Source organism: Schistocerca piceifrons, chromosome 7 (assembly GCF_021461385.2).
Source record: "Schistocerca piceifrons isolate TAMUIC-IGC-003096 chromosome 7, iqSchPice1.1, whole genome shotgun sequence".
NCBI classification, from domain to species: domain Eukaryota; kingdom Metazoa; phylum Arthropoda; class Insecta; order Orthoptera; family Acrididae; genus Schistocerca; species Schistocerca piceifrons.
In genome coordinates, this window is record NC_060144.1 from 369,956,776 (window position 1) to 370,028,864 (window position 72,089).

The following is a 72,089-nucleotide window of genomic DNA, read 5'->3' on the forward strand; positions in this document are numbered from 1 at the left end:
TCTTCCGTTTCCTTATTACTTATCGGTCTATAAGTGTCTCCAACAATAATATTGGGGCCTAATAGTTTGCTAATAATCTTTCTTTCTTTTCAATTTCTTCAATATCCCTCTTATACTTAAAAATAAAGTTTCGGCTCCAGTAAGGAGCAGTGTAAGGTATAAAATTATAAAAAATAATTTAATACTGCAACAGGTAACCCACTTTCAGTATCTCGACTGTGACGCAGGGCGCATTTCTGACAATGAAATTGACAAATTAAAAATACGTTACAAAAAAAGTAGAAAGGCAAGAAAGAGATCCAAGCGAAGTTTTACGAAATCATTACGGTACCTACGATACTCTTTCTATCTGAAACCTGAGTTACCACGCTAAATTATATGAGCAGGATCCATGCTGCGGAAATGAGATTTCTCCGTAGTGTCATTGGGTGTACGAGAGAAGATCGCTTCAGAAACGATGATGTTAGAAATGAATTAGAAGGAAACAGATCCAAATAGAAACTGATAACAGGAATGTGTAGACAGTATGTTGAATACAAACCTAGTGCGACAAGCCTGAGGACAAGACCCTGTTGACCGGACCAGATGAAATCACCTAATCGACGAAGGAAGAAAAAGAAGAAGAAGAAGGAGGAGGAGGAGGAGGAGGAGAAGATTGCTCACCAGATTTATACATCTACGTCTACACCTAAGTATCCATGGATACTCTGCATATCACATTTAAGTGCCTGGCAGAGGGTTCATCCTACTACCGTGACATTAATTCTCTATTACTTCACTCTCGAACAGCGCACAGAAAAAACGAACACATATATCTTTCCGTGCGAGCTCTTATTTCCCTTATTTTATTTTGACGATCGTTTCTCCCTATGTAGGTTGGCGTCAGCAAAATATTTTCGCATTCGGAAGAGAAAGTTAGCGATTGAAATTTCGTGAGCGGATCCCGGCCACAAAGAGAAACGCAGTTGTTTTAATGATGTCCACCCCAAAGCGTAGTTTTAGTAGCCCCTTTAGTAGATCTGGTGCATCTTTTAAGTGTTCTATCAATAAAACGCAGTCTTTGGTTCACCTTCCCCACAACATTTTCTCTGAGTTATTTCCAGTTTAAATTGTTGGTATTTATAATTCCTAGGTATTTAGTTGAATTTAAGGCCTTTAGATTTGATTGATTTATCGAGTAACAGAAGTTTATCGGATTCCTTTTAGCACTCATGTGTATGACCTCACACTTTTCGTTAGTTAGGGTCAATTGTCAATTTTCGCGCCATACGGATATCTTTTCTAAATTGTTTACAATTTGTTTTGATCTGCTGATGACTTTACTAAACGATAAACGACAGCATCATCTGCTAGTAACCTAAGATGGCTGCTCAGATTGTTTCCTAAATCGTTTATATAAACAAGAAACAGCAGAGAACTTGTTACACTATTTTGGGTAACGCCAGAAATCGCTTCTGTTTTACTCAATGAGTTTCCATCAGTTACTAAGAACTGTGATTTCGTTGACAGGAAATCAGAAATACAGTCGCCTAACTGAGACGACATTCCATAAGCAAGCAATTTGATTACAAGCCGCTTGTGAGGTACGGTGTCAAAAGCCTTCTGGAAATCTAAAATTACTTTAGAAATACTCTCATTCACAAATCGCATTTGAATGGTTGTTTGTGAGTAGATCGTATTGTATCTCGCATAAATTCTGACAGCGAAGGTAGATAAGTACAATAAGTATCGCGCAGTCAGCTTAACTCTTCATGCATCCAAACTGCCGAAAAGAATAAACAATGTAAAATGGCCCAAGGTGTTCAAAATTCTCAGAAACGTGACCGTAAACTGTAAGGGAAGACTGTAATACACAGTACGTACAGAAACCAAAAACGAACAATAAGAAGAAAGTGCCCGGATTAAAAAGGATGGAAGACAGACTTTTCTCACTATTGTTCAATTTGTATATACTCGTAGATAAACAATGGCGGTAATAATTAAAGTATGGATCCATAAGATGGTTTAAAATTCACGTTGAAAGAATATCAATGATAAGATTCCCTGATTACATTGCTGTCCTCAGTGAAAGCGAGCAGAATTACAAGACTTACTGATCGGAATGAAACGTCTACGAAGCACGAAGTAAGGATTGAGAGTGTCGCGAAGAAAGACGAAAGTAATGAAGAGCAGCAAAAACTAAATTGGTGATAAACGTAACAACGAAATTGGAGAAGTAGACGAAGTGAGGGAATTCTGATAGCTTGGAAGCAAAGTAATATATAGCTAACGAAGCTAGGAACACATAAAACGCAGACTAGCCAGGCGTGTATTATTCAAGCGTAGCATACTCTACTCAAAATATGAGTCGTTAAATCCCAGATATTTGTTATAAGCCCATTTGTAATAATTGAATCATATGATACCTATTCCAAAGTCCGTACTTTATTTTATTTGAACCGACAGCTAGTTTCTGTGCTGCACCAGAGATTGGTGCGTCTGCATGACCGCTCCCTTGCAACAGTTCTTGAAACCTATAAGCAAGGCTCTGTCTTAGTCTCGACTCCCATTTGGCAGTTTGTGAGGTCACGTGAAACATGTGTAGATACATGCAATAGGTGGACTGCATTTTGCTCATTTTCTCTTCTGCTATCCCGAATTCAACTTCCATTAGTGAGTTTAGTTACGAACGAACGCATCGTGTTTACGATATTTGAATAATACTTCAGCCAACAGTTCTGGAAATTGAGTAATTATAACAGTGATATTAGAGTAACATCAAGGCCATTCAATTAATGTTAGTATTTGTTGAAAGTAGTCAACCTATCCACAATCTCAGGAAATTAAAGATAGGGAACAAATCCAGAAATTTCAATCGATTATTTAACCCTGATAATTACAATAAAACAGTTTGGTCATGAGGTAGTGAACTATTCTGTACACTCTTCTGTTAGTCATGTTTGTGACTCGGAAGGACAAATCTGCTTGGAACAGTAAAGATCGTGATAATCTGAACACCGTAATTTCACGGCATGAAAAGTCAAAAGCTCATATCCATGCATCGTTAATAAAGATCGTGGTTATTCGGACATTAACAATATGCGTACTGCATGGATAACCCTGGGCACATCCGGTAAAAGTAGGATTCTTTTGCAGTTAGACGAATACAAACGTGCCAGCACTATACAGCACAATGAAGCAGTGAAACAGAGCCGGGAAATACTTAAGAGGTTGATAGCAGCCATCTGCTCTTAGGACAAGAGTTTTTATTTGGAGGACACGGGGAAAGCTGCGACTCCAACAACTGAGGCAGTTGTATGGAGTCAATTCAGTTGTTTGCTGAGTTTGACAAATTGGGAAGCCACATATCTACTGCCTCAGAGTTCACCGGATTATCTCCTCTCATTCCAAACAATTTAATTCAAAGCGTACATATTGTTGAGATCATCGAAATATAAACGCAGATGAAAGAAGAGACATTTGTCGCTATTATACTAGATGAAACATCAGATGTCACAAATCATGCGCAGTTCTCAGCTGTATTCAGATTTATGAAAGATTTGTAGGTGTTAGATCGGCAGAGGCCATAGCAAAGATTGCAACAGACCATCTCGAAGAATTTGTATGCAAAAATAGTTTAGCCGCGCAGAGGACATTCAAACGGCGTGGAAGCAGAAGTTAGAAAAGTAATTCAAAATGCCATATTTGTTCACTTGTACGTGTACAAGTTGAATTTGGTTTTGTCACACGCAGTCTCGAGTATTAGTGCATGTGTGAATAAAAATTAGCGGCGGTATGCGTGAAATGTTTTCCTCGTTCGCCCACAAGAAAACCGTGTGATTTCAACGCTGGGCGTAACAGTTGTGACCTCCAGGGCAGACGAATCAAAAAAGGGGATGAAATGTGGGTGTGAGGAACCGTGTTATGGCCTTGCCATCACGTGGCACAGGCACGTTAGTTTTGGACGGAATTGTGGTGAAATCTGACATTCTCAACACACCTTACACCTCTCATGAGCTCTTATCTTTGACTTGTACGTGTCGAGACCTTACCATTTAAAGCGTCGCAGAGACCGAAATCGGCGTACTGATGTCGCAGGGGACCACGCGTTTGTACCTTTGAGCCAAATTTCAAACTTCTGTGTCGTAATGAGAGATAATTACGGGGTTTCGAAAAAGTGACTCTTTAATTGTGCTGCACAGTGTAGATACTTTTGCACTTACGGCTTAATTTCCTGGAAAACATAAATGCGCAGCTTGCATTGTATACAGGGTGTTACAAAAAGGTACGGCCAAACTTCAGGAAATATTCCTCACACACAAATAAAGAAAAGTTATGTGGACATGTGTCCGGAAACGCCTAATTACTATGTTAGAGCCCATTTTAGTTTCGTCAGTATGTACTGTACTTCCTCGATTCACCGCCAGTTGGCCCAATTGGTTCAAATGGTTCAAATGGCTCTGAGCACTATGGGACGAAACATCTGTGGTCATCAGTCCCCTAGAACTTAGAACTAATTAAACCTAACTAACCTAAGGACATCACACATATCCATGCCCGAGGCAGGATTCGAACCTGCGACCGTAGCAGTCGCGCGGTTCCGGACTGACCGCTTAGAGCCGCTAGACCACCGCGGCCGGCTGGCCCAATTGAAGGAAGGTAATGTTGACTTCGGTGCTTGTGTTGACATGCGACTCATTGCTCTACAGTAATAGCATCAAGCACATCAGTACGTATCATCAACAGGTTAGTGTTCATCACGAACGTGGTTTTGCAGTCAGTACAATGCTTACAAATGCGGAGTTGGCAGATGCCCATTTGATGTATGGATTAGCAGGGGGCAATAGCCGTGACGCGGTACGTTTGTATCGAGACAGATTTCCAGAACGAATGTGTCCCGACAGGAAGACGTTCGAAGCGATTGGTCGGCGTCTTAGGGAGCACGGAACATTCCAGCCTATGACTCGCGACTGGGGAAGACCTAGAACGACGAGGACACCTGCAATGGACGAGGCAATTCTTCGTGCAGTTGACGATAACGCTAATGTCAGCGTCAGAAAAGTTGCTGCTGTACAAGGTAACGTTGACCACGTCACTGTATGGAGAGTGCTACGGGAGAACCAGTTGTTTCCGTGCCATGCACAGCGTGTGCAGGCACTATCAGCATCTGATTGGCCTCCACGGGTACACTTCTGCGAATGGTTCATCCAACAATGTGTCAATCCTCATTTCAGTGCAAATGTTCTCTTTACGGATGAGGCTTCAGTCCAACGTGATCAAATTGTAAATTTTCACAATCAACATGTGTGGGCTGACGAGAATCCGCACGCAACTGTGCAATCACGTCATCAACACAGATTTTCTGTGATTTGGGCAGGCATTGTTGGTGATGTCTGGATTGGGCCCCATATTCTTCCACCTACGGTCAATGGAGCACGTTATCATGATTTCATACGGGATACTCTACCTGTGCTGCTAGAACATGTGCCTTTACAAGCACGAAAAACATGTGGTTCATGCACGATGGAGCTCCTGCACATTTCAGTCGAAGTGTCCGTACGCTTCTCAACAACAGATTCGGTGACCGATGGATTGGTAGAGGCGGACCAATTCCATGGCCTCCACGCTCTCCTGATCTCAACCCTCTTGACTTTCATTTATGGGGGCATTTGAAAGATCTTGTCTACGTAACCCCGGTACCAAATGTAGAGACTCTTCGTGCTCGTATTGTGGACGGCTGTGATACAATACGCCCTTCTCCAGGGCTGCATCAGCGCATCAAAAAAATGGTTCAAGTGGTTCTGAGCACTATGCGACTTAACTTCTGAGGTCATCAGTCGCCTAGAACTTAGAGCTAATTAAACCTAACTAACCTAAGGACTTCACACACATCCATGCCCGAGGCAGGATTCGAACCTGCGACCGTAGAGGACGCTCGGTTCCAGACTGTAGCGCCCAGAACCGCACGGCCACTCCGGCCGGCATCAGCGCATCAGGGATTCCATGCGACGGAGGGTGGATGCATGTATTTTCGCTAACAGAGGACATTTTGAACATTTCCTGTAACAAAGTGTTTGAAGTCACGCTGGTACGTTGTGTTGCTGTGTGTTTCCATTCCATGATTAATGTGATTTGAAGAGAAGTAATAAAACGAGCTCTAACATGGAAAGTAAGCGTTTCCGGACACATGTCCACATAACATATTTTCTTTCTTTGTGTGTGAGGAATGATTCCTGAAAGTTTGGCCGAACGTTTTTGTAACACCCTGTGTACGTTTGGTGACCCAGTCGACGCAAAAGGTCCTTTCCTGTTCACAAAGCGCAAAGTTCCTGCCCCTGTGAAAACCCGGCTTAACGGTGTCGAAGTACGCCTTCTCGTGAGAACAAGAGTTGCGCGAGGAATTTTACACTGCGGACGGTTGGCGGTGTTACCGAGAGGACGGGTGAGAGGGGGGGTGGGGGGAGGAGGTTTAGGCAGGTATCGAATCACGACAGGTGCGTGGGAGGCGAGCGGACACACCCAGGTCTGCGGCGTCCCTCAGGGCCCACAAATCGCGCCAGCCGCGGAGGAACATGCGGAGTGCGGCGTGTTGGCGCCGTGCGCTTTCGCCCGCAGACAAAGAGGTCCCCCATTACGGGCTGGCCGGTGGCCGGCGCCGCACCGGCGCTGCCGACAGGTTTCCCACAAGGTCCTCCGGCTGAATACATTACGGCGCCGCGAAGCGACTAGCCTCGGCGCCCGCGAGACTTACGCCACGAACGGTGCCTTCTCGCCAGCAGCTGCCACCAGCGTCGCCAGAACTCGTGACTTCAAGGTTTTCCATTCTTTTACGTTTCTACTTTTCCTCTATAGTTTTAGCAACGACCAGCCCACGAAGCGTTTTCCGTTCTCTTACATTTCTACTTTTCCCCTGCAGCTTTAGCAACGACCAGCCCACGAAGTTAGGCACTCTGTTTCTAAAGGAACACTATCACTCCCTTGACATGATTTAACCACACTTGTTAATGGAAGGGTGCTACAATTGATGAGAATCACGGAGGTGACAAAAGTCGTAGGGGAGCGTTATGCACATATACAGGTGGCGGTAGTATCGTGTACACAGGGTATAAAAGCGCAGTGCATTGGCGGAGCTGTCATTTGCAGTCATGTGATTCATGTGAAAATGTTCTCTAAGTGTTTATGGACTCGCAACGGGGATTAGCAGACTGAACGCGAAATGGTAGTTCGAGCTAGGCGCATGGAACATTCCATTTCGGAAATCGTTAGGGAATTCAGTATTCTGAAATCCACAATGTCAAGAGTGTGCTGACAATACCAAATTTCAGGTATTCATTCTCACCATGGATAAAGCCTTCACTTACCAACCGAGAACAGCGACGTTTGCACAGAGTTGTCAGTGCTAATAGACAAGCAACAATACATGAAATACCCGCAGAAATCAATGTGGGATGTGCGACGAATATATCCGTTAGGAGAGCGCGGCGAAATTTGGCGTTATTGGCCTGTGACAACAGACAACCGACACGAGAGCCTTTGTTAACAGCACGATCTCGCCTGAAGCGCCTTTCTAGGGCCCCTGACCATGTCAACTGGAAAACTGTGCCCTCGCCTGATGAGTCTCGATTTCGTTGGTAAGAGCTGATGGCAGGGTTCGAGTCAACAACGCACTGTACAGGCTGGTGGTGGCTGATGAGTTGTGTTTACATGGAATGGACTAGGTCCTCTGGTCCAACTGATACGACCATTGACTAGGAATGATTATGTTCGGTTGTCTGGAGATCATTTGCAGCCATTCATTGACTTCATGTTCCTAAACACCGATCTCATGTCACGGGATTAAAATTGCTCGCTACTGGTTTGAAGAACGTTCTGGACTATTCGAGGAAATGATTTGGGGACCCAGATGGCCCGAAATGTATCCCGTCGATCATTTATGGGACAAGATCGAGAGGTCAGTTCGTGCACAGCATGCTGCACCGACAACACTTACGCATTTATGAGTAACTGAACTCTTTATTTTTTCAAAAGTAATCTCCTCGCCTACCAGTTAATACATTTATCCCTCTATGACACAAAATGGAGAGTACCTTCATGGATATTTTTTTTATGGGTCTTAACTCCTGAGGTCATCAGTCCCCTAGAACTTAGAACTACTTAAACCTAACTAACCTCAGGACGTCACAGACATCCATGTCCGAGGTAGGATTCGTACCTGCGACCGTAGCGGTCGCGTGGTTCCAGACTGTAGCGTCTAGAACCGCTCGGCCACTTCGGTCAGCCATGGATAAATGTCTGTGGTTGGCTAGAGAACCACGGTTGTACCCAGGCAAGGACCTCGTCATCCGAAACAAGTCCTCGGCCACAAATGTCTTTCTTTAGGGCTCCGAAAAATGGACATTGCATGGGGTGATTGTATGGAGGATATGCAAAGGCTTCGCAGCGAACTTCCGCAGCGTAGTCCAAGCCCTCAAGAATGTTGACATACAGCATCATTCTGTTGTAGGATAAAGCACTCTCACATGTTGCCAAGGTTGTTTTGAGTTCGCTGCAGAAGTTTCGCTGGGGAGCTGTTACACATTTTTTTTCAGTCGCAACCTTTGTCCATGCTACACTACTGGTCATTAAAATTGCTACACTAAGAAGATATGCAGATGATAAACGGGTACTGATTGAACAAATATATTATACTAGAACTGATAAGTGATTAAATTGTCACTCAATTTGGGTGCATAGATCCTGAGAAATCAGTACCCAGAACAACCACCTCTGGCCGTAAAAACACCCGTGATACGCCAGGGCATTGAGTCAAACAGAGCTTGGATGGCGTGTACAGGTACAGCCGACTATGCAGCTTCAACACGATACCACAGTTGATCAAGAGTAGTGAATGGCATATTGTGACGAGCCAGTTGCTCGACCACCATTGACCAGACGCTTTCAACTGGTGAGAGATCTGGAGAATGTGCTGGCCAGGTCAGCAGTCGAACATTTTCTGTGTCCAGAAAGGCCCATACAGGACCTGCAAAATGCGATCGTGCATTATCCTGCTGAAATGTAGGGTTTTGCAGGGATCGAATGAATGCTAGAGTCACGGGTCGTAACACATTTGAAATGTAACGTCCACTGTTCAAAGTGCCGTCAATGCGAACAAGAGGTGACCGAGACGCGTAACCAATGGCACCCCATACCATCAAGCCGGGTGATACGCCAGTATGACGATGACGAATACACGTTTCCAATGTGCGTTCACGCGATGTCGCCAAACACGGATGCGACCATCATGATGCTGTAAACAGAACCTGGATTCATCCGAAAAAATGACGTTTTGCCATTCGTGCACCCAGGTTCGTCGTTAAGTACACCATCGCAGGCACTTCTGTCTGTGATGCAGCGTCAAGGGTAACCGCAGCCACGGTCTCCGAGCTGATAGTCCATGCTGCTGCAAACGTCATCGAACTGTTCGTGCAGATGGTTGTTGTCTTGCAAACGCCCCCATCTGTAGACTCAGGGATCGAGACGTGGCTGCACAATCCGTTACAGCCATGCGGATAAGATGCCTGTGATCTCGACTGCTAGTGATCCGAGACCGTTAGGATCCAGCACGGCGTTCCGTATTACCCTCCTGAACTCACCGATTCCATATTCTGCTAACAGTCATTGGATTTCGACCAACGCGAGCAGCAATGTCGCGACAGGATAAACTGCAATCGCGATATGTCACAATCCGACCTTTATCAAAGTCGGAAACGTGATGGTACTATTTATCCTCGTTACACGAGGCATCACAACAACGTTTCACCACGCAACGCCGGTCAACTACTGTTTGTGTATGAGAAATCGGTTGGAAACTTTCCTCATGTCAGGACGCTGCCCTTTATACTTTATTTAAGTCGATGGCCGGTTTCGGCTTTCACATCCAGGCCAATTTCAAGTGGATCTGAAACTGTTATTGTTATATCATAAGATGAGAAGATCAACAACATATCGTTTGTAGTACACTGTACAGACTGTAATTTCTGGGCGGTCATTGAACACTTTACTTTCCAAAAATTGACGAAAATATCTGCCACTGTATTTGCCAAAGAATATTACATAGCTACGTTATGAACCATTTTAAAGGTATATCTTCTTTGAAAAATAATACATTTTTACTTTAGTACTGTTTCCAGTACCTCGATAATTTCAATGATTTCTCGAAGGGAAAGTGTCTCCCGTGTTATCATATCGTTTAAATTTTGTTCTCATTTGGTTTATCGGAATGTTAGTATATACTTTTCATATGTCGAGCGATGGGAACCTCGCATTATCAGATATACAGGTAAACTATGTGATCAAAAGTATCCGGACACCCAGCAGGCCGCTGTGGCCGAGCGGTTCTAGGCGCTTCAGTTTGAAACCGCGCGACCGCTACGGTCGCAGGTTCGAATCCTGCCTCGGGCATGGATGTGTGTGATATCCTTAGGTTAGTTAGGTTTAAGTAGTTCTAAGTTGTAAGGGACTGATGACCTCAGATGTTAAGTCCCATAGTTCTCAGAGCCATTTGAACCAAGCCATTATCCGGACACCCACAAAAACATACGTTTTCATAATAGGTGCATTGTGCTGCCACCTACTGCCAGGTACTCCATATTAGCGACCTCAGTAATCATTAGACAGCGTGAGAGAGCAGAATGGCGCACTCCGCGGAACTCACGGACTCCGAACGTGGCCAGGTGATTGAGTGTCAGTTGTGTCATACGTCTGTGAGCGAGATTTCCACACTCCTAAACATCCCTAGCTCCACTGTTTCCGATGTGATAGTGAAGTGGAAACGTGAAGGGACACGTACGGCACAAAAGCGTACAGGCCGACGTCGTCTGTTGACCGACAGAGAACGCCGACAGTTGAAGAGGGTCGTAATATGAAATAGGCAGACATCTATCCAGACCATCACACAGGAATTCCAGACTGCATCAGGATCCACTGCAACTACGATGACATTAGATGGCAGGTGAGAAAACTTGGATTTCATGGCCGAGCGGCTCTTCATAAGCCACACAACACGCCGGTAAATGGCAAGCGACGCCTCGCTTGGTATAAGGGGCATTGGACGATTGAATAGTGGAAAAAACGTTGTGTGGAGTGACGAATCACGGTACACAATGTGGCGATCCGATGGCAGGGTATGGGTATGGCGTATGCCCGGTGAACGTCATCTGCCAGCGTGTGTAGTGCCAACAGTAAAATGCGGAGACGGTGGTGTTATGGTATGGTCGTGTTTTTCATAGAGGGGGCTTCTACCCCTTATAGTTTAGCGTGGCACTATTACAGCAAAGGCCTACACTAATTTTTAAGCACCTTCTTGCTTCCCACTGTTGAAGAGCAATTCGGAGATTGCATCTTTCAACACGACGGAGCACCTGTTCATAATGCACGGCCTGTGGTGGAGTCCTTCCACGACAATAACATTCCTGTAATGGACTGGCCTGGACAGAGTCCTGACCTGAATCCTACAGGACACCTTTAGGATGTTTTGGAACGCCGACGTTGTGCTATCGGTCACCAACCGACATCGATACCTCTCCTCAGTGCAGCATTCCGTGAAGAATGGACTGCCATTCCCCAAGAAACCTTGCAGCACCTGATTGAACGTATTCCTGCGAGAGTGGAAGCTGTCATCAAGGCTAAAGGTGGAGCAACAGCATACTGAATTCCAGCATTACCGATGGAGGGCGCCACGAACCTGTAAGTCATTTTCAGCCAGGTGTCCGGCTAATTTTGATTACACTGTGTATGTCTAATAGCTTCCCCAAGTCAAAACAATTTTTAAAGATTGATTGTTCTCAGAGGCATATGTTAACATATTTTTCGCTGTTGCGAATACAGGCATCCTCCAACTACAGAACGCAATAATGACATTGAAAATTCGTGCTGGACCGTGACTCTACCCGGATTTCTCGGCTGTCTCGAGCGGTCGCCTGAACAGTTTCAGCTATCTGTGCACGTTCCACTTCAAGACCCGACTTCAATATGTCATCGTCCATGTGCCATTCCATAGTGGTACTATCAACAGAAATACAACACCGCCCAAATTCTCTCCGTGGGAATTCACACGACTAGACGACCTGTACGTAGCTAGGAGGCACCCTTGCTGTTATTCAAGAGGGGTTGCCTCCTCGTCCTTACTTTCATTCCTTTCTCACCATTACACTCGGCAAGCACTCATAGGCTCATAGGCTCTTCATTGACTGGGAGGAAGAAACTTAACGGCATACCACTTCCTCTACTGAGAGAATAGTATAGAAAAGAATGCGAAAGTGAATGTAATACATAATGAAAGAAAATCATTTTAGATTTAGAATGAGGAACGATACCAATAAGCATTATGATCTGCTCTTACTAATGAAAGGAACAATAAATTTACGATTCCTACCCACCACTTGTGGATTTTGAGGCCTTCGATAGTAAACATTACAAAAAGATATTACTGTGAATAACAGAGAACGAGTATAAAACATAATAGAAGACTAATCTAAAACATTTACAGAAACCAAGTATGAGCAATGGAGGTGGAAGCTAAAGGGAATTTGTGTTAAGAAGGCTGGAAAGCAGGGTAGTAGTTTTCTTTTGTGAATGAAGCAGTCTTGGTCCCTTAGTACAGTTGCTTATTTACAACGTCGTTTCGGCTACTGCCATCATCAGGACAAAACTTAGAACTTGTAAAACAACGTGCAGTGTCACTAAAATTAAAACTTATTAGTTAAGGGGCGTGTCAAAGTAGGTTGGTGTAGAAATGTGGCAGAAGTTATTAGAGGTGTGCGTCTTGGTTCAAAATGGCTCTGAGCACTATGGGACTTAACATCTGTGGTCATCAGTCCCCTAGAACTTAGAACTACTTAAACCTAACTAACCTATGGACATCACACACATCCATGCCCGAGGCAGGATTCGAACCTGCGACCTATAGCCTAGAACCGCAAGGCTGTGCGTCTTGAGCACACTAGTGACCGGAAGGGAAATGTATATCATATGACGTCTGCAGATGGATGCATTTGAACCTTTTTTGTCATCCGTTATAATTTTGTGCGAACTGAAAAACCACTAAAATTGGCAGCCGCGATTTCCGGACAGAAAAGTCACAGTTCGTAATAGGCTACTCTTAACTGACGGAAATTCACCGAGTGAAACAGAAATGATACCTGGCATCCTCCACGGAAGTTTAACAGGACATCTGCTATTCCCATTGTATATAAATCATTTACCAGTCAATCTGAGTAGTTATCTAAGATTTTTTGCTGATGATGCTGTCATTTACTATGTAGTAAGGTCATCAGGACATCAAAACTAATTGCAAAATGAAGTAGACAAGGTACCTCAAAAATGGCTCTAAGCACTTTGTGACTTAATATCTGAGGTCATCAGTCCACTAGACTTAGAACTACTTAAACCCAAGTAACCTAAGGACATCACACACATCCATGCCCGAGGCAGGATTCGAACCTGCGATCGTAGCAGCAGCTCTGTTCCGGACTGAAGCGCCTAGAACCGCTCGGCCACAGCGTATGGCAAAGGTACCTGTGTGGTACAAATAGGGGCAACTGACCCAAATAATGAAAACTGTGAGATTATCCACAGGAGTACTAAAAGAAATCCGTTATATTTGGTTTACATCATGAATTACACAAATCTAAAGGCTTCCAATTCAACTAAATATCTAAGGACAGCAATTACGAACAACTTAAACTGCAGCGATCTCATAGATAATAATTACTGCGGTGATGACGAACGAAAGACTGTGCTTTATTGGCATAACACATAGAAGGTGCAACGAATCCACTAACAAGACTCCCTACATTATGCTTTTTCGTTCTCGGTAAAAGTGTTGCTGTGGCGTGTGGGATCCTTACGAAGCAGGATTGATAGGAGACATCGGAAAAGTTCAGGGAATGGCAGCTCGTTTTGTATTATAACGAAGTAGGGGAGAGAGTGCCACCGATACGATATGCGAATATGAGTGACAATCATTAAAAGAAAGGCATTTTTCGTTGCGGCGAAATATTTTCAGGAAATTTCAGTCACCAGCTTTCTTCTCCGAATGCTAAAAATTTTGTTGACAAGCACCGATACAAGCAGAAATGATTATCGTAATAGAATAAGAGAAATCATAGCTCGCACGGAATATTTAATTGTTCGTTTTGTTCGCGTGCTCTTAGAGAGCGGAACGATAGAGAAATGGTGCGAAAGTGGTTCGATGAACCCTCTGGCAGGCAATTAAGAGTGAATTACAGAATAGTCATGTAGATGTAGATGAAAGAATGAAATCTGTGTGTAGCCCTTGCTAGAAAGAAGCACAGCCAAGTGGAACATCGGCTATAGCATCCTAATTTGGTGCTGTAGGGACCAATACACAAGAAAAATGATAGCTGAATTGAGAGACTAAAAATGGAAAAAAGATAACAGTGGTTAATGTAGTACTTGAGAAGAGAAGAAAAATTGAGCACTAGGCAGGAAAAGACAGTTAACAGTATCAAATAAGTCGATAGACCGATGACAAAATTATAATAATAAAAAAAGATATCGGCAGCACGGTGTTTCCTGCTGAGAAGAACAATCACACCTTTTTAAGTGTCTGTATGTGATGAAGTACGCTGCTTTTCACATGGCTGCAAGCATCATTAGCGAGGAGAAAGTCTGTATTTATCTGTGTGTATGCTTTCCTCCTCCTCTGCTCCTTCGGGGCAGTGACCTACTGCCCGACCCTGTCCTCCTCTCCCAGCTTGCTTTGAATACCTCTTCCCCCCCCCCTCTCTCTCTCTTCTCACTTCCTCCCCCTACCATCACGTCTACTGCATCACAACAGTGCTCTTCCTGACCTACCACGAACATTGCCATTACACACAATAATTTACGGTACAGGCGGCAAGCGTCTCTCGAATTTAACCACCTGGAGTAATGCTTTAAAAGACATTGATTTATTTCTTTTCAGCACACTGAAACTAACGCGCTTTTGATCGTAAAGGTCTCGGCAACACATCTGCCACCTTGAATAGCCAAGTAGTGTATGGGTCAGTTAACTTGAAACTCACTGCAAAGGATTCGAACCTCGAACCTTGCATTTCGCTGGTAAGTTCTTATCGACCGAGTAATCCACGCACAACTCGCAGCCTCTACCGGTAACTCTCAACCATTTTCACAACTTCAAAGTCCTGTTGTAGACCTTGCAGCAACAGCCTCCTGAAAGTAGATATGTTTCGCTGAAACAGCTTATTCACTATCTAGGTGATATTTTCAGCTGCAGAGCAAAAGATTCATTCTGGAAACAGTGCCCAAGGCTCTGGTTAAGTCATCTCTTCATGCAATCTTATCTCCCGGGAGTACTAGTTCAGCAAGATCGCAAGATATGCAGGCCAACTTTTGTTAAGTTTGGAAATTTGAAGAGAGTTTCTGTCAGAAATGAAGCTGTGTGGGCGGACAATCCAGGTGGATCTGTCGGTAAAAGCGTTACACGAAAGAAGCATCTTTCCAGGTTCGATTCGCGATATGACACACTCATTTAGCCAGCCAGCAACTTGCAATTCAGCGTATACTATCACTCTGGAAAGAATATACACTCCTGGAAATTGAAATAAGAACACCGTGAATTCATTGTCCCAGGAAGGGGAAACTTTATTGACACATTCCTGGGGTCAGATACATCACATGATCACACTGACAGAACCACAGGCACATAGACACAGGCAACAGAGCATGCACAATGTCGGCACTAGTACAGTGTATATCCACCTTTCGCAGCAATGCAGGCTGCTATTCTCCCATGGAGACGTTCGTAAAGATGCTGGATGTAGTCCTGTGGAACGGCTTGCCATGCCATTTCCACCTGGCGCCTCAGTTGGACCAGCGTTCGTGCTGGACGTGCAGACCGCGTGAGACGACGCTTCATCCAGTCCCAAACATGCTCAATGGGGGACAGATCCGGAGATCTTGCTGGCCAGGGTAGTTGACTTACACCTTCTAGGGCACGTTGGGTGGCACGGGATACATGCGGACGTGCATTGTCCTGTTGGAACAGCAAGTTCCCTTGCCGGTCTAGGAATGGTAGAACGATGGGTTCGATGACGGTTTGGATGTACCGTGCACTATTCAGTGTCCCCTCGACGATCACCAGTGGTGTACGGCCAGTGTAGGAGATCGCTCCCCACACCATGATGCCGAGTGTTGGCCCTGTGTGCCTCGGTCGTATGCAGTCCTGATTGTGGCGCTCACCTGCACGGCGCCAAACACGCATACGACCATCATTGGCACCAAGGCAGAAGCGACTCTCATCGCTGAAGACGACACGTCTCCATTCGTCCCTCCATTCACGCCTGTCGCGACACCACTGGAGGCGGGCTGCACGATGTTGGGGCGTGAGCGGAAGACGGCCTAACGGTGTGCGGGACCGTAGCCCAGCTTCATGGAGACGGTTGCGAATGGTCCTCGCCGATACCCCAGGAGCAACAGTGTCCCTAATTTGCTGGGAAGTGGCGGTGCGGTCCCCTACGGCACTGCGTAGGATCCTACGGTCTTGGCGTGCATCCGTGCGTCGCTGCGGTCGGGTGCCAGGTCGACGGGCACGTGCACCTTCTGCCGACCACTGGCGACAACATCGATGTACTGTGGACACCTCACGCCACACGTGTTGAGCAATTCGGCGGTACGTCCACCCGGCCTCCCGCATGCCCACTATACGCCCTCGCTCAAAGTCCGTCAACTGCACATACGGTTCACGTCCACGCTGTCGCGGCATGCTACCAGTGTTAAAGACTGCAATGGAGCTCCGTATGCCACGGCAAACTGGCTGACACTGACGGCGGCGGTGCACAAATGCTGCGCAGCTAGCGCCATTCGACGGCCAACACCGCGGTTCGTGGTGTGTCCGCTGTGCCGTGCGTGTGATCATTGCTTGTACAGCCCTCTCGCAGTGTCCGGAGCAAGTATGGTGGGTCTGACACACCGGTGTCAATGTGTTCTTTTTTTCATTTCCAGGAGTGTAAATGTCATGATTTATGCTTTCTGAGGATGGGAAACGTATGTCAAAAACTGCCAAAATCGGAAACGAATGATTGTTGCAGCTATTGTGTATAAAAACTTCTTTTATTCCAGTTTATATAAAGTATTTTGCGTTTAATATATTGTTATATCTCTATTATGTGCAGAAAATAATATATTGTGTTGTTATCACATGAAACAGTCATATAGGAAGGACAAATGTAACACTGAATTCTGTCACTTATTGCTTGTTTTACCTCTACCTACGCGCTGCTAACGTAAAAAAAAAAAATCAGAGCTGGACCGTGTTACCCATTCCACGCTAAAATGCAGGTGCCACTACAGGTAACTGGGTTAAGTCCCCTCGTAGGTCGGAGAAAGGCAAAGCCATACTACGGGCACTATGCCTAGTGAAGTACTGCAGTGTTCAAAACAACCCAAAGGATGAAGACGACTTTATCTTATAAACATAATAACACGGTCATGCACATCTGGACAGATTTTCTTGTACGATTGTTTCAGTATCTGGAACAGTTTCCTAATACTACAAGGCAGTCCTGCCATCATACTCAGAGGTCCTCAGGTCGATGCCTAGTTCCTTGACATATTTCCAAACTCTCTGTGGACAAAAGATAAGCCTACGGAGTATCGGACCAAATTTTTGATTGGCTACAGGTCTTTCTTTCAGAGCTCTTCATACCGTTCATAAAGGAACAAAATCGACAAATGAAAAAGTAATTTACAGATTAACCCAAGAGAGTGTCAGAGGATTGCTACCATTTAGCATTTATATATGATCTGAATAACGTTGGAGGCTTCTTCAGTCAATTTCCGGACGAGGCACTTCCCTAGAGGAAGACAGAAACGCCAGAACACTGTAACGATCAAAATAAATGAATACCTGCAGAGGATCTACGATGGCTGCATGAACTGGCAGATCACCCTGAACACAACAAATGTAATGCACTTAGCTAGCCGGAGCGATTCACCACTGATCGGTTATATTATTGGCGGCAGTCACTGGAAACAACAGCTACCGTTAAATCTCTAGGAATATTCTCCTAGGACGACCTTAAGTGAAATGACGATACAAAACAGACAGAAAAAGCAGATGCCAGATTCAGATTCAATAGGAGAATCGTCAGAAAACGCAATTCATCCATAACGGTAGTGGCTTATAAAACACTCATTCGGTCTGTTACTGAGTACTGTTTATCAGTCTGCGATCCTTACCAAGTGGGACTGATATAAGTGATACAGAAGGTCCAACGAAGAGCGACGCATTTCGTCACGGAACTATTTACTCGGCATGAGAGCGGCACGGAAATTCTCAGCTATCCCCTTGCGGTAGATGCTACAAGACAGGCGTTTTGCTTCTCGGAAAGGTTTAATGTTGAAATTTTGAAAGCGTTCATTCCAAGAAGAGTCTAGCAACGTGTTACTTCCTCCCAAATATTTCTCGCGAAATGGTAGCACCAAGGAAAATCGCAGAAACATGTTAAACAAAACTTCACCTGCAATTGTTCTACCCAAGCGTCATTTGTAAATCGAACAGAAAAGGGGGGAAAAGATAATACACTACTGGCCATTAAAATTGCTACACCACGTAGATGACGTGCTACAGACGCGAAATTTAACCGACAGGAAGAAGATGATGTGATATGCAAATGATTAGCTTTTCAGAGCATTCACACAAGGTTGGCGCCGGTGGCGACACCTACAACGTGCTGACATGAGGAAAGTTTCCCACCGATTTCTCATACACAAACAGCAGTTGACCGGCGTTGCTTGGTGAAACGTTGTTGTGATGCCTCGTGTAACGAGGATAAATAGTACCATTACGTTTCCGATTTTGATAAAGGTCGGATTGTAGCCTATGGCGATTGCGGATAACCGTATCGCGACATTGCTGCTGGCGTTGATCAAGATCCAAAGACTGTTAGCAGAATATGGAATCGGTGGGTTCAGGAGGATAGTACGGAACGCCGTGCTGAATCCCAACGGCCTCGTATCACTAGCAGTCGAGATGACAGGCACCTTATCCGCATAGCTGTAACGGATCGTGCAGCCACGTCTCAATTCTCGATCTGTAAGTCAACAGATGGGGACGTTTGCTAGGCAACAACTATCTGCACGAACAGTTCGACGACGTTTGCAGCAGCATGGACTATCAGCTCGGAGACCATGGCTGCGGTTACCCTAGACGCCGCATCACAGACAGGAGCGCCTGCGATGGTGTACTCAACGACGAACCTGGGTGCACGAATGGCAAAACGTCATTTTTTCGGATGAATCCAGGTTCTGTTTACAGCATCATAATGGTCGCATCCGTGTTTGGCGACATCGCGGTGAACCCACGTTGGAAGCAAGTATTCGTCATCGCCATACTGGCGTATCACCCGGCGTGGTGGTATGGGGTGCTGTTGGTTACACGTCTCGGTCACCTATTGTTCGCATTGACGGCACTGTGAACAGTGGAAGTTATGTTTCAGATGTCTTACGACCCGTGGCTCTATCCTTCATTCGATCTCTGCGAAACCCTACATTTCAGCAGGATAATGCATGACCGCATGTTGCAGGTCCTGTACGGGCCTTTGTGGATACAGAAAATGTTCGACTGCTGCCCTGGCCAGCACATTCTCCAGATCTCCATCAATTGAAGGGTCTGGTCAATAGTGGCCGAGGAACTGGCTCGTCACAATACGCCAGTAACTACTCTTGATGAACTGTGGTATCGTGTTGAAGCTGCATGGGCAGTTGTACCTGTACACCCCATTCAAGCTCTGTTTGACTCAATGCCCAGTTATATCAAGCCCGTACTGGGTACTGTTTTCTCAAGATCTATGCATCCAAATTGCGTGAAAATGCCAGCCCATGTCAGTTCTAGTATAATATATTTGTCCAAAGAATACCCATTTATCATCTGCATTTGTTTTTGGTGTAGCAGTTTTAATGGCCAGTAATGTAGTTCCACAAGTACCCTCCGCCATGTACGTGGCTTGCGGATTACAGATGTAGATGTGGATGAGATGTCGAATTTGTTCCACAGCATTTGCAATAACTTTCTTTGCTCCACGGTCCACTCACATTAGTATGACCACCTGCCAAAAGCCTGAATAACCACCTTTTGTAGCGCGGACCGCTGCAAGGCGTGCAAGAAGAGAGTCGTTGAGAATCGGGAAGGTGTGAAGAGGGATGTGGAGCCAGGCCGACTCCAGTGCCGTGGCTAGTTGCGCTAGGTTTCTCCGTTCAGGATCCATGGTGCGAATAGCCCGATCGAGATAGTCCCGTTCGGTTTAAATTCGGTGTTTCTTGTGGCCAGGGGAGTGCGGTAAACTGTAGCCACGGTACGTGCTAGTGCAGTGCCTTTCGCCGGCGGAGTGCACGGCTGGTGAGGAATGCGGCTGCAGAGTGTGGGCGCCGCCGTTGTGGTGACAGGTAGGCAGACAGAGAGCAGCTCCTCGGCCGGTTTGTGAAAGCCGCCGGTGAAAACTGAGCTGCGCCGGAGGCGCGACGCCGGCGCGCCGGGCTGGGCTAGGGTGTCCGCCGTCCCCGCGGCTGTCGCCGCCAGCCGCTACCTGGGAGTCGCGCCGCCTCTTGTCCGCTCCCGACGTGTCCGCCGCGCCGATACGTGGGCGGCCCCGGGTATTCGTGTCGTACAGAGCTGTATCAACAACTATCGCCAACACTGACCGCTTGCAGCTCAGGACCGGGAACTTGCCGCTGCACTGAACCAACAGTAATCTCGCTCTATGGATACAACAACTAATTCAGTATCCGAGGTCGCTATAACGGTGTGCACGTAAGAAGGCGAGGAGACAGTGGGGTTGTCTGGATCCAAAGAAACAGTGCATCACCTGACGCTCCAGCCAATAGCGTGATTCTCTCATGTCCGTCTCTAGCGTGGGTTCCTGGATGCTCCTAGAACATTTAGTGTAGATTTTGTTGATACGTTAGGAATGGCGACGGTCGTAGCTGCTATAGCGTTCATGATGCGTGGTAAAAAGCAAACACGATCAGTATTACGTTCAAAACCGACACCTTTTAGTATCGCCCTGTTGCATGGGTTCCCTGGGTCACTTTGATGTTATCGCTCCATTTCTGTCATAAGCCGCAATCGTCATCAGTTTCACTATGGAGTGTATCATAATTCTCTTGTATACGTTATCTGCAAATTTGTCGCCTAAGTTCACTACGGAAATAGTTTACAGACTAATGTAGACTAATTGCCATTAAGATTGCTACACCAAGAAGAAATGATGATAAACGGGTATTCATTGGACAAACATATTATACTAGAACTGGCATGTGATTACATTTCCACGCAACCACCTCTGGCCATAATAACGGCCTTGATACGCCTGGGCATTGAGTCAAACAGAGCTTGTATGGCGTGTACAGGTACAGCTGCCCATGCAGCTTCAACACGATACCACAGTTCATCAAGAGCAGTCTCTCGCGTATTGTAACGAGCCAGTTGCTCGGCCACCATTGACCAGACCTTTTCAATTGGTGAGAGATCTGGTGAATATGCTGGGCAGGGCAGCAATCAAACATTTTCTGTATCCACAAAGGCCCGTACAGGACCTGCAACATGCGGTCGTGCATTATCCTGCTGAAATGTAGGGTTTCGCAGGGATCGAATGAATGGTAGAGAGACGGGTCGTAACACATCTGAAATGTAACGTCTACTGTTCAAAGTGCCGTCAGTGGGAACAAGAGGTGACCGAGACTTGTAACCAATGGCACCCCATACCATCACGCGGGTGATACGCCAGTATGGCGATGACGATTACGCGCTTCCAATGTGCGTTCACCGCGATGTCGCCAAACACGGATGCGACCATCATGATGCTGTAAACAGAACCTGGGTTCATCCGAAAAAATGACGTTTTGCCATTCGTGCACCCAGGTTCGTCGTTGAGTACACCATCGCAGGCGCTCCTGTCTGCGATGCAGCGTCAAGGGTAACCACGGCCATGGTCTCCGAGCTGATAGTCCATGCTGCTGCAAACGTCGTCGAATTGTTCGTGCAGATGGTTGTTGTCTTGCAAACGTCCCCATCTGTTGACTCGGGGATCGAGACGTGGCTGCACGATCCTTTACAGCCATGCGGATAAGGTGCCTGTCATCACGACTGCTAGTGATACGAGGCCATTGGGATCCAGCATGGCTTTCCGTATTACCCTCCTGAACCCACCGATTCCATATTCTGCTAACAGTCATTGGATCTCGACCAACGCGAGCAGCAATGTCGCGATACGATAAACCGCAATCGCGATAGGCTACAATCCGACCGTTATCAAAGTCGGAAACGTGATGATACGCATTTCTCCTCCTTACACGAGGCATCACAAAAACGTTGCACCAGGTAACGCCGGTCAACTACTGTTTGTTTATGAGAAATCGGTTTGAAACTTTCTTCATGTCAGCACGTTGTAGGTGTCGACGTTTGCAGCAACATGGACTATCAGCTCGGAGACCATGGCCGTGGTTACCCTACAACCTTGTGTGAATGTTCTGAAAAGCTTATCATTTGCATATCACAGCATCTTCTTCCTGTCGGTTAAATCTCGCGTCTGTAGCACGTCATCTTCGTGGTGTAGCAATTTTAATGGCCAGTAGTGTAGGAATAAAGAAATGTGTCATTGCAAAATATCTTGTTATGTTTATGAGCTGTTGCATATGTATTGTTGTAGAAAAGCGCGAGGGGCGAAAAGGACGCCAGTAACTCGGTGGTGGAGAATGTACGCGCCACTCAGCATCGTAAGTGACATGGGAATTACTGAATGCTGCAGCTGCCCGCTTATTCAAGGTACGACAGTGTACGACAAGAATCTGAAATAGTTAAAAGTGTTAATAACGCTGTTAGTTTATTCGTTATTATTGGTTCCTCAGTGGTTTTGAAGGCTTCAATAGTGAGTTCGGTTTTGAATGGGGAACGGCTTGGTTCAGGCCAAACTATAGTATCTGACAGTGCATGATCTCGACGTTCACGCCGGTAAGTCAGTGAGGTTCCGTACGTAAAGCTGTGCTCAGCAGTTTCGATTTTAAGTCGCTGTTAAACCGTAGGAGAGATCTCACACAACTCATTGCTGATTGAAAGGGCGCAGATAAATAATCCAGTTCTTATAGATTTCTACGTGGATTGGCAGTACGCAACGAATCAGTTGTCTTTTTGAGGGTGTGGTTTGTTGGAATTATTTAATCGGGCTGGAGTCCGATTAGTGTTCCGATACTTTTGGAGTAGTGGTCTGGCCCAGGACACTCTCAAAGTGAAGACTGCTATCCAACTGTATTGTGGGGACTGGTTGTATAGAAGTTGCAGTGAGTATGCAGTGACGACTGATTTGCGTATTTTAGGGAAGACGTGCACTATTCTTTGCGACTGCGGAGCTGTCGATGTATAGTACAGCATAACGTTGTAATCATAGTGTGGTGGTGGTGGTGGTGGTGGTGGTTAGTGTTTAACGTCCCGTCGACAACGAGGTCATTAGAGACGGAGCGCAAGCTCGGGTTAGGGAAGGATTGGGAAGGAAATCGGCCGTGCCCTTTCAAAGGAACCATCTCGGCATTCGCCTGAAACGATTTAGGGAAATCACGGAAACCCTAAATCAGGGTGGCCGGAGACGGGATTGAACCGTCGTCCTCCCGAATGGGAGTCCAGTGTGCTAACCACTGCGCCACCTCGCCCGGTGTAATCATAGTGTAGGAACCATTACACTGAGATGACAAGAGTCTCGGGGTAAGGATGTAAGGATATGCGCATACACAGATGGCCGTAGCATCGCGCACACAAAGTATAGAGGGGCAATGCATCGGCGGAGCTATCATTTGTACTCAGATGATTCACTGAAAAGTTCCCGGCGTCAATGCGGTCGCACGACGAGAATTAATAGACAAGCAACACTGCGTGAAATAACCACAGAAGCCAATGTGGGACGTAGACGAACGTATACGTTAGGACGGTGAGGCGAAATTTGGCGTTAATGAGATATGGCAGCAGACAAGCGACGCGAGTTCCTTTGCTAATATCACATCACGACACCACCTGTAGCGCCTCTTCTGGGCTCGCGACCATATCAGTTGGAATCTAGACGACTAGAAAACCGTAGCCCTGTCAGATAAGTCCCAATTTCAGCTCGTAAGAGCTGATGGTAAGATCTGAGTGTTGCGCAGACTCCGCGAAACCGTGGACACAGCCTGTGTACTATGCAGTGTGTAAGCTAGCGGTGGCTCCACAATGGTGTGGGCTGCGTTTACACGGAAAAGATTGGGTCCTTTGGGCCAACTGAACCGAAAATTGGCTGGAAATGATTATTTTCGGCTACTTGCTGACTATTTGCAGCCATTCATGGGCTTCATGTTCCCAAACAACGACGGAATTTTTATGGACGACAATGCGCCTTGTCACCGGGCCAAAACTGTTCTCGATTGGTCTGAAGAACATTCTGGACAATTCGAGCGAATAATTTGGCCACCCAGATCGCCCGAGATGAATCCCTTTGAACGTTTACGGGACGTAATCGACAGGTCAGTTCGTGCACAAAACCCTGCGCCGGCAACACTTTCGTAATTATGGACGGTTATAACTGCTACAGAAGCAAAAAGAGCATTCCTGGGCAAGAGAAGTCTAGTAGCATCTGAGGTAAGTCTTAATATGAGGAAGAAGTTTCTGAGGATGTACGCCTGGAGCACAGCATTGTATGGTAGTAAAACAAGGAATGTGGGAAAACCGGAAGAAAAAAGAATTGAGAGATTTGAGGTATGTTGCTATAGAAGAATGTTGAAAATAGGTGGACCGATAAGATAAGGAGGTTCTCCGCAGAATCAGCGAGGAAAGGAATATATGAAAAAAACTGACAATAGGAAGGGACAGGCTGATAGGACACCTGTTAAGAGACCAGTTGCACTAGAGGGAGCTGTAGAGGGTAAAACACATCCAGCAAACAATTAAGGATATAGGTCGGAAGCGCTACTCTGAGATGAAAAGGTTGCCACAGCTCTGAGATGAAAAGGTTGCCACAGGAGAGGTATTCATGGCGGGCAGCGTCAAACCAGTCTCAGAACCCTGTGACGTACAAAAAAAAAAAAAAAAAAAAGACAGAGGCAACGTGCCTCAGTATTTCTGCAGGGGACTGTTTCCAGCGACTTGTTTAGGCCGTGCCCCGTCGAACTGCTGCACTACTCCGGGCCGGGCACTATGGGACTATATTAGGGGGTGTTCCATGGCTTCTGTCTCTTCAGTGTAAGACCACCCACAAACCGTGCTGTTAATCGATTAAAGGAATAGTCTGTGGTGAGTGTCCAAAGCTTTGAACAATTCACGAGATAAAGAGTTAGTCAGGATGAAACGCCTGAAGAGGCTGAGATATTTGCCTACTAGTGGTAAATGTAGAGTCAAAGTGACGGTGGCGGCTTTTCGTGGTTATATAGAGCTTGGGCAGTTCTTTTGGGACACGCGGACACACGCGCACGTGAGGGACTGATGGGACTGACACTTTAAGAAATAAAGAACATGTTATGTCTAAACATGAATTCCAGTATTCCCGACTTAGTCATGTTAGCCCGTAAAATATTGTATCTCACTATCAATTTTGAATATCTATGCTAGCAGTGGAAAGATACCATAAAACGATTGGTGATGAAAGGCATATGAGGTCTTAATTGCGCTCAATAAGAAATGAATATTACCAATTTTAACTGTGAGAATAAATTCAGAACAACAGGAAAGACAGTATTGCAAAAAAAGTTTTGAACTCTACTGCTGAGTAATTGGTTTTGCCTAAGAACAGTTCTAATTAATTTAGCGAAACGATAGTAGTAGGATGCTACAAGAACAATTATAATTACGATAAATAGATGAACTCAAGATGGCACAAGAACAATTATAATTACGATAAACAGATGTACTCCAGATACTAGGTACCTGTTAACTCAAAACTATCGACAGAAATATTATTTGCACAATTAACTTTAATAAGATAACGAAAGAAACGTAAACAGTAATTTGTCTGCTTGTTGAAATCGTTTAGGAACAAAAGAGAAAGTAAACCTATCCAGTTTTGAAGGAGCTGGAATGAACAAGTTAGTCGGCAACATTAGAGCTCCCTGCGAGTTATGGCAATTCGTTGATCTCCCAGAACTCGCAGAGAGGAGCTTTGGCGAGACTCCCTAGCTGAAGACAATCACATAACGGGCAAGGAGGAAATAGCCGAATGTTCACACCTGTCATACGTGACCTGGAAGACTTTGAACAGACTGCGAGTTGGGGTGTCAAGGTGCAAAGCCAACCTCAGGAAGTGAGGCTTCAGTAATGAGGAGAAAACTCGTCAGTGTGGTGACGTACAGGACGAACAATATCTGCTAGTCTGCAGGAACCTACCGGCTGCATACACTATCTGCGATCTTGCTGCAGCCAGCGAAATTGCTATGATAACCGCCGAATACTGTGCCCGTCAAAAGATATAATCGTCTTGCTGCTTGTTTATCTACTGCTTGTTCATATATATTATTGAATCTGTGTCATAAATACTACTGAACATATTTAATTTTCCAAATTTGTTATGTGAATCAATACTTATTAGTTTACGTAATTATTTTATATTCTGGACTCGAAAACTAAAGTAAAATAAACATTAGAACTGAGTTATCCCTCCTGTACTAAGTACGTTACGTTAAGGAGGATACTTTTTAAGGTTCTTAACGCAAAATTTCCATGTGCTCGAATTATATTCAGAGTCAGGAATGTAAATATTAGTTCTCAGTTCATAAAACAGAGGCACGACTTAGTATACATATTAAGATAATACATGTTCTACTGTAGTTACTTACCCGCTCAATACAAGGACTGAGGAGTGTTAGTAAACGGTGAGTAGTAAATTTTTTTAAGAAGAAGGTAGTTGTGTTGACAAGTCATCTCAAAGCACATAAAGCTGTACAGGGTGTTAGGCTTATAAGTGCAGATATTTTTACTGGTGACTCAGGTCAGTGTACTGGAAAACCTTACAACATAATTAACTTAGAATTAGATTTTCACTCTGGAGCTGAGTGTGCGCTGATATGAAACTTCCTGGCAGATTAAAACTGTGTACCGGACCGAGACTCAAACTTGGGATCTTTGCGCTGCAATTCTGCCAGTACCTCATCTCCTACCTTCACAGAAGCCTTTCTTCCAGGAATGCTAGTTCTGCAAGGTCGCAGAAGAGCTTCTGTGAAATTTGATTGGTAGGAGACGAGGTATTGGCAAAATTGAAGCTGTGATAACGGGTCGTGCTAGAGGAGCTCTGTTGGTAGAGCACTTGCCCGCGAAAGGCAAAGGTCCCGAGTTCGAGTCTCGGTCCGGCACACAGTTTTAATCTGCCAGGAAGTTTCAGAGTTAACTTAGTTTGCAGACTAATAATTATAGCTAAGAAATAGTTTGGTTCCTCGAAGTACATATGGCAACAGCAAGCCATTTATGTGTATTTTCCAATGGGCAGCAGGTCAGGTGAGGAAGTGTGGCCGGCCGCGGTGGCCGAGTGGTTCTAGGCGCTTCAATCTGGAACCGCTCGACCACTATGGTCGCAGGTTCGAATCCTGCCTCGGGCATGGATGTGTGTGATGTCTTTAGGTTAGTTAGGTTTAAGTAGTTCTAAGTTCTAGCTGACTGATGACCGCAGATGTTAAGTCCCATAGTGCTCAGAGCCATTTGATGAAGTGTGGATGCGTGGACGCAAAGCGGTTAGCCTACGCTGGCAGGCGTAGTGCACTTACAGTTAGTGGTGCTGTTACGACCGTGCAGAAGACATCGTGTGACGTGTTTGCGGGAAGACTGCTAGACGCGGAGAAAAAACGACTAATGCAATGAAGTTGGAACATATTAAGGTGCCACTGATCACAACATCCGCACTTATAGCCCGAACACCCTGTGTATATTCTGTTCAAATGGTTCAAATGCCTCTGAGCACTATGGGACTTAACATCTGAGGTCATCAGTCCCCTATACTTAAAACTACTTAATCCTAACTAACGTAAGGACATAACACACATCCATACCCATGGCAGGATTCGAACCTGGGACCGTAGCGGTCGAGCGGTTCCAAACTGAAGCGCCTAGGACCGCTCGGCCACAACAGCACGCTGTATATTCTGTGCCTAGAGAATCACATAGTCGAAGTTACAAAGATGCAATGTTCAGCAGTACAACTTAAAATGCGAGTAGATATTCACTGAGTGATCTAGTTGACAAACATTAATTTTCTGTCTTCTTAGAATGAAATATATACGTAGCTATCACACAGTTATGTGGGTTATGCTGACTGCGTAAAATGGTCCAGCAGAACTCGTTAGAACTATCATTACATCATGTGTTGCTCTGTCAACAATCTAGTCAGATATAACAGAATGATCACAATTATGTATCATCACAATATATTTGTCATGTAGTAACAGTCTTTGAAACCTTAGGACTAGACTCACTGAATAAAATACCGCTCGAGATGCGTTGCAGGTTGCTGCTTCCATATTAGGAAGAAGGGACACAGTTTGAATCGTGATAAAATATTAACTCACTCAGACGACGTTGTTACTGCATTATTGGCGACGATAAATTCCAAAGTAACAGGGCATACATTTCGTGTACCATTACAAGAGTAAGGATGTTTCCACTGGAGGACTGAGATTTCAGTCTAGCTCAAAATCTCGAATCCATGTTTCATCTACGAAAACAGCGCTTTTCAAAAACTAATTTTGCAACAATATTTAGCCAGTTCTCTTGTGATTGGCTTTTGCTCTCCACTCAGATGATGAAGAACCGATTTTGCAGCGACTTACCTTTTCTGCGGTTTCTCGATTATGAAACCCACCACCGAAGAGATAGGCATGTTTGCTTCATTTACAATTCCTTCGAATGATCTCCTTTGATCTTCTTGCAAAATGTACTCAATAATGACAGCAGAGGTGTAGCCTGATGCAGTTACCAATCGCTCACTCCTTCTGTCGTCCTCAGTACTTCTCTGGCCTTTGCGGTAACGCGCAGCCCACCGTGACTCTGTGCCTCGATCCACTATACTATCCCGAAAAAGTCAAACACAGCGTTGTGAATTTCCGTATCTGTTTTCATCCGCAAACTTTCAATTCGATGTAATACCGCTGGTCGGTACATCAGATTTGACATGAGTCATTTTGTCCCTTCATTTCAAATGAGAATATCTCACCCAAAAGATCTTACAATTTATGCTTCGCACTAGAATACTTTCTCTGTTACAGACGTGCATGAGCTCTCTGCAGGATAGACAACCTTGTAGCATAGACAACCTTGTAGTTTGGGCAACCACAACTATGAGTAGTCATCTGGGTATTAATAAACCTCTTTAGCTGTATTTAGTCCTTAATTATTGGATCACTACCGGTTCCGTGGCACTAAAAGCCACATCTTCTGGTGAACCTATAACAAAACCGTTAGAACGGTAAAGCTCGGAAATTATTTATCCAACATTGTTGCCCGTCAGAAAAAATGGTGAAGCGGGCCCATTCACCATATTCGAATCCGGCTGTTTTATCCTACACCGAACAGCCAAAGAAACTAGTACACCTGCACGCAGAAGTGTTTCAGTACGACGTGGCATGGACTCGACCAATGTCTCAACTAGTGCTGGAGGGACTTGATTCCAGGAATCCTGCATGACTGTCCATAAATCAATAAGAGTACGATGGGGTGCAGATCTCTTCTGAATAGCACGTTGAAAGGCATCCCAGATATGCTCAATAATGTTCATGCCTGGGAAATTTCAGGCAACGGCCTTGCCGCAGTGGATACACCGGTTCCCGTGAGATCACCGAAGTTAAGCGCTGTCGGGCGTGGTCGGCACTTGGATGGGTGACCAGCCAAGCGGCCATGTGCTGTTGCCATTTTTCGGGGTGCACTCAGCCTCGTGATGCCAATTGAGGAGCTACTCGACCGAATAGTAGCGGCTTCGGTCAAGAATACCATCATAACGTCCGGGAGAGCGGTGTGCTGACCCCACGCCCTTCCTATCCGCATCCTCCACTGAGCATGACATGGCGGTCGGATGGAGCCGGTAGGCCACTCGTGGCCTGAAGACGGAGTGCTGGGAAATTTGGTGGCCAGCGGAAGTGTTTAAACTCAGAGGAGTGTTCCTGGAGCCACTCTGTAGCAATTCTGGACGTGTAGGGTATCGCACTCTCCTGCTGGAATTGCTCAAGTCTGTCGGAATGCACTATGGACACGAATGGATGCAGGTGATCAGACAGGATGCTTACGTACTTGTCACCTGTGAGAGTCGTATCTAGACATATCGGGAGTTGCGTATCACTCCAACTGCACATGCCTCACACTATTACAGAGCCTCCACCAGCTTGAACAGTCCCATTATCACATGCAGAGTCCATCGGTTCCGTAGGGTTTCTCCATACCTGTACATGTCCATTCGCTCGATACAATTTGAAGTGAGACTCATCCGACCAGAGAACATGTTCCCAGACATCAACAGCTCAATGTCGGTGTTGACGGCCCCAGCCGAGGCGTAAAACTTTGTACCGTGCAGTCATCAAGCCCATATCGATGATGTTTCGTTGAATGGTTCACACGCTGATACTTGTTGATGGCCCAGCATTGAATTCTGCAGCAATTTGCGGAAGGGTTGCACATCTGTCACGTTGGACGATTCTCTTCAGTCGTCGTTGGTAACGTTCTTGCAGGATCTATTTCCACCCTCGGCGATGTCGGAGGTTTGATGTTTTACCGGATTCCTGATATTCACGATGCACTCGTAAAATCCCCACCTGTGTCCCATCACTCGTGCGCCGACTGTAACACCACTTTCAAACTCACTTAAATCTTGATAACCTATCATTGTAGGAGCAGTAATCGATCTAACAACACGTTCCGCCTCTTTCCATATATCTCTACTTGAATATATCTGTCTTTGGCGCTTCAGTGTATTTGGCCCTACCTGTCTATTATCTACTTCACTCTTTCTCTAAAACACAGAAAATTGAGCTCATGAATGAACAGTTGTTCCGCTCGTGCACCCTTCACGAATTGGAAAGGAAGGGAAGGTGTGGGAGTGGTGGGTGATAGTGAATGCTACTCGAAGTTTCATCCGATGCATATCGCATAGTAATTTCCCCGTGGTAAATGTAGAAATACAGGTAGATGCAACAAATAAGGAAGGAAGGTCATGGTTTAGCATCCCAATAAGGATTGAAAAGGGGTGGATAAAATAAATCTGTCACGCCCTTTCAAAGGAATCACCCCAGCATTCGTCTTAAACGATTTAGGGAAGCAACAGGAAATCTACATCTGGATCGGCGGACGGCGATTTGAACAGCCTCCTCCCAAATACTAGTCCAGTGTGTTACCACTGCACCAGTTCACTCCTAGATGTAGCAAAAAAAGTCCAGATAAGGTAGAAAAATAAACCTCTTTCCTTTAAAAAGGAGTGTGGTATCGATTCTAAGAAGGTTGTCCAGAGAGTAATGGACCGCACTTTTCGCTTGTGCGAAGTCTATGGAGCATCTGCTGTCGAGGGAAGTACGGGTAGTCGCTGGGTACGGAGGGTGAGGCCATCAGAAGGCGGTTCGGCGGGGCTCCATGATTTGCAGCGGTCGGAGAGACCATCCAGGGTTGTCACACCTGACATGTTGCAGCGAGCTGATGTCATTCGCGAGGACAGACGCATTACGACTCGGCAGTTGGCGCTGCATCCCCCAATCAGTAAAGGAAGTGTGGATGCAATTATCCGTACTTTTGGATATTGAAAAGTGTGTGCAAAGTGGATCCCGCGGTGTCTAACGGTGGACCACCAATCGGAGAGAAAAAACATTTGTCTTGATTTGTCTTGATTTGTTGCAACGTTTTGAAGCTGAGGGGGAGGTCTTCTTGTTCTGAATTGTGATAGGTGATGAAACCTGGGTTCACCGTTTGAAGCCCGAAACAAAACGACAGTCAATGGAATGGCACCATTCCCACTCCCCACAGAAGAAAACATTCAAAGGAATTGCTTCCACCGGTAAGGCCATGATCATCGTGTTCTGGGACTGTGAACGAATGATTCTCATTGATGCGCTAAGAGGGGGTACCATTAATTGAGAAGCATCTGTCAACACATTAACAATACTCATGACGCGCTTCCGGCGACTTCAGCGTCACAGCCACCCAGGAGATATTTTCCTGCAACACGATAACGCTCGGCCCCAGACAAGTCTGAGGACTGCTGAACACATTGTAACCCCATCCACCCTACAGCCCTGACCTACCCCCTCGGACTTCCACTTGTCTGGGCCATTAACGGACTCCATTCGTGGAAGACATTTTGAGGAAGATGAGGAGGTGATTCATACAATAAAGCACTGGCTCCGCTACCAGGACAACGATTGTTACCGACAGGGCATACGCGCCCTTGTTTTGCGCTGGACGAAGGCCATAGGGATGGATGCAGATTACATGGAAAAATAGGGTATGTAGATAAAACACCGTTATTTCGTGTGTGTATTTCTCATTATGTTCAATAAAGAATTATTGAAGAAAAAAATACGGTGCATTACTTTCTGGGAACCCACGTAGGTAGCGTTGACTTTTCTCGTTGCCACCGCTGCTGCCGTGCATGCGCCGCGCCGTGCTGTTGCCGGGAGCCGGACGTGAAACGGCCAAGCCATGTCGGCGATCTGTGCACTGTTAATGGGAACGAGTGCAGCCCGGGTCCCGTTAGGGCCGCGTCTGGATTCGGGTCGGCCCGCCACACGGGGCCGCGCCGTGCGCTGCGCTGCTCTGTGTGGCTAACCCACTTCAGAGCCGGCCGGCGCTCGCGGTCTGCCCGCGGCCCGCCGGGGGGTCGCTTACCTCGACCGCGCACCGTGGGCGATACCATCGGGGTCCTATCTGCCGCGCGCGAGATCATCTCCCCAGTGTGGGAGGCACTGCATAACAGAGCAGGAAGCGTTTAATTACGCAGGAGCACTGCCGCTGACCAATTATCTCGCGGCGCCCTCCGTTATCGTGACCGTGGATAGGAGTTCCTCGGAACAGAATGGTCTCATGCACGCCAAACGGCACTGATTCAGAAAGTATTACACTACTGGCCATTAAAATTGCTACACCACGAAGATGACGTGCTACAGACGCGAAATTTAACCGGTAGGAAGAAGATGCTGTGATATACAAATGATTAGCTTCTCAGAGCATTCACACAAGGTTGGCGCCGGTGGCGACACCTACAACGTGCTGACATGAGGAAAGTTTCCAACCGATTTCTCATACATAAACAGCAGTTGACCGGCGTTGCCTGGTGAAACGTTGTTGTGATGCCTCGTGTAAGGAGCAGAAATGCGTACCATCACGTTTCTGACTTTGATACAGGTCGGATTGTAGCCTATCGCGATTGCCGTTTATCGTATCGTGACATTGCTGCTCGCGTTGGTCGAGATCCAATGACTGTTAGCAGAATATGGAATCGGTGGGTTCAGGAGGGTAATACGGAACGCCTTGCTGGATCCCAATGGCCTCGTATCGCTAGCAGGCGAGATGACAGGCATCTTATCCGCATGGCTGTAACGGATTGTGCAGCCACGTCTCGATTCCTGAGTCAACAGATGGGGACGTTTGCAAGACAGGAGGGCCTGTGATGGTGTATTCAACGACGGACCTCGGTGCACGAATGGCAAAACTTCTTTTTTCCAGATGAATCCAGGTTCTGTTTACAGCATCATGATGGTCGCATCCGTGTTTGGCGACATCGCGGTGAACGCACATTGGAAGCGTGTATTCGTCATCGCCATACTGGTGTATCACCGAGCATAATGGTATGGGGTGCCACTGGTTACACGTCTCTGTCACCTCTTGTTCGCACTGACGGCACTTTGAACAGTGGACGTTACACTTCAGATGTGTTACGACCCGTGGCTCTACCCTTCATTCGATCCCTGCAAAACCCTACATTTCAGCAGGATAATGCATGACCGCATGTTGCAGGTCCTGTACGGGCCTTTCTGAATACAGAAAATGTGCGACTGCTGCCCTGGCCAGCACATTCTCCAGATCTCTCACCAATTTAAAACGTCAATGGTGGCCGAGCAACTGGCTCGTCACAATACGCCAGTCACTACTCTTGATGAACTGTGGTATCGTGTTGAAGCTGCATGGGCAGCTGTACCTGTACACGCCATCCAAGCTCTGTTTGACTCAATGCCCAGACGTATCAAGGCCGTTATTACGGCCAAAGGTGGTTGTTCTGGGTACTAATTTCTCAGGATCTATGCTCCCAAATTGCGTGAAATGTAATCACACGTCAGTTCTAGTATATTTGTCCAACGAATACCCGTTTATCATCTACATTTCTTCTTGGTGTAGCAATTTTAATGGCCAGTAGTGTATAATACTGGGAGACCGATTAGCACTCGCTTGTCGAAGCACGAACTCTACGTGCGAATGGGGCAATACAACAAGTCAGCTAACTATATCATGTTTATTAAAATATTCCGGGTCGAACGAATTTCTTGTTAAGATCCAACGCGCTGCATCTGTCGGTCGATTAACTTCCTTAGGGAGAACTTTTTATGGTGACAACTGAGCAGATTCGCAAGGAAACGTAGAGCTGCTTCTGCGTCGTGAATACCCTCGGTCGTTTTGTACACTAGGCTCAAGAGTCGAGCCCCTCTTTCCCATTTTCTCTACAAGAAGAAATGCTAGTTAGACGCGGCTGCGTCCCGTATTAAGAGTGCCAAACGACGCGAGGCACCGACCGAATGGAGTCATACGCGTTGCAACCAATAAATCAGATAATACCTGCGTTCCGATAACATTCCCTCTCTCCTCGACACTGTCTCGTTTGCTCTCCGTGAGAGCCCTGGCCCCTAAGTGAATCCAACATGTTTCGAATTCTAATTTATCCCCTTTCGTAATCAACCGTGTAGATGGTAAACATTATTGTGATTTTAATAAAGTTCCTGAGCTCATTGTTTGGTAGTTGCAACAGCATCGATTTGTCATATCCCCTCCCCCCCCTCCCTCTCTCTCTCCGTGTGTGTGTGTGTGTGTGTGTGTGTGTGTGTGCTTTAGATGTTTTTAAACATCTTAACTAAAGCCCTGTATAGCCTGAACGTGACTGGACTTCCGTAATTTTCTATCCACGGCAATAAATTTCTTCCATCTGGATCGCTCCTGTTTTGGAACTTTTCTCTACACATTCGTTCGGTTTCCCGAGCATTAAGACTTGCTTAATATACACTCCTGGAAATTGAAATAAGAACACCGTGAATTCATTGTCCCAGGAAGGGGAAACTTTATTGACACATTCCTGGGATCAGATACATCACATGATCACACTGACAGAACCACAGGCACATAGACACAGGCAACAGAGCACGCACAATGTCGGCACTAGTACAGTGTATATCCACCTTTCGCAGCAATGCAGGCTGCGATTCTCACATGGAGACGATCGTAGAGATGCTGGATGTAGTCCTGTGGAACGGCTTGCCATGCCATTTCCACCTGGCGCCTCAGTTGGACCAGCGTTCGTGCTGGACGTGCAGACCGCGCGAGACGACGCTTCATCCAGTCCCAAACATGCTCAATGGGGGACAGATCCGGAGATCTTGCTGGCCAGGGTAGTTGACTTACACCTTCTAGAGCACGTTGGGTGGCACGGGATACATGCGGACGTGCATTGTCCTGTTGGAACAGCAAGTTCCCTTGCCGGTCTAGGAATGGTAGAACGATGGGTTCGATGACGGTTTGGATGTACCGTGCACTATTCAGTGTCCCCTCGACAATCACCAGTGGTGTACGGCCAGTGTAGGAGATCGCTCCCCACACCATGATGCCGGGTGTTGACCCTGTGTGCCTCGGTCGTATGCAGTCCTTATTGTGGCGCTCACCTGCACGGCGCCAAACACGCATACGACCATCATTGGCACCAAGGCAGAAGCGACTCTCATCGCTGAAGACGACACGTCTCCATTCGTCCCTCCATTCACGCCTGTCGCGACACCACTGGAGGCGGGCTGCACGATGTTGGGGCGTGAGCGGAAGACGGCCTAACGGTGTGCGGGACCGTAGCCCAGCTTCATGGAGACGGTTGCGAATGGTCCTCGCCGATACCCCAGGAGCAACAGTGTCCCTAATTTGCTGGGAAGTGGCGGTGCGGTCCCCTACGGCACTGCGTAGGATCCTACGGTCTTGGCGTGCATCCGTGCGTCGCTGCGGTCCGGTCCCAGGTCGACGGGCACGTGCACCTTCCGCCGACCACTGGCGACAACATCGATGTACTGTGGAGACCTCACGCCCCACGTGTTGAGCAATTCGGCGGTACGTCCACCCGGCCTCCCGCATGCCCACTATACGCCCTCGCTCAAAGTCCGTCAACTGCACATACGGTTCACGTCCACGCTGTCGCGGCATGCTACCAGTGTTAAAGACTGCGATGGATCTCCGTATGCCACGGCAAACTGGCTGACACTGACGGCGGCGGTGCACAAATGCTGCGCAGCTAGCGCCATTCGACGGCCAACACCGCGGTTCCTGGTGTGTCCGCTGTGCCGTGCGTGTGATCATTGCTTGTACAGCCCTCTCGCAGTGTCCGGAGCAAGTATGGTGGGTCTGACAGACCGGTGTCAATGTGTTCTTTTTTCCATTTCCAGGAGTGTATATTCAAGATACGTCTGAAAGATTCTGTAACGGGTAATGGTCCATATTCGATGACCTGTCATCATTTGTAAACAGTCCACAACTCCAACGTGGATACGTCACACACGATTTTTTTAAACTTACCGTCATCAACTTCGGTGCGGAATACTGTTGTTTTACTATGAAACGTCTTCAGTTTGCAGAGGCACACCTCGCGAGCTCCGCTCGTTCAAGATCTCGTACTACCTGTGTTGTTCATTTCCAACTACTGGATCCTTATATCAAAACAGTTTAGAATCATCTACCATCTGTACAATTTCAGCCCTAAAGGGGTTCAATATTTATTAATAATACTAGTTCAGTAACCCTTCAAAATAACGTAGCGACCCTCACACCGCTAACAGTGTGTTCTGTATTGACAGATAACAACACGATTTCACATGGCTATGCTATAGAATTCCCACAAGAAATCGAGCGCCGCAATTACATTAGCTACAGCTGGTACAAAATAACAAAAAGCCACGAAAAATACGAATTGGACCCGATAATGTCAAAAAAGAGCAACCCGTCACATGTTAATTTATTGACTGAAATCAGAAACATGGATCCTAAAGATTTCATAAACTATTTCCGTATAAGTACTGCATCGTACGAGAAATTATTGATGTCTAAACAAAATACATTAATAAGAGAGGCGACAGGAAGACATTTCGAACGCTCGAATCAGCTTCGTTTTTCCAGTATGTTCTCAAATTAATAAGCAAAAGCAAGCCTAGTGAAGCTTCCCTTGAGCATTCTTAAGTGATAAATACAATGACTACCCACGTATAGACCTATTAATTGACAATATGCCTATATACGACCTCAGAAAATGTTATCAATATTATTAAAGGTATGAGTGCCCCTTAAGGCGTTGGTAATCTCTGTATGAAATACGACAGAGATTGTGCTTACTTTGTTAACAGCCGTCCGGAAGAAAGTACGACATACTTTACTTGCTTCAGCAACTTGTTGAGCAGCTTTTCGAAAGTTCATTCGGAAGTCTGGTAACCTTAGAGCAGTGCTCTTAGTAATACTCATCCAACCTTTTTTTCTCACATTATATTACCTTTGTCATTCTTGAATGGGGAACGAAATCAAAGAAGTACATTTAATTTAATTTAAACTCAATACGGTGAATAATAACAATAATCCTAATTATAAAATCACCTAGACCATTACATTTAAGAGTTTCGATGAATATTGTCTTCAGTAGAGTAGAAGGAGATGCTGAAGAGGAAGTTCTTTAATTGAGCCTTTAACGCTACCACATTGTCTACATGACTTTAAATATGCTCTGGCAGCTCGGTGAGTATCAAAATGGTTCAAATGGCTCTAAGCTTTATGGGACTTAACATTTGAGGTCATGAGTCCCCTAGACTTAGAACTACTTAAACCTAACAAACCTAACGACATCACACACACCCATACCCGAGGCAGGATTCGAACCTGCAACCGTAGCAGCCACGGGGTTCCGGACTGAAGCGCCTAGAAGAGCTCCACAGCGGCCGGCAGCTCGGTAAATACTTGTATATGTAGTTCTGTATTGTTAACAACTCGTAGTCTGTGTAAAAGAAGTTTATCATTCTAGTCTTATATAAATGCGTTTCACTATGTATTGAAAAAAGAGGAATATTAGTAATGACAATGGACATTAATAATTTACATTATAAAGCAGCTGCGAAAATACTAAGTTTTTTGAAGAAAGTATTTCAGAATGCCCCCCCCCCCCCCCCCCAAGAACCATGGACCTTGCCGTTGGTGGGAGGCTTGCGTGCCTCAGCGATACAGATAGCCGTACCGTAGGTGCTACCACAACGGAGGGGTATCTGTTGAGAGGCCAGACAAACGTGTGGTTCCTGAAGAGGGACAGCAGTCTTCTCATAGTTGCAAGGGCAACAGTCTGGATGATTGACTGATCTGGCCTTGTAACACTAACCAAAACGGCCTTGCTGTGCTGGTACTGCGAACGGCTGAAAGTAAGGGGAAACTACAGCCGTAATTTTTCCCGAGGGCATGCAGCTTTACTGTATGGTTAAATGATGATGGCGTCCTCTTGGGTAAAATATTCCGGAGGTAAAATAGTCCCCCATTCGGATCTACGGGCGGGGACTACTCAAGAGGACGTCGTTATTAGTAGAAAGAAAACTGGCGTTCTGCGGATCGGAGCGTGGAATGTCAGATCTCTTAATCGAGCAGGTAGGTTAGAAAATTTAAAAAGGGAAATGGATAGGTTAAAGTTAGATATAGTGGGAATTAGTGAAGTCCGCTGGCAGGAGGAACAATACTTTTTGTCAGGTGAACACAGGGTTATAAATACAAAATCAAATAGGGGTAATGCAGGAGTTGGTTTAATAATGAATAACAAAATAGGAGTGCGGGTAAGCTACCAGAAACAGCATAGTGAACGCATTATTGTGGCCAAGATAGACACGAAGCCCACGCCTACTACAGAAGTACAAGTTTATATGCCAACTAGCTCTGCAGATGATGAGGAAATTGAAGAAATGTATGATGAGATAAAAGAAATTATTCAGGTAGTAAAGGGAGAAGAAAATTTAATAGTCATGGGTCACTGGAATTCGGTAGTAGGAAAAGGGAGAAAAGGAAACGTAGTAGGTGAATATGGATTGGGGGGGAAGAAATGAAAGAGGAAGCCGCGTGGTAGAATTTTGCACAGAGCACAACTTAATCATAGCTGACACTTGGTTCAAGAATCATAAAAGAAGGTTGTATACATATAAGAATCCTGGAGATACTGACTGGTTTCAGACAGATTATATAATGGTAAGACAGAGATTTAGGAACCAGGTTTTAAATTGTAAGACATTTCCAGGGGCAGATGTGGACTCTGACCACAATCTATTGGTTATGAACTGTAGATTAAAACTGAAGAAACTGCAAAAAGGTGGGCATTTAAGGAGATGGGACCTGGATAAACTGAAAGAACCAGAGGTTGTACAGTGTTTCAGGGGGAGCATAAGGGAACAATTGACAGGAATGGGGGAAATAAATACAGTAGAAGAAGAATGGGTAGCTTTGAGAGATGAAGTAGTGACGGCAGCAGAGGATCAAGTAGGTAAAAAGACGAGGGCTAGTAGAAATCCTTGGGTAACAGAAGAAATATTGAATTTAATTGATGAAAGGAGAAAATATAAAAATGCAGTAAATGACGCAGGCAAAAAGGAATACAAACGTCTCAAAAATGAGATCGACAGGAAGTGCAAAATGGTTAAGCAGGGATGGCTAGAGGACAAATATAAGGATGTAGATGCTTATCTCACTAGGGGTAAGACAGATACTGTCTACAGGAAAATTAAAGAGACCTTTGGAGAAGAGAGAACCACTTGTGTGAATATCAAGTTCTAAGCAAAGAAGGGAAAGCAAAAGGGTGGAAAGAGTATATAGAGGGTCTATACAAGGGCGACGTATTTGAGGACAATATTATGGAAATGGAAGAGGATGTAGATGAAGATGAAATGGGAGATACGATACTGCGTGAAGAGTTTGACAGAGCACTGAAAGACCTGAGTCGAAACAAGGCCCCGGGAGTAGACAAAATTCCATTAGAACTGCTGACGGACTCGGGAGAGCCAGGCCTGACAAAACTCTACCATCTGGTGAGCAAGATGTATGAGACAGGCGAGATACCCTCAGACTTCAAGAAGAATACAATAATTCCAATCCCAAAGAAAGCAGGTGCTGACAGATGTGAAAATCACCGAACAATCAGTTTAATAAGTCACGGATGCAAAATATTAACACGAATTCTTTACAGACGAATGGAAAAACTAGTAGAAGCCGACCTCGGGGAAGATCAGTTTGGATTTCGTAGAAATATTGGAACACGTGCGGCAATACTGACCCTACGACTTATCTCACAAGCTACATTAAGGGAAGGTAAACCTACGTTTCTAGCTTTTGTAGACTTAGAGAAAGCTTTTGACAATGTTAACTGTAATACTCTCTTTCAAATTCTGAAGGTGGCAGGGGTAAAATACAGGGAGCGAATGGCTATTTACAATTTGTACAGAAACCAGATGGCAGTTATAAGAGTCGAGGGACATGAAAGGGAAGGAGTGGTTGGGAAGGGAGTGAGACAGGGTTGTAGCCTCTCCCCGATGTTATTCAATCAAACCAGATGGCAGTTATAAGAGTCGAGGGACACGAAAGGGAAGGAGTGGTTGGGAAGGGAGTGAGACAGGGTTGTAGCCTCTCCCCGATGTTATTCAATCTGTGTATTGTGCAAGCAGTGAAGGAAACAAAAGAAAAATTCGGATTAGGTATTAAAATCCATGGAGAAGAAATAAAAACGTTGAGGTTCGCCGATGACATTGTAATTCTGTCCGAGACAGCGAAGGATTTAGAAGAGCAGTTGAACCGAATGGATGGTGTCTTGAAAGGAGGATATAAGATGTACATCAACAAAAGCAAAACGAGGGCAATGGAATGTAGTCGAATTAAGTCGGGTGATGCTGAGGGAATTACATTAGGAAATGAGACACTTAAAGTAGTAAAGGAGTTTTGCTATTTGGGGAGCAAAATAACTGATGATGGTCGAAGTAGAGAGGATATAAAATGTTGACTGGTGATGGCAAGGAACGCGTTTATGAAGATGAGAAATTTGTTAACATCGAGTATTGATTTAAGTGTCAGGAATTCGTTTCTGAAAGTATTTGTATGGAGCGTAGCCATGTATGAAAGTGAAACATGGACGATAACTAGTTTGGACAAGAAGAGAATAGAAGCTTTCGAAATGTGGTGCTACAGAAGAATGCTGAAGATTAGATGGTAGATCATATAACTAATGACGAGGTATTGAATAGGATTGGGGAGAAGAAACGTTTTTGGCTCAACTTGACTAGAAGAAGTGATCGGTTGGTAGGACATGTTCTGAGGCATCAAGGGATCACCAATTTAGTATTGGAGGGAAGCGTAGAGGGTAAAAATCGTAGAGGGAGACCAAGAGATGAATCCACTAAACAGATTCCGAAGGATGTATGTTGCAGTAGGTACTGGGAGATGAAGAAGCTTGCACAGGATAGAGTAGCATGGAGAGCTGCACCAAACCAGTCTCAGGACTGAAGACCACAACCACAACAACAACAACAATTTCAGAATGTTCCAAAATTGACACTAAATATAATTCTTAAAATACTATCCCTATAGGTGGAGTTTCACCAAAATAAAGAATTTCATAAGTCATTAGTGAATGATAATTTGTGTCATAACGCTAGCCTGTCATCCTTGACGTGTAGATTTATTCGAATAATCCAGCATGTAATTCTTAGTACATATCATACACCAATGTTCTAATTATCGCAGATAATATTGCTCTTGCTTGTACAATGACCTCGTCTTCGACCTCTAAAACTGTTAAGAAGAGCACGGCTGTTTCTAGTGAACAGTGAGGTAACCACGGTTACATCTTTTCACCTGGAGACATCTCACGTAGCATTCGCTGGTAGTCACGTCTCGACACACAAAATTTGGACTAAAAAGATTGTAGTGTTTGCGTAGCCACACGTCGGCCGCCAGTCAACAGTGATATTGAGAATCAACAGACGGCTATCGCTTTGCCTGTGCGCCCTAATCTTTCTCTGGAAAGCCCTCGCCCAGGCTTGTGCACATCGTTTTCACGCGGCGGTCGACTTACGTGGAAGCAGAACTTTGCCACCAATCCAAACGATTTCTTTGGAAGCTAGTCGAGAGTTGTAGGGTTTCTGGAAGGCAAATTTGTATCGTATTTCATTTTTTCCTGTATTTATGCCATGTTGCTAAGATACAGCAACGGCTACTTGGGTGCAGCGTAGACAATTATTGTACTTCATATGAGCCATACTTTCGACTTTCATGAAAACTTCAACCCGGAATCATCATAAAAAGTTTGGGCAGTAGATTGCACTTTGTAATTATTTGCAGAAGGTGACAGAAATGAAAATCAAATGAAAGGCGCTTGAAAGTTTTATTGTATACTCTGCTACGAAACGGAGTTCATTAATTCTTAATATTCGCAGCCATTGATTCTCGACTGCCACTTCACTTACCATCTTGATAACAATAAACATCATCTATTTGCGTTGCAACCGCATATTTATTATTTTTTTACACAATTTGTTTCACGTAATCATATTAGGCACCTACAGCGGTATAGAAAGAAATGAAAGCGATAATTGTCAATGAACATTTTGTTGTTAGATATGTAGTGTGTTCTTGGAGTACATTATTAAGATGTGTGATTCAAAAGTTAGCGCAAAAACTGAAGGAGCTGATAGAGTAGTCGAAATACAACTACTCTGAAAATCACAAGGCGCTACAGTTTGGAACCGCGCTACCACTACGGTCGCAGGTTGGAATCCTGCCTCGGGCATGGAAGTGTGCGATGTTCTTAGGTTAGTTAGGTTTAAGTAGTTCTAAGTTCTAGGGGACTGATGAGCTTAGAAGTTCAGTCCCATAGTGCTCAGAGCCATTTTTTTGAAACTCACAAGCTGTGACATAGTTGCGAATTGAACAGTGACTCGAATACAGAATAAACTTCCTTTACTTTACATCTATGGTCAAAAATTTTTTGTCATCACACCACCTTCAGATTTGCCACTATACCTCCTGTAATTTAGAACATGTTTTTTATGAAACAGATCTGAAGATAGTCTTTATAGACCGAAACCGGTAGCCTGATGACAAAAAATTTGTGACCATAGATGTAAAGTAAAGGAAATTTACTTTAAAACTAATGGTCTTGGAGGTAATGCTGAACCAGTGAAAGACTTGGAAAATCACGGGCAGCAAGGGCAATTAATGAACACCTGCCTTAAGTTGAGCAAAAATAATCTACTATTTACTCAACAGTGCAGTACACCCTGAACGACTAGAAAGAGGACATTCATAGGACATGTACATTAGTATGTTCTGCAGAACATTTGAAACATGTCGGCCCCTCGGGTTCACGGTCAACATCGGTATCGTGGCGCAATACCACCCTCCGGTAAAATGTGACTGAGTCTCTCGTTGTTGCTGTAACCTGAAGGTAATGGATCAGTCTGACTTGAGCAGACGTTCAGGATGCCTCGCTGACGTACGCGCGACCCGTACCGTCAAATCAGTGAGTTTGAAAGACGGCGCATTATTGACATGAGGCAATGTGATGCATCCATGAAGGAAATAGGTGCTCTTGTGGGACGAAGTGTTTCGGCAAGGCAATGGGTGTGTGCAGAATGGGTCACAGAAGGTCGTAGTACCCGACGAGATGGGTCAGATCGCACCAATCGGACCACCCCTCGAGATGGTCGACGCCCCGTTCGAATGGCATTACAGGACGGATCTGCGTCCTCCTCGGCTTTGGCGCAGCAGTGGAACAGTGTAATACATTGCACACTATCAGAGGTGACAGTCCGTCGGCGTTTATTACAGCATGGGCTACGGGCGCGTTGTCACTTCTCCGCCTACCTGTGACGAATGTGCAGAAATATACTAAACTGCAATGGTTATGGAACGACGTCACTGGAGGCGGGAATTGCATCACATAGTGTTTTCGGACGAATCTAGGTTCTGTATGTTTGAAAATGATTGCTACATTTTGGTAGGCAGACAGGCGTAGTGCCGTCACAGTGACTGCATTCTCACAAGATATAAGTGCCAACTCGAAGACTTATGGTGTGGGGTGCCATTAGTTACAAACACAAATCACAGCTGGTGCGTGCCCAGAGAACTGTAACCAGTGTGACATACGTGAATGACAGCCTACGACCCGTGGAAATACCTTTTCTGCATAACCCAAGCGCCATATTTCAACAAGACAATGCGCTACCACGCGTGCCTTCTTGGTGTCACAGGATGTCAGCCTTTTGCCCTGGACCGCCGGATAACCAGAGTTGTCGCAAATCGAAAATGTGTCGGATATGGTGAAACGACGGATGCAGCGCTGTCACCAAATTCCAACCACCACAGATGATATTTGGAACCAGGTAAATGTGGCATGGATGGCTATACCACAGGACGCCGTTCGCGGCCTATACGCGTCGATGCCATCACGCGTGGAATAAGTTATCAGGGTCCATGGTGGACCCTGTGCCTACTAGGCAACAGAATACATGCTGAGCCGACGTGACAGAAATGCTAGTCATTTCTGCATAACGTGCTAACGTCCTGTGAATATGAACGTCCTATCTCTAGTCGTTCAAGGTGTTCTGCCTTTTCTAAAAATAAGTATACAGTAGGTGTTAAAACTGGCGAGCTCCACGTTGAATGCACATATTTTGTAGAAAAAGTTGGCGTACTCTGCCAAGCACACGCATCAGTGCCCTCACAAAAAGAAAAGAAAATCAGGCGGCAACAGATCGTGGGAGAGAAGCAGCCCTGCAATTGGACCTCTCCTTCCGACCCAAAGCCTGGGGTATGTATGATATTGCACAGAAAAGCATGTAGGTTCTCCGGCTATCTGCATCCACATCCGACGACGTATTTTAATTAGTATATCCTCTGACACTACTGGGAAGGACTTGATCGTCAGAAAACTTGTACCACGCATTCACTTACTCGTTTTCAGTGGCTCAGGGTTACTTCCAAGACCAAAATTTAATACTCAAGAGTTGTTGTATTTCGGCTCCTCTATCAGCTCTTTCCATCTGTACGTATCTTTTGAATCATCCTGTATGTACACAGGATGTAGAAAGCTACGTATGTAAAGTTTTAAAGTGTTTGGAGAAGATAGAAAGAAATACATTTTTATGTGATAAAAATGTCACAGTTGCACTGATTCCCCACAAGGGGACCATGAACTGTTTGACACTACTGATATTCAGAACCGGTTTTCAAACTGGCACGTGATGTTGCTCAAAATGTCCTAAACTAGCATTAATGCACAACTGATATATGCGGGATAGTGACAGTCTAACACGCTCAAAACAGCCTAGTGTTTCAAGCGACATTTCACCAAACTAGAAGGGCCTATCAACCAGGTATGCAGCATATTATCAACACCAGTAAAGTGATAGCGTGATTTTCAACAAGAAAATTGTAGGAATAGGCATCTATAAGCGGAGAGAGATATTTTAGAATCAATTCAGGAACTTCGATCTTGCACATCTTTCACGTAGAGCGCATGACTGGATGATACCATCACACGCTGAATACAGGCGTCGCAATGTGTCTATGCCCCACCGCTTCTAAAGGGCACAACCTGTCTTAAGTGACTTAGTGTCGGCAGGAAGTGCCAGCGAACATTTTGTCTCTAACGTAAGTTGTTCCCTATGACGTGATCTATCACCCTAGAGATTTGTCGCGAAGATTTGGAAACAACCTACGTTTCAAAGTCTTTGCGACAAACATGTGGGGCTGACAGATCAAATCATGACGCTTGCGCGCCTTAAGGTTGAGCAGTCTCGTGCACTATCATCTACGCTGTGAAAACAACTGACACCGACTGTATCTGGCGAGCAGCTCGAACTTGTGATCGTAGCGCGCTTACTGTCTAGATTCAACGCTAATTAACTCGAAAATGGCGCAACGTATAGAAGTTTTTCCTTAACAATTATTTCTCAGCACAATCAACCCTGCAACATCCTTACTAGCTTCTCAAGCTGTTTACGACCAGCCTGTATATATAAGGAGTCTTTCCTAAGACCCGTCGGGGGCAATTTCTCTCGTAGGTCGACAGATATTTGTAATTTAGTTTTTGCAACATGTGTGAGTCCAAACAAATGCGCCGGCCAGGGTGGCCGAGTGGTTCTAGGCGCTACAGTCTGCAACCACGCGACCGCTGCGGTCGCAGGTTCGAATCCTGCCTCGGGCATGGATGTGTGTGATGTCCTTAGGTTAGTTAGGTTTAAGTAGTTCTAAGTTCTAGGGGACTGATGACCTTATAAGGTAAGTCCCATAGTGCTCAGAGCCATTTTTGAACCAAACAAATGCTGCGCGTCACGTCCTTCATGCAATGCGCAGTGTCGAAGGAAAACATCGGTTTCTTTTTCATTATGAACAAAATGATTGTGCCCATTCGACAGAGTCGTCCCAAATTAGTCTAAGGCGATATTCTTTTTACCGGTATATATTAACAGGAGGAGTAGCGAGTTCTGCAGTAGCGACAACACCGCCCTGGCTCCACTGAATTCTACCGCTAGGCAGAAGCGTGCTGCTCAGTCGCTGCTGCAGTACTGGTTATTCTTCGTGTTTTACTGTCCCTGTTAATACACGTCGGTAAAACGAATATCAGACTAGGCTAATCCTGTAGCGCGCTAACGTTTGGGCTGACACCAGCTACAAGTTTCAGAAACTAAGTTGCCAGTGTGTGCCGAAACATCAGGGAAAATGCACCTGACGACTCTTCGAAAAGACATCCGGTATATATGGTGCTCAAACGTAATACCTTAACTTCCTGTTCACGTTTTACATCATGTCACACAATAAGTCTAACCTACTGATGCATCATGAATTATCTGTAACTCTTTTAACGCTGTCTGGAAGACATATTTAGCGTGAAAAAGACTTACCTCTCACGCTTGTCACTACAGGAATTCTGACACAGATGGTGGCGCTTTCAGCAATCAATTAAACTATCGCTCCTGCTCAGGTATCCGCACATTTCATTGTAGCAACGGCGCAGCACCAATGTGAGTCCTACTCGAAATCAGCAGCTATGTCGGCAGTTCCCGTTTAACTTGCCTGACGGATTTTTCTCAGAATAGATCATGAGCTTGCATTTGAGTGTGAGATTACTGCACCTAGCATATCCAAGTCCTTCTTGACGCGATATTCCTTGTCTAGGCTGTTGCCTGCACTCCAACCATCCATACCTTTGCACTTTTTGCCAAAATCCCCAGTCAGTCTCTTAATGTCTTCTCTTATTTGGTCAATGGCTTGTGACCTGGTAGCCAGTATTCTTTGTAGCTGTTGACCGACGCCTCTCCCAAGACCGATACTAGCAGTAAGATATTTCTTTTCCATTCAACTCATTTACGACTTGTATCTTAAATTCTAACTAAGTTCTGCTTCACCTTACTTTCTTCAACGGCGGAGTGAGTCCCTCCCACTCAGCAGGTAACAAGTTTGTTTTCTCGAACTCAATGAGAACAAACTATACAAAAATACAGTCTTTTTGTCCCTTTCCTGTTACTTTTTCTCATATTCACTTTCGTTTTCCCCCATCAACAGCTTTAATTCAGTTTTTGCAGCCTCTGCTAAAGCGCACGAATTGTCTTCTCATGTTCTATGATATTTTCTCTCTTTTAAACAAACGCTATGTACCCTTGTCTCGGCGCATTTGGGAATCCCTTTTCCTAATGCACTGAATAATGCCATACGAAATCACAATTATAAACCACCAAATACAAATCCCAGACAAATATAACGTGACAGCAAGCCATTTTGTTACCCATGCTCGTTAGTAATATGTTGCAGTTGTGTTTATTCCTTTAGGTATGCGTAAACAAATCAAGTCTCCGGTCGCGATTTCTAATAGTAAAAAAAAAAAAAAAAAAAAAAAAAAAAAAAAAAAATGAAACAATTTCTTTCATCATCACTTTGTCGTAGAAAAAGTGTTATGTATGGCCGTTAATCTCGGTCAAACAGTTAAGTCTATGCTGTCTTCACCTTCTAGTAACTTCTGTTTCTTTTCATGTTTCTGTCACTTACTTCATCTAGTTTTCATCTTCTTTCTTCATCAGTTATGTTCTAACATATTCCTCTTTCTCTTCCTCTCCTATCACTTCTTCCACGTCCTTCGCTGCCACAGCCAACAGCATAAATATGCTTGGCTGTAAATCGTCTAAGTTAGACTCCACATACAAATATAAACGGCGCTTTTTCTCTGCTATAGGTATCACTACCCTTACAGTGCAGTTCGTACTATTTCTGAGTGCTTGATGTTAGGTAAAATGTGAGACTTACGTAATGGTGAATTGTGAAGGATTTCAGTTCACATGTCTTGTGGCCCTATATAGTCAGCATAAATAAAGCAACAAATCTGTAATTTTACCACAATGTCTTAATCGTAGTCGATTGAACCTAACGACATCAGACGTCGTCTCTGACTCATGACGTAATGATGTTGTGGCACGTAACGTCATACATATGGTAACTGAAATACAAGAGAACACTGAAAATATTTGTTTTGCCTCTGTATTATTTTCTGAGATATAGTTTATGGCTTGAGGTAGATTTGTAACGTGCCCGAGGTTTAGCCTGTGTTTGGAAGTGACAGTTTTGTTGTTGTTGCAGTTATTCTTGTTACGGCTCGGATTTTACAGATACTGTATTTTGTCCACTATTTTAATGAGGTCATTCCTCAGTAGCATAGGTTTACGACTTTCTGGTGACACTGCAAGATATTCTGCTTTAGGGTAACGAGGTCGCCCGAAGTGCCGCTGGAGGAATCCTACCCCACGCGGGAAGCCATCGAAGTGGTCTGCCGCTCAGCGCGCGAACCTCGCTCTCACGCCGTACACTCACTTACAATAACAGGGGCAGCCAACATCGTGAGAGGCGGCCAGGTTATCAGCGGTCACAAGGAGCTGGCCAACGCTGTAAGCCCCATTTTCACGAGCGACTCACTTGTCTCAATCCACTACTCCTGCACTGAGTCTTGCCTATCACGAACGGTCGTTTTCGTTTACAAGTCAGCCCCAAAACTACGGTGTTCTGAGAGCTGTCTGCTGTGCTGTTTGGCCTCTGATTAGCGAATGTTTGGTTAGGATGGACCATAATAGGGGTCGTTAATGGCCAAAGCAAAATTCTTGGTGTCCTGAATTCAAGTCAATCTGCCACAAGGTTTTAATTCGACAGGAAATTGCACATCAAACAAAGTTTAGAAGACATTACATAACTCCTTTTCACTTTAACCTTTTTTCTTGATTTCTTTCTAGTTGCCAAGTAACATCGAAAATCTTTTTCTCGTTACGTAGTCCGACTTTTTACTGTTGTAACGATAATCAAAAACGTTCGTGTATTTACATTTTTATTTGTACATAGTGTAGCTTTGTGTCTGGCCAGGTACTGTAAAAGCTAAATACTTTTGCAATGTGACCTAAAAACAAACCAAACAACAAAACAGATAATAGGAAGACACAAAAGTACAAAATCCATTACTGTAATTGGAGTGAGCCTAGCGTCGAGAGCTTTCTATGTTAACAGACGACAACGCCACAGACACTTCTTTCTGTGCATGGCAGTCTGCAGCACATTCAAAAAATTGCACATTCGGTAGTGTGAATTGATTGTTGTTGATTTATAATTTCAATTCTTCCGACTGACAAGACGTAACGCTCCGATTTACAAGCATAAGAACACGGGAATCGACGTAAAGTACGTCCGCAAGTAACTCAGTTAAACCTCCACCTGCAGGTAGGAAAGCGACTCAACTGCTTGAAGATGGAACACTGTAGCTTTGAAATCAATAGAAATTAAATTGAAAACAATTAACAGAGCCGGCCGCTGTGGCCGAGCGGTTCTAGGCGCTTCAGTCTGGAACCGTGCTGCTGCTACGGTCGCAGATTCCAATCCTGCCTCGGGCATGGATGTGTGTGATGTCCTCAGGTTAGTTAGGTTTAAGTAGTTCTAAGTCTAGGGGACTGATGACCACCTCAGACGTTAAGTCCAATAGTGCTTAGAGCCATTTTCTTTTTTTTTTTACAATTAACGTAGTGAGTAGTGTTAGGACACAGGACTCACCTTAGGGAGGATGGTAGTTCAAATTCGTATTTAGGTTTTAGTGACTTTCTGAAGTTATTTAAGACCAATAATTTATTTGAAGCCAATTTACTTACAGCTGTATTTTTTGTTTCATTTTAATGCTTATTTCGTGTATGTACAGTTGATTTCAAGAGCATACTGTCTCAGACGTTAAGCATGCTTCATGGATTGAACGCCTTAGGTAAAGAAATGAGCGATTATCATTTCGACGCAGAAAACAGATGGTGTTTGACACGAAGTATCGAACTGTGCGACATATGTATTATTGCCGCTTCCTTTGATGGAACGACAGTTACTGTACTTAAGGTATTCGAATCACGAAGCACGCCTGATAAGTACCTGAAGATGACACAATATCGACATGAAATCGGTAGCACATTCACGAGATAAGCATCAAAATAAAACAAAAAATACAACTGTAAGTAAATGAACTTTCACTGGAATAAGTAAGTAACAGAGTAAAGTCTTACGGATGAGGTACATAACCGGATGCCACGACAATAAATTCTAGGATGATTCCTTTAATACGGACGCTGCCGATTTCCGATGCTGTCCTTCCCCAACTGAACCTCGAACTTCGTTTCGAATAACTAATTGTCACTGAGACGTTAAATGCTAATCTTCCTTCCTTGTTTACCGCTGTATTAGGTGTTCATCTCAATCCTTCTCGATACCATTGGTTGTAGATACCTGCAAACTTTACCAGAAATTTCATGGCACAATAAACTACATCTTTGCACATTGGCTTTGTGAAATACGTGCGATTACGATTCGCATCACGGACTACTCGACAAGCATGAAAAGTATTCACGTAAATCCGAATTGTCACATAGTTAGAGACATTTTCTCTCTAATGTGCAACTAGGTTGAAAGACTGGTGGAAATATTTTTGTTTTGTTTGTTTTATACCCCATAAGATACTACGCACATCTAGAAAGAGGATAATTATATCTTATAAATTAAATATTTTGCAAAATACGTGTTGCCCAATGTAAGAAGCTAATGTAGGTGTGATCTACGGAGCAAAAAATAGTGTGCATAGCCACATGTGACAGCGAGAAATATCCACTCGCAAGAAAAGGAAAGTATTATTTTAGAATGAGTGGAATTTCACCTTAACGTTTCCATTCTATAAAGATCTGTATGCAAATAAAAAGGAGTGCTGGTAACTTTCAAGAAAACAGAAGGCTTTACCGCTGAGACTCAGTGGACGTTCGAATGATTCGGCGGAGAGTAGCCTAGAGATACGAAAAACAGAAAAAAGAAATTGAAGTAAATGGCAAAAGATGTGTTGCTGTATCTGAATAGAGCAGTCGTCTGCCTTTATTAATGTACTGTTGGTAATTATAGTTTTACTCCCCGCCATAGTGAACACAGACTGACGCAATTTGCCTGGACTGGAGGCCGTCATTCGACTTTCACCGTTCACCACAGATGTGAGGGAACCATAGGAGAACCGTTAGTTGTCTGTTGCACGTTGGAGCTCACCGATGTCACAATAAATTCAAATAGTTCAAATGGCTCTAAGCACTATGGGACTTAACATCTGAGGTCATCAGTACCCTAGACTTAGAACTACTTAGCCGGCCGCGGTGGCCGAGCGGTTCTAGGCGCTTCAGTCGGGAACCGTGCGACTGATACGGTTGCAGGTTCGAATCCTGCCTCGGGCATGGATGTGTGTGATGTTCTTAGGTTAGTTAGGTTTAAGTAGTTCTAAGTTCTAGGGGACTGATGACCTCAGATGTTAAGTCCCATAGTGCTCCGAGCCATCTGAACCATTTTAGAACTACTAAAACCTAACTAACCTAAGGAAATCACACACATCCATGCCCGAGGCAGGATTCGATCCTGTGATCGTAGCAGCAGCGCAGTTCCGGACTGAAGCGCCTAGAACCGCTCGACCACAGCGGCCGGCGTCACAATAAATTTCTAACAAGAGAAACGAAATTAAACCATACGTGATAGAACTATCAATGCAAGTGCGAAATTACTCAAAGTAGTGTCAGGATTTTGGTGGGTTTGGCAAGCATAGTAGAATTATTTAAATGTCAGAGACAGACATTTTTAACTCCTCAAAATGATGCCCAAGGTTTGCTGTAGGTCCCAGTGACTTTCGCGATGATTTACTTGTGATAAGACTATACATGTAGTGGTTGCAGTAATGAAGCCAAAGAATTAACATGGAGTTCTTTAAATTTTATTTGCTGTGGGAGGAACAGTAAATAAAAAATTGCAGTATAATAGATCAGAATTGATCAGTGATAACCAGCAGCCATCTAGATAAAATATTAACTTTACAGCTACTGAGCATTACACGTTCATGAAGTAAACAGACGCACCTCATCGTCTGGTATTATTATTTTGGTGATTGAGTGTGTATGAAGGAAGAAAGGAAGATTAGGATTCAAAGCCCATCGACGACAAAGTTACCAGAGACAGCGAATAAACTAGGTTTGGGAGAGGATGTTGAACTCCTTCTTCTTAAAGAAATCTTCCTCTAATCTGCCTCGGAAACAGCGGAAAAATCTAAATCTTCACGAATGGACGGAGATTTGAACGGCAGTCCGACCGGATGCGAGCCTGATGCCATATCCCTGCGAAATCTTATTCAAAGGTGGATATAGGTGACTTGATATGTTACACCACGACAAAACTGTACTTACAAATTTCATTTCATGCTATCTGTTGTTCGTGTTTTCAGAACGTACACTATGTGATCAAAAGTATCCGGACACCTGGCTGAAAATGACTTGCAAGTTCATGGCGCCCTTCATTGGTAATGCCGGAATTTAGTATGGTGTTGGCCCATCATTAGCCTTGATGACAGCTTCCACTCTCCCAGGCATACGTTCAATCAGATTCTGGAAGGGTTGTTGGGGAATGGCAGCCCACGGAGTGCTGCACTGAGGAGAGGTATCGATGTCGGTCGGTGAGGCATGACATGAAGTCGGCGTTCCAAAACATCCCCTAAGTGTTCTTTAGGATTCAGATCAGGACTCTGTGCAGGCCAGTCCATTACAGGGATGTTACTGTCGTGTAATCACTCAGCCATAGGCCGTGCATTATGAACAGATGCATCGCCATCCTCGAATTGCTCTTCAACAGTGGGAAGCAAGAAACTGCTTAAAACATCAATGTAGGCCTCTGCTGTGATAGTGCCACGCAAAACAACATGAGGTACAAGCCCCCTCATGAAAAACACGACCACACCATAACAACACCGCCTCTGTATTTTACTGTTGGAACTGCACACGCTGGCGGATCTCTTTCACCAGGCATTCGCTATACTCACACCCTGCCATCGGATCGCCACATTGTGTACCGTTATTCGACACTCCACACAACGTTTTTCCATTGTTCAATCGTCCAATGTTTACGCTCCTTGCACGAAGCGAGGCGTCGATTGGCATTTACAGACGCGATGTGGGGCTTATGAGCAGCCGCTTGACCATGAAATCCAAATTTTCTTGCCGGCCGGGGCGGCCGAGCGGTTCTAGGCGCTACAGTCTGGAACCGCGCGACCGCTATGGTCGCAGGTTCGATTCCTGCCTCGGGAATGTATGTGTGTGATGTCCTTAGGTTAGTTAGGTTTAAGTAGTTCTAAGTTCTAGGGGACTGATGACCTCAAAAGTTAAGTCCCATAGTGCTCAGAGCCATTTGAACCAAATTTTCTCACCTCCCGCCCAACTGTCATTGTACTTGTAGTGGATCCTGATGCAGTTTGGAATTCCTGTACGATGGTCTGGATAAAGTCTACCTAGTACACATTACGACCCTCTTCAACTGTCGGCGGTCTCTGTCAGTCAACAGACGAGGTCGGTCTGTACGCTTTTGTGCTGTACGTGTCCCTTCTCGGTTCCATTTCAATGTCACATCGGAAACAGTAGACTTAGGAATGTTTAGGAGTGTGGAAATCTCGCTTACACACGGATGATACAAGTGACACCCAATTACCTGACCACTTTCGAAGTCCGTGAGTTCCGCGGAGCACCCCATTCTGCTCTGTCACGATGTCTGATGACTAATGAGGTTTCTGATACGGAGTACCTGACAGCATGTGGCAGCACAATGCACCTAATATGGAAATCGTATGTTTTGGGGGATATCCGGATGCTTTTGATCACATAGTGTATGTGCGCGCGGTTGTTTAGAAAGTACGTTAGAATTGACGCTGAGCGTGTTCCGTCATGTATGAGTGGCCTGAGACATCCTAGTGTGATGCATCCTGTGGTGTCACGTCCAGAGAATTGGAAAGGCCTATATCATTGTATTCTCTGTCTTACGACGCGTGTGCGGAAGTGGTGAAAGTGTCAACCCTGCGGATTTTTCTTTAATTTTGTTAAAAGCTGGTAATTGCCAAATGTTCGCATATGTTTTGAAAAGTAAGCCATAACTGATTTTTTTACGTCCGATCTGGACAGACTAAACACATTAAATTTCGGGAAACATGCATAAAAACGGTCCAAATAACCTTCAGTCAGAGTCATCCTATGGCTCCCAGACACCTCCAAGAGGAAACGGAACAATTCCTTTAGCAAAACTGTAATTTTTGTCTGTCTTACATTTCCGAACACAATTAGTGTCAATACCCTGATGGCCACAAAATTCACGGGTGACAATTTCTAGCAGACGAAAGGGCGTAGTGGCGCTAGGGGATGGTGGTTAAAATCCTCTCCCGGAGAGCCAGCTTTACGTACCATGATTTCCCTAAACCTCTTGAGGTGAATATCGGGATCGTTTATTTGAAAGAATACGGACAGTTTCCTTCTCCAACCCGTCTATAACCACTTCATCGTCGACGGGATGTCAAACCTTCCTTCCTCCCTTCTGAAAGATGAAATAAGCAGGAAATTTCAGTGACGAATCCAAAGAATCGGATGAAATTTCCCCCGCCTGACGTCGTGATGCTCTCGCCTCTTATGTAATTCTGTTGCAAAAGAGCAAAGGTTATCTGTGAAGCAAAGCGCACAAAAAGAGCCACAGCACACTATGCTCCGAGAGTCTTATCTGTCTGTTTACTTGCGCACGGCTGATGTGACGACAAAGTTGTCTTGCACTTGCTTCATCTTCCTGGAAGTCTTCCGAACAGTCTCACGACGAACCGTTCATTTCACGTACCATAAGAAATGAGCTACTTACTTTAAATGCTAGTGAAACTGTAATTACTACATAAAAAAACGGTCTCTTTTTGTTGAAAGTTAACCTGTGTTTTTTGTTAATTACATTATTACTCCGATGAATATTAAACGCACGAGCACTTTATGACTTGATACATTCAGTGATTGTTAACAACAAACAGTGAATCTCAAGAAGGACAATTAATTTCAAACCAGATAAATTACGGTGGCAGATTAAAGTTCTACTGCTACCAACTTCACGCTTGCCACTTCAGGACAGTGGTCAGCTGGTGCTCTCTGATTATTAACAGTAACTTCTGCTAAGTCTTATATTTCAGTGTAAAATGTTTCAAAGAAATAAAGTAGCGTGAGAAAGAACTCCTAGTTATTAGACCACAGCTATAACAATTTTCTTGGGAGAGCAACAACAGCTCATAGATTTTGTGAATAACATTAAAAGCACTCAACACTCAATAGCCATTCAGTTTAGCATAAAAATTATAACAATTAAAAAGTCAACAATGATGAGATTTTTTCAAAGGTCATATAGCTGTACGAAGGTGTTTATTGGCAACTACCGGTGTCACGTCAGTATTCAGGATGTACATTAATGAATCCGACAAACGGCAGGGACGGATTCTTCACGAGAAATGGAGGAAAGAATGTCCTATGAACGTGTGTCCGTAAATGCACCATTGGCACTTTAGATGACGCTGACGAATGAATGTTGTTTTGTCTACGTGCCGTGTGTTCCTTGTGTGTTGCTGGCTGCGTCATTGACTCAGCGTACTGTATTGGAAGAATGGTCGGGTGTTTATGTCGGGAACAAGCCGGGATGGTGTTTCTGAACGGCCAAGCAGACGCAAACGGTCGAGAGGTAGAACCCGGTCCTCCAGATCTGGTATACGCAGAGTCCGCAGCCTCCTTGTACGTTCGTCTGTCTGAAAGGACCCATGATCACAAAAACGCCCAAAAAGAGCCTTAAATGTGGTTGGTGTCTGTGAGGGTTTCCATCTGCTTGACCGTACACGAACATCGTGTCGGCTTGTTCTCGACATGAACACCAAACCATTCGGCTGCTTACAGTACGCTGTGTCAATCACACAGCTTGCAATACACAAGGAACATACTGCATACGGTCAATGAAACTTTCATTCGTCAGCGCCGTCTACCGTGCCAACGATGCATTTCCTGACTCATGTCCATAGGACATTTTTTCCTCCCCCACCAGTCAGAAATCTGTCCCTGCAGTTTTTGGCATTCAACAAAAAACAATGACAAGTACTCGCAATGGCTATATTTTCATAATGGATAAGGACAATTATGGCATCCCAGCATTCGGGAAGTTATCCACGGTTAGATTCAAACCAAACTGAGTACACTCAAAAGATGTTCGTCAAAAATGTACAAAGCATGACTGCTGAATGAGCCAGACCTAGAAAAAAGCGGGGATGTACGTACAGTTCTTTCCATAGACGTCAGGTAATTTTTAGGCGTTCTGTCCCAGTTCACATCATGTCCCATGAATAATTAGTTTCTTCCCCGCTTTTTTCTAGGCCCGTTTCATTCAGCAGTCATGCTTTGTGCATTTCTGACACACGTCTTTTGGGTATACTAGGATTTATTATGACAACCCACCAACGTAGTTTGGTTTTTAACGTGGATGGTTTTCCAAATGCTGAGGCTCCGTAGTTGCCCAGGTACATTACGAAAATATAACAATTGTGAGTATTTGTCATTGTTTTTTGTTGAATGGCAACTACTATTTCATCAATTTTGCTCAGTGATCTGTGTTCTCGGCAGATAAACCTGAAGATCCCTCTGACATGAAGCCGGTACTTGCGAATGAAGCACCTGCATACCGCTATGCGGCTTTTAAAAACACCTCATCGTTCTTGGCTGTTTTAATTGCTTTAATTTTTATGATAATTTGAATGTTCATAGAGTACTCAATGTTTTTATTTTAATTTTTATTACTATTCACCACAGCGAATCGTTCAGAATGAAAATATCTGTAACACTTGTGCGCAGACGGTTTTCCTTGGGGCTACGTATGTTCAAGCATCTACTTTCGCAAGCATACAAGCAAATTCGCTGCTGGTTCTTGAGTATTATTATTATTATTATTATTATATTATACTTGGCCTCCGTAGAATATCACGTATAGACTACCTATCTCTCGGAATGGAGATTTAGTCCTTACTTTGAACAGACCATGTTTAATTTTGCTTCATTCAAACATTACCTAAAATACCGTCCGTGGTATCACATGATCCAAAGCTACTCTGTCTTGGGAGTATTTACTAGATACACGGTTCGCAGAATGCAGAGGTGGCAGCCAGCGAGCCCAACAAGAACAGTTTGTTTGTAACAGTAGGTTTCGATAGCTTACGCTAAGGAAAGCACATTTTTTTCTATGCACTCCAAACATTCGTCTAAAAATCACACAGGCTTTAAAGATGGGGCCTACTGCGACATGTATAATAGAGAGAATTTCAGAAATGCACTCATATCCTTTTTATTCTCTCAGAATTGTCTCTTCCTCTAAGCTCAGACCAAGTGACTCGGCCTTTACGATTTTTCTGCCGGGACAGCTGCCCAGTCGCATATTTTCTGCCCAAAATACCTTGAATATCCTATTACGTTGTTATACTTCGTTCAGATCTTTTTTACCACACCGATCCATTTTACCGTCTCAAGTTTATCTTTCATGCGAGTCTCCTAGCACTCTACAACTCGTCTAGTTAATCTAGCTGAATGTGTTAACATAACTATAGGTGTTTAAACTGTGGTTTTCCTTTTTATGTATCAATACATATTGGCATACTTTGAAATTTCCATATTGGCTCTTAGTTAATGTTTCTGATTACTATCAATCTCTTTTGTACTTCTTGACGGTTATTTTCTGCATTTCTTGAATGTGTCTCATTCTCTTTAAAATGTATAGTTTAGGCCCGCGAAAAACGACCCGACGATCGAGTTCTAATGCCTCAATTTTGTGTACTTTGAGACGAATTTTGTTGTATATGTTTTCGCAAGTATTTGTAGCAACGAATTTCATAACCAGTCTCATCCACGCCAGTCGCCTGAATAGCTTAGTCTGAATGTTTTGGCTGATAAACTCTCAGTTTTTCCTATTTGATTTCCGGATTTTCGATGCCATATTTTTATTGTAAACTGAGGTGACAAAAGTCATGGGGTACCTCGTGATATCGTGCCGCAACTCGACTTGGGACGGACCCAACATGTCGTTGGAAGTCCCCTGCAGAAATATTGTTGAGCCACGCTGCCTCTGTAGCCGTTCATAATTGCGAAAGTGTTGCCGGTGTAGGATTTTGTGCAAGAACTGACACTTGATTACGTCCCATAAATGTTCCGTGGGATTCATGTCGGACGGTCTGGGTGGCCAAATCATTCGCTCGAATTGTCCAGAACGTTCTTCAAACTAATCGCGAACAATTGTGGTCCAGTGACATGGAGTGTTTTGATCCTTAAAGCGCCATCGTTGTTTGGCTACATCAAGTTCATGCATGAATGGTTGCAAGTGGTCTCCAAGTAGCCAAACGTAACTATTTCCAGTCAATGATCAGCCCATTCTATGTAAACAAAGCTTACATCATTATGAAACCACCACCAGCTTGCACAGTGCCTTTTTGAAAACTTGCATCCGTCGCTGCGTTAGATCTGCACAAAACTCGAGCCATATCGTCAGCTCTTACCAACTGAAACAGGGACTCATCTGACCAGCCCACGGCTTTCCAGTCGTCTAGGGACCAACCCACATGTCACGAGCTCAGGAGGGGCGCTGCAGACCATGTCGTGCTGTTAGCATAGGCACTCGAGTCGGTCGTCTGCTGCCATAGCCCACTAACGCCAAATTTCAGCGCACTGTCCTAACGGATACATTCGCCGTACGTCCCATATTGATTTCTGCGATTATTTCACGCCACGTTGCTTGTCTGTTAGCGCTGACAACTCTACGCGAACGCTGCTGCTCTCGGTCGTCAAGTGAAGCCCGTCGGCTACTGCGTTCTTCGTGGTGAGAGGTAGTGCCTGAAATTTAGTTTGCTCGGCACACTCTTAACACTGTGGATCTCGGAATACTGAATTCCCAACGATTTGCGAAATGGAATGTCCCATGCGTCTACCTCTGACTACCATTCCGCGTTCGAAGTCTGCTAATTCCCGTCGAGCGGCCATAATCACGTCGGACGCCTTTCTACATAAGTTACCTGAGCAGAAATAACAGCTCCGCCAATGAACTACCCTTATATACCTTGTGTACGTGATACTACCGCCATGTGTATGTGTGTATATCGTTGTGCAATGACTATTGTCACCTCAGTGTGCATGTCCTTTGTTATTCCAAAAGATTTCTGGAGGCTGCTACTTCTGCATGTTTCTTTAAAAATTCCTAATTGCTTTTGCGCTGTTTAAACATTCTGACAGTAACAAGGTCGTATGCAGAAACTAAGCCCTCTGTTAAAATGTTAGTTCCTTCTAATTTGAGTGGTTGGTCTGCTGTTAAGCTCCGACTTTACTTTGCGCTATTCTAAGCCTACTTTTTATGAGATGCTTTGCATAGTCTCCTTGTTTTAGTTAGAGAAAACCCTAAAGGAACAAACTCTAAATTAAAGTGTAGAGGAGAAATTTCGGAAAGCTTTGAAATCAGCGTTTCAAAATTATTTCCTTGTATTTTAAATTACGGACCTTTCTTTATAGTTGGAATGATTTTGTCGGTATCTTGTACCTTTAGAATCTGGAGAGTCACCTACAGGGACGCAAACTACTTTCTTTTGATATCTGAGAATCAGGTTCTGAACCAGATCTATTTGATCTCATATCTGATTGAAATTCACCAATTTTGGGCTCAAGTCGTTGTTGGGTGCGGTCCAGGAGCTTAAGACAGAAGCTTATATGTGGTGGAAAAAACAAAAATCCCATATTTCGTATTATTATTTGGAACTTTCACGTTACCTGGCGTTATCTACAGAGAGGGTAATCTTATTTGTAAAGAGAAATTAACAGATTTCTGATCATATGTAAGAAAGATCTTCGAGATCCATCTTGACGAACATAATATCAGCATAAATAAAAAATTCCATACCTGCATTACAGATAATTACGGAATTATACAGATAATATTTACAATAAATCCTAAGAAGAACAAGAAATTTTTGCTTGAACGGGTTCCGATAAGACCATTATTTCCATTAATCGTAAGCAATGCCAGTGTTAAGAAAAACGCACATCCATGATGGATGATTTCAAATGCTATGGAACGTTATCACACAGCAAACATTCACGTGAGGGAATTCTGACCGTATGATTTATTTTGGATGATAGGTTGAACAACGGGAAGCCCACGTTTCTACCACTGGTAGCGTTGGAGATAGTGGGTGAATCCATTCTTGACTGGCATATACTCTTTGGAATTTTGAAGCTACTGAGAATGAAATACATGAAGTGAAAGGTTGACTACAACTTCTACAGAAATAAGACTGCAGTTATAACGAAGAAGATGAAAGGGGAGCACTGACTGAGAAGGGAGTAGAAAAGGGTGGAGCCTATTCCCAATGTTATTCAAGCTGTACAATGGGCAACCATTAATGAAAACCATGGAGATATTTGCAAAGGGATTTAAAGTTCAGGTAGAAAAAATAATAAACTTTTACGTTTGCTAATGTCATTGGAATTGTGTTAGAGATAACAAAGGACGCGGAAGATTAGTTTACGGAAGGGATAGTGTCTTGGAAAGAGGTTATAAGATGAATGTCAAAGTACGACAATGTTAATGGAATGTCGAATGAAATCAGGCAATGCTGAGAGAATCAGGGTAAAAAGAAACACAGTGAAAGCAGTAGATGCGTTTTGCTATTTGGGCAGCAAAATAACTTACGATGACCGAAATAGAAAAGATAGAAAATGCCGACTGGCAATAGGAAGAAAAGATCTTTTGAGAATGGGAAATTTGCTAGCACCGAACTGAAATTTGAGTGTTACGAAGTCTTTTCTACTGGTATTTGTCTGGACTGACGCCTTCTACGGAAGTGAAACGTGGACATAACAGTTCATACAAGAATAGGATAGGAGCTTTTGAAATTAAGTAACGTTTTCTCTCTTTGTTTTAAATAAAGGTCTCCTGTTCTTCATTTTCGTGTGTCTATGTATTGTAATGTGAACGTTCTTTTAACAGGACACTGCAAATGATATGGTTATATTAACACCATCTGATGAAAGGAGTCGGCAAATCCATGTGACACTGTGCAGTTTTATTCCAATTAATGTTTACTAAAAATAATTTAAAAACCTTAGCCGGCCGCTGTGGTCTAGCGGTTCTAGGCGCGCAGTCCGGAACCGCGCGACTGCTACGGTCGCAGGTTCGAATCCTGCCTCGGGCATGGATGTGTGTGATGTCCTTAGGTTAGTTAGGTTTAAGTAGTTCTAAGTTCTAGGGGACTGATGACCACAGATGTTAAGTCCCATAGTGCTCATAGCCATTTGAACCATTTAAAAACCTTAAACTGTATACTAAAGAAGCTATCAGATGAAACTCTGTATTATGCAGTGCAGTGGGTAGTGCTAGAACGCCCTACGTTACAGTACGTATCTTGTAATTCTTATTTTACAAAGTAACAGAGTAAAAACCCTGCTTAGGATTACAAACTGAACTTTGAGAGAATAAACGCTCAAAATTCTTCTGTTAAAATGCCCTGCAAATTTATTTACCGAAACTATGTAAAATTCCGACAGTGCAATGCGGTAACACTCGATTGCAAAGTAAATTATGAGTGAGGGGATGGTGAAAGAAAAACTAAACCTTCTGAAGATATAGAAGATACTAGCGTTTAGAAACAAACTGTATTACGAAGTTGATTTTTAACGATTACAACAATGTTTACAAAATTAACTTTTAATGAAATCGGAAAAAAGTGGTGAATCTATGACTCTGAGCAGATAACAAATCTAGTTTCGACCATCAAACTATTAGACTCGAATGAATAACGCAAAATCATATCGAAAATTTTTCTCAAACGTATCATAAATTACGCGAGAGCAAGCAATGCAGAGGCCTGAATATTTTCGCACTTCTAAAATTAACCTTTACAAAACCATATTTCCAAAAACCAACATCTTCTGCATCTACATCTCTGTGTTCTACTAGCTATTTTCCCAAACAGCGCAGCACCATGACCGACACCAGACCCTTTTACTTAATAAACGTAAATGCTATGTTGGCAACGACAACACTACCGACGACAACCAGTGATAACAATGCTTGCAGTCAGAACATCTGTGGCGTCACATATCGACTATTAAGGTCTTCTGTCTGAAAAATATCCAGCGTGCAAGTATGAAATATGACTCATCGATTAAAAAGAGAGCTCATATCACTCTCATCGACTACCAAAAATAAGCTAGAGGCCTTCCAAGGAGAATGTCGAAGACGATAAATGGTTAGATAGGGGATCTAGTGCAGAAGTACTGAATCGGATTGAGGGAAGAAAGAATTTAATGATATACCTTGAGTAAATGGTTCAAATGGCTCTGAGCACTATGGGACTCAACTGCTGTGGTCATAAGTCCCCTAGAACTTAGAACTACTTAAACCTAACTAACTTAAGGACATCACATACATCCATGCCCGAGGCAGGATTCGAACCTGTGACCGTAGCGGGCGTGCGGTTCCAGACTGTAGCGCCTTTAACCGCTCGGCCACTCCGGCCAGCACCTTGAGTAAAAGGTATGGGTTGATGGAGCACATCTTGAAGCATCAAGGAATCGTCAGGTCAGTCAGTGGACGGAATAATGGGTGGGGGACGGGAGGTAAAATTTGGAGAGGGATACGAGGGCTTTATCACAATAAGCAAGTTTTAATCGATGTAGGAGAGAGGAAGAGGCTTGCACGGGCTGATTTGCTTGGACAGCTGCGTGATAACTGTTTGGAATGAAGTCCACAACAATTACAACGACAACAACAACAATAACATTGAAGGTGATATTTAGAAACTCCCGTCGGATCCCCACGCCGGACTGCCTCTTCGCCAGGAATGCTGATTTGCTTGGACAGCTGCGTGATAACTGTTTGGAATGAAGTCCACAACAATTACAACGACAACAACAACAATAACATTGAAGGTGATATTTAGAAACTCCCATCGGATCCCCACGCCGGACTGTCTCTTCGCCAGGAATGCTCTCGTCCCCAGGTCGGCGCTGGTGTAGAAATGCAGAAAGCTAATAGTACGCTAATGGGAGCGTCTGTTAACGAGGGAATTATGCCAGCTGTTGCGCCCGTTCCGGCCGGCCTGCGAAGACATCTGCGTCGTATTTTCCCCTCACGTGGCCACCCGACAAGCTGTTAGCTTGCGACTGTCTAGCGGGACGGCCTGCGAAATGCCTTTGTCTTCCAATTAGTACTTATTTTTTACTGACGATTGTGACGAGATATGTCGCATCGAATTTTGATTTATGCTATGCTAAACCTAATAACTGATAAGATCATTAGGGTGGTCCTTACTTTCCCACATTCTTCGGTAGCACCACATTTCACAAGCCTCTAGTCTGTTCTTGTCTAACTGTTTATCGTCCATGTTTCGCTTCCATACATGGCTACACTCCAGACAAATACTTCCAGGAAATACTTCCTAACACTTGAATCTATATTCAATGTTAATAAATTTATCTTCTTCAGATGTGCTTTTCTTGTCATTGGCAGTCTACATTTTATAACCTCTCCACTTCGGCCATCATCAGTTATTTTGCTGCTGTTTTGCTGCCCAAATAGCACGTCATTTGCTACTTTAAGTGTCTCGTTTCCTAATCTAATTCCTCCAGCATCACCTGATTTCATTCTACTACATTCCTTTATTATTGTTTTACTTTTGTTGATGTTCATCCCATATCCTTCTTTCAAGACAATGTCCATTACGTTCAACTGTTCTTCCAAGTCCTTTGCTGCCCCTGACAGAATTACGAGGGCTGATCGGAAAATAAGGTCCGATCGGTCGCGAAATGAAAACCACAGTGAAAACCAAATTTTTTTTATTTGCAACAGTTAGCGACACCTTCCTGCTACCTCTCTAAATAGTCTCCGCTCCGCCTTGTACACCTGTCGTCGCGTTGTACAAACTTTCCAGTGCCCTTGTCACAGAAAGCAGCCGCCTATGCTTTCCGCCCCTACGCAGGTCTGCCTTTCGTTGTTTGTGCCAAAATGTTGTCTTCGTTGCCAGCGGTTCATGTGACCACAGATGAAAAACGGAGGGAGCTAATTAAGAGCTGTTCTGTGGGTGATCAGACACTTACCATCGAAAACCCTGCAGGAGCGTCTTCAATGCCCCTGCAGAATGCGGCTGAAAATTGTCTTGAAGAAAGAAACGCATAGCAATTACGTTATGTGGGTTGCATAGCTTCACGCGAAATCTCTCATCAGATCCACGTACTTGGCTGGAGACACTGTTGTTTTAGGGACTTCTACGTGATCACTTTGCGTTCTGAACTGTAAAGAGCGACGTGAAGCGATCGACAGGGACACCAAAGACACTGCCCATCGCATCTGTGCAAAGTTCAATCGGATTTTCACAGTGGTTTCCATTTCGCGCCGAATCGGACCTTACTTTCCGAATACGCCTCGTACAATGTCATCGGAAAACCTCCCTGAACTTTAATTACTACTCCAAATTGTTCTTTGGCTTCCTTTACTGCTTGTTCAGTGCACAAATTCAGTAACATCATGGATGGGTTACAACACTGTCTCATAAGCTTCTGAACCACTGCCTCCTTTTCATGTCCTCGACTCATATCACCGCCGTCTGTACACGTTGTAAATAGCCTTTCGTTTTACCCCTCCTGCCTTCAGAATTTCAAAAAGAGTAATTCAGTCATCATCAAGACCTACTTTGTTGAAATTAAATGCGAGGAAGCCATCCCGTAATGGCCGAGAAGTTGCATCATGCCACTACATTATTACTGCTTATGTGTGTGTGTGTGTGTGTGTGTGTGTGTGTGTGTGTGTTTGTGTGTGTGTGTTTGTGTGTATGTGTGTGTGTGGCAGATTAAAGCTATATGCCGGACCGAGACTCGAACGCGGGACCTTCGCCTTTCACAGACAAGTGTTCTACCGACCGAGCTATCGACTCACGACTCACGACCCGTCCTCACAGCTTTACTTTCACCAGTACCTTATCTTCTACCTTCCAAACTTTACAGAAGCTCCCGTGAGACGGTCGCGAGACTAGCGCTTGTGGAAGAAAGGATTTTGCCGAGACGTGGCCTAAGCACAGCCTGGGAGATGTTAGCAGAATGAAATTTTCACTCTGTATTGAGGGAAGAGTTCATTTAAGTTAAGAGTTTTGACATATTAATTTATCAAGTAAGAATTCCAACACTTCCTACATTACTGGAAAAGAAATTTCGTAAAATCTTGAGGTGACATAAGTGTTTGATCCCAATAAAACGTCACATTATTTAATGAAGTTAAATCTATGCTTAGCTTCTGCAACATGTCCACGTTTTTGACCGAAATAAACTCTTCACTCTGCTGCAGAGCACAAATTTCATACTGGTAACATATCGTATAGATTGTGGGTAAGCCATGAGCCATGAGCGCTAGTTCCGTTAGTTTCACAGGAAAGCTTGTATGAAGTTTAGAAGACAGAAGACGAGGTACTGGCGGAATTAAAGCCATGAGGACGTGCTTGGGTAGCTCAATTGGTAGAGTAGCTGCTTGCGGAGAGCGAAGGTCCCGGTTCGGGACTCGGTCCACTGCAGAGTAAAAGTTTCATTATGGAGTATGACAGCAGTGAAGCACAGGCAATATAGTAATAAACAACACGTAGTGACATGATGCAATTTCTTGGACACTGCGGCAGGGGTTCCTCATCTTCAATTTCAAAAATAGGTCTTCAAATTATTCTTAAAACAAAAGCAAAAAAGCTAGGTGGTGTGCGTGAAGAAACATAAAATTCGAAAAAATACGACCATCCTATGTTTGCATAAGAAAACTATTTTTCTAATACTTCTTCTTCTTTGTGCAGTCTTCATGCAGACTGCCAGTGGCCAAAACGCGTCAAGAAATTAATAAAATAAATGTGGTCCAGAAACACATATAATTAAATTATATAGCTTTTAAGCAGCACGTTATGTAACTGTAGGCTACGAAACATGACATAGTTTCCCTCCATAGTATGTATGAATTAATTTAGAAACACTCTAAAAACACTTAAGCTCAAAATGAAGCACAATAGACATAAATAATCACTGAGCGTTGTTTAATAATGCTGAGTAGCAAGGCAGTCACAGTACGCAATACCGCTAAATAACATCACCTTGAAAGCAGCTAATTGAAAGGAAAGAAATACATTAACTCACATCCCACATTCAAACACAAACAAACAGATCATAGCAAATATTTTTAATAATCACTGCATTTATATAAAAATAGTTCAGCCACAACTGTGTAAACTGCACACAAAATACTTTAAATAAACTGTTTAGTGCAATGCGACATGAAACAATATTTAAACAAAGTGCTTTTAAAGGAATGACAATATTGACAGGTATTTTCAAACTTTCAGATCTAACTTTTTTGAATTTTTAACTGCAGCACCAGTTAGTTAATCAGCGCAGAACAACTAATTTTCATGAATTGCGACAAGATCGAACACATTGCTTTAAGTGAACTACAGATCTACTATCAAGAAGCATTGGTTATAACTGAGTGGTTCAGGCTCACAAACAAGCTAAGCTCTCACTGAAGTTGCAGAAACAATGCCGACGTTTTACAAATATAGCGTCGTGACGTAGCAGTTGTCTGCGTCTTCTGTTGAATCACACGCAAGCCGTTGCTCGTGTTAACATCATGGACGTGCTTCTGTATCTCTTTAGACGTCTTTAACAGACTAATTAACATAATCCAGTACACACATTCAACCCAGAAAATTGATGCACATCTGTTCTTGTTGTCTGGTGGAATGATGATCTACTGCATCTCGCTTTGCACCGCTCTTCGTAGACACCAACAACCAAAAATCGAACACAACCGCAGTTCCTACGTGACCACTAGTTTCAAGCATGCACATTTGGCGGCATTTACAAACGTATGAAGAAAGTTTCATTTAATAAGACTACATGGAATAATTTTGACAGTTTAATACTATAAATAAAATAGCCATCACAATATTTGTGATTGAGCAATTACGAGTTGAATCATTTTATACAAAACAACCTAAAGATGCCTCTCCTAACTAATCAAATAATAAATGCACGTGAATCGACTTAACTTTTAAATAGCCAAAAGAGAAAGAAACAAAGTTCACGAGAGCCATGATCGCAACTAGGCTTCTTTACGATTACGTGGTCAGTAAATTTGCTCATTATAAACAGTCGTTAGAGTGCGACCGAGTTGTGGGGTTAAATGCTCGCTCAGATAACCGGACGGTCACATGGCCTGCTTCCAGTTCACTGTTTCCATTTGTCAACATGTTCTAGAGGAGTTCCAGGTTGACTTCACAGGAGATTTTGTCTCCGTTGCAGACAATACAGGATACAAATGAAAAGCACTACTACTTCTCTTACTCAAAGCGGGGTAATAAATATTCGAAAACTTAAACAAGTGGCAAAATGGGTGACGTTTACTTTCTGCAGTTCGGTAAATTTCACAGAGCTATACGAGCCATAAAATTAGTTTACATAAACAGTGAAACGGAAGTGAGAAGTGGGAAGTTTATGAGATTATAAATGGAGCATAAGTTAGATTACAACCTTAATTGCATGCAGACTATCGCGAGAAAGCTCACTTACAGAGTTTCAAGAACCAGCTGAAAATGATGATTCTTGGAATATACCATAATTCCATGCGTATCGCATGTAGGGATCGTGAAGACCAGATTAGATTGATTACAGCACACACAGTGGTATCAGCCGCGCTCCATTCCTGAACGAAACGGGAAGAAGCCCAAGTAACTGCTACAGTGGGAAGTGTCCTCTGCCATGCACTTCACAGTGATTTGCCGAGTATGGATGTGGATGTAAAACCCAAAATCTATAATGAATGTGGCGCCTTTGTTAATCTACATTTGCCGTACGCACAATTAATGCAAAACATCATTTAAAAAGAAAGAAATTGGTTGATTATGCATATTGCGGTTCGCTGAAAAATTACAGAATCATTTTTATAGGAATTACATGCACACGTAAATTCTGCCACCCCTTCATTTCCCCCCCCCTCCCCCCACCCCGTATTGGCACCAGCCTCTCCGTAAGTGTGTGGTATTACTTGTTTCAGACGCTAAATATGCATTTGTGGGATCTAGAAAGAAGGCAATAGACAGAGGAGTTGAGTTTTATGTGTTTCTTGACTCCAGAAAACCTTCAGTATAGTTGTGCTAATTCTGCATCATACACTAGTAAACAAGATATGTGAATGAGGAATGTAAGAACAGTTATGCCACTGAAATGAAGACCTCTTAGCAATCAGATGTAAGTGCAGGGCTACTATAAATGTTTCATTAGTATTCAGAGTGCTGTATCATCCAAACAAGACACAGCCAGAGCAAAAGCACTACAGGCGTAAAGATGCGAGCTGGTGCCAGTGCCATAGGGACTCGCCATTTGCGCGCGTTCCACCAGCGCCGCGGGTAGCACTGACGATGAAGATATCGACTTCGCCTCGGCTAATGCCGGCCGAATGCAAACCACGAATGACCGGATGACAACGGACAGAAGCCTGCTCGAAAGAGATTACAGCAGCTCTCGCCCACTTGGCCGTAGAACATCGCCAAGGGCAGACTTAGACAGGGAACGTCGTTTAGTGAACTCTTAGAAGTGAACCGACAGTTATTCTAAATTGCATTTGCTGTGTACTCCTTTATAGATGAGCTACGCTTTCCTATTTCGTTGCGGTTCTAGGCGCTACAGTCTGGAGCCGTGCGACCGCTACGGTCGCAGGTTCGAATCCTGCCTCGGGCATGGATGTGTGTAATGTCCTTAGGTTAGTTAGGTTTAATTAGTTCTTAGTTCTAGGCGACTGATGACCTCAGAAGTTATGTGGCATAGTGCTCAGAGCCATTTGAACCATTTGAACCTATTTCGTTCCACATTCCATGGCCCCATTAACCAGACAGCTGTACTTTTTTCAAGTCACATGTGCAATTTATTTGTGTGCTATAGTACAACATCCAGTGTTCAGTAAATAAAGGAGGGTCGCGTTGAATAACGAAACAAATACCAAAAAAAGGACGAAAAAATTTAGATTACCGAGTGTTATATTGGCGCTGACTTCAAATTACAGACTGCTTGCAGGAGATCTGTCATGGAAAATTTCCATTTTATTCATGTGTACCAAACTACATATGATTTATTCCATTTATCGAGGTTTTTTCAAGGGACAGAAAAAATAGTTCGATTTATTGAAATACTAGCTGTGTACCCAGCATTGCACAGGTAAGTATTCGCTTCAATCTTCTATTAGTGCATGTCCTTCTCCCCCTCTCTCTGTCCACCTTCTTCATCCCCCATTCTCTGTCCTTCTCCTCTTGCCCTTCTGTACACCTGATCCTCACCCCTCTTTCTGTCCATCTACCCCTATGCCTCTCTGTCCCATCCCTTACCTTCTCTCCACCTCCTGCTCCCTCTTCTATGTCCTTCTCACCCTTTCCTAGTCCATCTCCTCCACCCCACTCTATCTTCTCCTAAATCCCTCTAAAATCTATCTTTTCCCCCCCTCTCCCAGTCCATCACCTCCTTCTCTCTGTCCATCTCTTCCTCCCTCCCCCACTGCCTGTCTGTCTCCTCCTCTTTCCTTTTTCCGTCCATCTGCTCCTCTCCTTCCCCTTCTGTTCATCTCTTCCTCCCCCCTTTAAGTCCATCTTCTTCTCCTCCACATCTCTGTTCATTTCATCTCCCCTCTCTCTTTCCTTCTCCCCTCTCTCTCTTTCTGTCCACCTCTTCCTCTTTCATTTCTCTTTCATCTCCTTCTCTCCCCTCTCTCTGTCCATTTCCTCCCCAGCCGGCCGCGGTGGCCGTGCGGTTCTAGGCGCTCCAGTCCGGAGCCGCGCTGCTGCTACGGTCGCAGGTTCGAATCCTGCCTCGGGCATGGGTGTGTGTGATGTCCTTAGGTTGGTTAGGTTTAAGTAGTTCTAAGTTCTAGGGGACTGATAACCACAGCAGTTGAGTCCCATAGTACTCAGAGCCATTTGAACCATTTCCTCCCCTCTCTCTGTCCATCTCTTTCACCCCTCACTCTCTCTCTGCCCATCTCTTCCTCTTTCATTTCTCTATCTGTCTCCTCATCTCCCCTCTCTCAGTCAATTTTCCCATCCTCTCTCTCTGTCCATCTCTTTCTCCCTCTCTCTCTTTCTGCCCATCTCTTCCTCTTTCATTTCTCTATCCGTCTCCTCCTCTCCCCTTTCTCTGTCAATTTTCCCATCCCTTCTCTCTGTCCATCTCCTGCTTCCCTCCCCCCCCCCATCTGTGCCAGTCTCCTCCTTCTTCCCCAGTGTCTGTCCATCTCCTTCCCCCCTTCTCCTCCACATTACCACCCCCCACTCCAACTGAAGGTTGCTAGTTCTTATCCCCACAGTATTTCTTTGTTGATACTAAGTAATATGTGTACCAAATTAGGTTGATATCGATTCAGAGGATTAGAAAGAGCATTTACGTGGGGCTTTCCCGCATACTCACGTCACGTACTCGTATAATTCAAATATACTTAATATATTTCACCAGTATCTGTCGCAAATTTCGCTCTGCAGTTTCGTTTTCAAGCATCTTAATATTTATGAATTACGTGTTGTACAATAATATATTTTTACAGGTTCATCCTGTAACATATGTGAATACTGTCTACGAAATATGTTGCATATAGAATTAGTGGTAAAGAAGTAATAAATCAAAAGCTCAAAGCGAATCCGACAGTTTTACTGCATTAATGGCGAAAGTGTAGTAAGCGGTAAACTTTTTCCTTTCACCATTTTGTTGTGAAAGTCAGCGAGAAAAAATCTCGTAAGTGCTTGAAATTATGTGTGAAGTTGGTTGCAAGCCACCAAGTATTTTCATTCTCAAATACTGGATGAATGTAGTGTGCTGTCCATGAGCTGCGCCTCTTTTTCACCTCCACCGTCACGCTTTTGAGAGGAGGTGGTTCTTATCCTCCTAGTGGTTCTTATCCTCAGGTACGCAATATTTGAACCAAGTTTGATTGAAATCGATCCCGTGGTTTAGGAGGAGATGAGGAACATACATTCATACATACGCTTTTATATTATGTATGGATTTTATTTATGGAGATTAGAATCTGCAAGAGCCGACTGGATTAGCAGAATTATAAGGAAAAGTTATTCGCTCACGAAAGAGATCATTTATATATATTCTTCAGTACTGATCGTCAGGCTTGGAACCTCACAAAAGATGTAAAAGATGACTTCTAGGTATAGAATGACTCAGGCTATATAATCGTCTTCTTGCTTAAACGGAATACTTTGGAGTATCGAAACAGGAAAGAAAGTGAAATACGTTATCTATGAAATACTAATTAAAAGGTCCTTGTATGGGACAGAGACGTGGAAAGTTACAGAGAATAAGAAGAGAGAGCTGGAGGCCACCGAAATGAATGTGCTCAGATGGTCTTTGGGAATATC

The 72,089-nt window shown here is 44.2% G+C and overlaps 1 non-coding gene and 1 pseudogene across 1 annotated transcript; one reads left to right on the forward strand and one right to left on the reverse strand.

Annotated features, from left to right (window-relative positions):
* Positions 1–23,606: 23,606 nt before the first annotated feature.
* On the reverse strand, positions 23,607–23,679 carry Trnag-ccc. The gene has a single exon. It is a non-coding gene; the product is annotated as a tRNA-Gly (tRNA).
* Positions 23,680–29,759: 6,080 nt separating this feature from the next.
* Positions 29,760–29,877, forward strand: LOC124709177 (annotated as a pseudogene).
* Positions 29,878–72,089: the final 42,212 nt, after the last annotated feature.